At 45.0% G+C, this 53253-nt stretch overlaps 2 protein-coding genes across 3 annotated transcripts; one reads left to right on the forward strand and one right to left on the reverse strand.

Moving 5' to 3' along the window:
- Window positions 1-8545: 8545 nt before the first annotated feature.
- On the reverse strand, window positions 8546-31439 carry CENPN (centromere protein N). Its single transcript, XM_040410044.1, has 11 exons — window positions 31361-31439; window positions 29429-29609; window positions 27607-27652; window positions 25548-25607; window positions 22530-22606; window positions 20149-20319; window positions 19938-20039; window positions 14949-15009; window positions 13091-13203; window positions 9357-9474; window positions 8546-9274 (listed from the first exon to the last, which is right to left on the reverse strand). Exons 2-11 carry the CDS (start codon window positions 29597-29599, stop codon window positions 9162-9164), a joined length of 1032 nt encoding a protein of 343 aa, XP_040265978.1. The 5' UTR covers window positions 29600-29609; window positions 31361-31439; the 3' UTR covers window positions 8546-9161.
- Window positions 31440-31674: 235 nt separating this feature from the next.
- On the forward strand, window positions 31675-43501 carry CMC2 (C-X9-C motif containing 2). Of its 2 annotated transcripts, none has more exons than XM_040410046.1 (4): window positions 31675-31808; window positions 34912-34992; window positions 40844-40915; window positions 43306-43501. In XM_040410046.1, the coding sequence occupies exons 2-4, from the start codon at window positions 34912-34914 to the stop codon at window positions 43387-43389; spliced, it is 237 nt and encodes a 78-aa protein (XP_040265980.1). In that variant the 5' UTR covers window positions 31675-31808; the 3' UTR covers window positions 43390-43501. The 2 variants fall into 2 exon arrangements, with proteins under 2 accessions (XP_040265980.1, XP_040265979.1); XM_040410045.1 differs by having other exon boundaries at window positions 31684-31808; window positions 34868-34992.
- The last annotated feature ends 9752 nt before the right edge of the window (window positions 43502-53253 follow it).

The raw sequence follows: 53253 nt of genomic DNA on the forward strand, positions 1-53253 counted from the left end.
TTGAATGGATGAAGAAAGAAGGCCGATGATCCAGGCTAAATGCCGAAGGGAAAATTGGGGCATGGCCAGAGTCCTGCGTAATTCTTTGCGAATCGCACAAATCTTTGTTGTTGGGAAACTGAGGGTCTCCGCCACTGAATCCACCGAAAACCCGAGGAACTCCATGGTCTGGGCCGGGACCAGAACCGATTTCTCGTGATTGATGAGAAAACCTAGGCGGAACAGTAGAGATATAGTTAAATCCAAATGTTGGAGAAGGGTAGCCGGATCTTGAGCTAACAGGAGGATGTCGTCCAGGTAGGAAATTAACCGGACTCCTCGACTGCGGAGCCATGCCATCGCCGGGCGCATGAGTTTGGTGAAGCACCATGGGGCTGAAGAGAGGCCGAAAGGAAGGCAAGTGAAACGCCAAATCTCTCCTTTCCATCGGAAGCGAAGAAGGTCTCTGGAGGACTCCGCTACAGGGACGGTGAGGTACGCGTCCTTGAGATCGAGTTTCACCATCCAGTCTCCCCGAAGCAGGAGGTCTCTGAGGAGGTGGATGCCCTCCATCTTGAAATAACAGACGAATTCGTTCAGCGGACGGAGATTGATGACGGGTCGCATTTGACCGCCCTTCTCCGGACCAGGAAGATGTTGCTGAGAACGCCAGCTTTCTCAGGAGGAAGCGAACTATACACGAAACACGCGTCGAGGAGCACCTCCGCCCTGGTGTCAGCCCCTTCTAATACTGGTATGTTGCCCCACTATTTTGTGCACCTCTCGGCTGTTAGACCTATTTGTTCTGGGCCTTGGTAGTGTTGCCGTTACTCATAGGGGGCACGCTTGTATTTGTAAACTGTATACTTATTTTATACCGCTCTGATTGATCACCTTTATCAGGATATTGATTCCATCTTGCACTGATCATTAGGGGTATACGCATCATTTTCACTGGAATAGGGCTGATAGCAGGGTGGTGCATGACTGTGTTTAGTCCCTGCTTTTTTTTATTGATATATGTTGTAAATCATGTCCATCTTTTATTGATACATTAATAAAACTTGATTTTCTACTACTCTATAGTGGTGTGTTATGCACTCCTTTTGGTTGTGTTATCTTGAATACTGTGGGAGTGTACCCTTTCACAAGAGACCGCAGGTGATCTAATATCCTATTGTTGTCCGTTTTTGCGGACAAGAAGAGGCATCTTTACAATTGGACTTGCAGAAATAGGCTACTTTCTCACTTGTGTTGTTATTTCCGGTTTTGAGATCCAGCAGAGGATCTCAATACCAGAATTAGGGTCCATTCGCATTTTGCGGACCGCACATCGCTGGCACTTAATAGAAAATGCTTAAACTCGTCCGCAATTGCGGACAAGAATAGGACATGTTCTATTTTTTTTCGGGAACGGAATTGCGGACCCGGAAGTGCGGATCCACAATTCCGGATCCGGGCAGCACATTGTGCGGCCCCATAGAAATGAATGGGTCCGCAATTCCGTTCCGCAAAATGCGGAACAGAATTTCGGACGTGTGAATGGACCCTTAAACGGATTTGTTTTGATTTTGCACATCAGGATGCATCCATTCCATTAGGATGAGGTTGTGTGAAATCAAAACTGGAAAAAAAACAAAAACGGATTCGGTACTAAACTCATTGAAATTCAATGGCTGCCTGCCGGATTTCAATACCGAAAAACAACAACGCAAGTGCTAAAGTCGCCTTAGGCAGTCTGAAGAAGTCTCAGTCTATTGCAGTGGGTCATAGTAGATCAGGGATGTCAAAGTCATGGCCCTCCAGCTGTTGCAAAACTCCCATCATGCCTGGACATCCTCCAGCTATCAGGGCATGCTGGGCGTTGTAGTTTTTCTGGAGGGCGATGAGCTTGACATCCGTGCGCTAGATGATAAATTTGGTGCATGGCTAGAAACGAACTTTACACAACCTACTGGTTGACGTACAGCTTTTAGTTCACTATTCGGCCTCTTCCACAGGAGGGAGTTTTCCGTGTAGCAAACGCATAGCATCTGGACTAAAATCCTGACCCATTGTTTTCAGTGGGTCTAACGTTTCACGCGTCATCTTTGGGTTCAGGAAAAATTGCATGTTATAGATTGTGCCTTTTTCTCCTCCACAGTGTGAACGCTAATGCCGTCACTCTTCCCCATACGGACGCGTTGCTTCTCTGCAGCAGAGCGCGATTACACAGCACGATCTGCTGCCGGCAAACAACAATTTCTGTGTCTGCACAAATGATCTTTTACCCAATAAACGAGCGTTTCACTCATTCATCGGGTATTCGGCGGCACCTTTACACCGCCAGATCATCACCGACTCTGCAAGTGCTATTGAAGTAAATAGAGAGAGCTGAAGATGCCTGCGCTGGCACCTTTACACTGCCAGATAATCGCTAACAAGCATTCCTATGAACGCTCGTTAGCATTTATCTGGAGGATTCTCAGCCCATTTAAAGGTCCTTTAAGACAGGCATGCTCAACCTGCAGCCCTTCAGCTGTTGTAAAACTACAATTCCCACAATGCCCTGCTGTAGGCTGTCCGAGTATGCTGGGAGTTGTAGTTTTGCAACAGCTGGAGGGCCGCAGGTTGAGCATCCCTGCTTTAAGACAAGCAATTTTCTTTCTTCTCATTGGCTGTTCCATAGGAGGCAGCGTTCAGAATGATTCATCTAGCCAATAAAAGAGAAGACGACGCTGTTGCAAATCCAATAACATGGCAGCTGGATGAGTAACCTACCCATGTACTGCCCTGAACACAGAGAATGTGGTGCTGAGTAAACAGCCTGTTTCAGACTTAGGCCTCATGCACACGACCGTTGTATGTTTTGCGGCCTGCAAAGTGCGGATCCGCAAAACACGGATGGCGTCCGTGTGCGTTTTTTTTGCGGACCACGGAACGGCCCATTGAAGTGAATGGGTCAGCATCCGAGCCGCAAAAACTGCGGCTCGGATGCAGACCAAAACAACGGTCATGTGCATGAGGCCTTATGCGAGTGGTGGGGCTTCTTTATTTAAAATGTACTAAAAGTGGTGACTGATGTCTCCAGAACGGGGTCCTGTTAGGGGAATGGAGAGGTGTCCGCTCACACATGGCTCTCTATTCACTTCAATAGGCTGACTCTGCAAGTGCTACCGCAGTAAACGGAGAGAGCTGCACATGCCTGACCACCTCTCCACTTCTGGATGGACGTGTTGGACATTTATGGCATATCCCTGATGGGACAACCCCTTTAATCACGCGCCTTAGGCCTCTTTCACACGAACGTGTGCGCTCCGTGGCCGCATTTGCGGATCCGCAATACACGGGCAACCTTCCTTGTGCATTCCGCATCACAGATGCGAACCCATTCACTTCAATGGGTCCACAAATCCGGAGATGCGGAATGGAAGCACGGAACCCTACAGAGTGCTTCCGTGGGGTTTCGTCCGGTACTTCCGTTCTGCAAAAAGATAGGACATGTTCTATCTTTTTGCGAAACAGCCGGATCGCGGACCCATTAAAGTGAATGGTTCCGCGATCCACTGCTGCTGCCTCACAGTGGGTGTTCATGCATTAGAGTACGGCCATGGGTTGCACACGTTCGTGTGCAAGAGGCCTTAAAGAGATGGTGGTATCTGACCACTCTTCACAGTCAGTAGTTGAGAGACCAAATCTTTGAAGTAACTGCAGCAGTAAATCAGCCATACATGTCCCCTTGTTGTCAGGATTGGTAGGGGTCTCTGCCATCATCAGATCAGTAATGGGTGGTGTATACTAGAAAAATGCCATGTGAGGAGAGACCATCCTCTACAAGAACGTGTCTAAGTGTGAAAAGGATATATTTGCGTTCCCAGGCTTCCTAGATACAGTCATGGCCGTAAATGTTGGCACCCCTGAAATTTTTCTCACAGAAAAGTATTGCAGTAACACATGTTTATTCCCTTTGTGTGTATTGGAACAAAACCCCCAAAAAGGGAGGGGAAAAAAAAAAAAAAAAAAAAAAAAAAAAAAAAAAAAGCAAATTGGACATAATGTCACCAAACTCCAAAAATGGGCTGGACAAAATTATTGGCACCCTTTCAAAATTGTGGATAAATAAGATTGTTTCAAGCATGTGATGGTTGTTTAAACTCACCTGGGGCAAGTAACAGGTGCGGGCAATCTAAAAATTCACACCTGAAAGCAGATAAAAAGAAAAGAAGTTCACTTAGGCTGCGTTCACACGGGCGAGATTTCCGCGCGGGTGCAATGCGGTAGGTGAACGTATTGCACCCGCACTGAATCCCGACCCATTAATTTCAATGGGGCTGTTCAGATGAGCGGTGATTTTCACGCATCACTTGTGCGTTGCGTGAAAATCGCAGCATGCTCTATATTCTGTGTTTTTCACGCAACGCAGGCCCCATAGAAGTGATTGGGGTTGCGTGAAAATCGCAAGCATCCGCAAGCAAGTGCGGATGCGGTGCGATTTTCACGCACGGTTGCTAGGAGACGATCGGGATGGAGACCCGATCATTATTATTTTCCCTTATAACATTCTGAATACAGAGTGCATAGTAAACTAGCGCTGGAGGGGTTAAAATTAATAATAATTTAACTCACCTTAGTCCACTTGATCGCGTAGCCCGGCATCTCCTTCTGTCTCCTTTGCTGAACAGGACCTGTGGTGAGCATTAATTACAGGTAAAGGACCTTTGGTGATGTCACTCCGGTCATCACATGATCTTTTACCATGGTGATGGATCATGTGATGACCAGAGTGACGTCACCAAAGGTCCTTCACCTGTAATTAATGCTCACCACAGGTCCTGTTCAGCAAAGGAGACAGAAGGAGATGCCGGGCTACGCGATCAAGTGGAATAAGGTGAGTTAAATTATTATTATTATTTTTAACCCCTCCAGCGCTAGTTTACTATGCATTCTGTATTCAGAATGCTATTATTTCCCCTTATAACTATGTTATAAGGGGAAATAATACAATCTACAGAACACCGATCCCAAGCCCGAACTTCTGTGAAGAAGTTCGGGTTTAGGTACCAAACATGCGCGATTACAATGTTTTGCACTCGCGCGGAAAAATCGCGGGTGTTCCCGCACCGCACCCGCACATTTTCCCGCAACGCCTGTGTGAACCCAGCCTTAGTCTTTGCATTGTGTGTCTGTGGGCGCCACACTAAGCATGGACAACAGAAAGAGGAGAAGAGAACTGTCTGAGGACTTGAGAACCAAAACTGTGGAAAAATATCACCAATCTCAAGGCTACAGGTCCATCTCCAGAGATCTAGATTTGCCTTTGTCCACAGTGCGCAACATTATCAAGACGTTTGCCACCCATGGCACTGTAGCTAATCTCCCTGGGCGTGGACGGAAGAGAAAAATTGATGAAAGGTGTCAACGCAGGACAGTCCGGATGGTGGATGAGCAGCCCCAAACAAGTTCCAAAGATATTTAAAGCTGTCCTGCAGGCTCAGGGAGCATCAGTGTCCGCACGAACTATCCGTCAACATTTAAATTAAATGAAATGCTATGGTAGGAGACCCAGGAGGACCCCACTGCTGACACAGAGATATAAAAAAGCAAGACTACATTTTGCAAAAATGAACTTGAGTAAGCCAAAATCCTTCTGGGAAAACGTCTTGTGGACAGATGAGACCAAGATAGAGCTTTTTGGTAAAGCACTTCATTCTACTGTTTACCGAAAACAGAATGAGGCCTACAAAGAAAAGAACACAGTACCTACAGTGAAATATGGTGGAGGTTCATTGATGTTTTGGGGTTGTTTTGCTGCCTCTGGCACTGGGTGCCTTCAATGTGTGCAAGGCATCATGAAATCTGAGGATTACCAACGGATTTTGGGTCGCACTGTAGAGCCCAGTGTCAGAAAGCTGGGTTTGCGTCCGAGATCTTGGGTCTTCCATCAGGACAATGACCCCAAATATACGTCAAAAAGCACCCAGAAATGGATGGCAACAAAGCTCTGGAGAGTTCTGAAGTGGCCAGAAATGAGTCCAGATCTAAATCCCACTGAACACCTGTGGAGAGATCTTAAAATTGCTGTTGGGAAAAGGCGCCCTTCCAATAAGAGAGACCTGGAGCAGTTTGCTAAGGAAGAGTGGTCCGAAATTCAAGGGGTGAGAGGTGTCAGAAGTAGTGTTTAGCGAACTTGTGTTTTAAGTTCGGCGTCTAAAGTTCGGGTTATCAAAGAATCGCGTTATGGATTCTGCTACCACGGACCAAGTTATGGTCCGTGGTAGCGGAATCCATAACGCGATTCTTCGATAACCCGAACTTTAGACGCTGAACTTAAAACACAAGTTCGCTCAACACTAGTCAGAAGCTTATTGATGGTTATAGGAAGCGACTGATTTCAGTTTTTTTTTTCCCCAAAGGGTGTGCAACCAAATATTAAGTCCAGCCCATTTTTGGAGTTTGGTGTGACATGGTGTCCAATTTGCTTTTGTTGCAATACACACAAAGGGAATAAACATGTGTATAGCAGAACATGTGTTACTGCAATACTTTTCTGTGAGAAATACTTCATTTTCTAGAAAAATTTAACATTTACGGCCATGACTGTACATACCACTTATTTGCCAACCCCTGAGACTTGATGCGGAGGTCTACAGTTCATAAATAAAATCTTTAATTATAAGATAATACCAAGTTAACAGGTAGAAACACATGAAGATATAGCATGTTGTGGACACAACATATAAAAATGTACACGCACACTCATTCATTTGGTACAATTCAGGGTGTATTGTAAAATAGAGGCTTTAGTGTTATATACAGATAGTATCTCATGGTTACAAGAAGAGCAACACAAAGAAACCCAGCAATACAAAATCGTGACGGTAATATATGTAGACAGTCCACCTGGACGTAGAGGGGGCTCTATGGATGCGCGCACATGTACAGGGACGGCAGATGACGGGCTATCCCAGCACTTGTCCATAGAGCAGACTAGATGGAGAATTGTATATGATGCACTACATCAAGGTTATACCAAGTTACAGAAACCCTTTTATTAACATTATGCGAGACTATGGCCCCCCTCACATGGAGAGGCAGCAGCCGGAGAGCCAAATGTTGGAGACCATTACAGACATAGGATAATTAAAAGGGGTTGGCCACAAACATCTATCACCTAGTCACAGAACAGGTAATAAACGGTTGACTGCTGGGGTCCAATCACTCGATTCCCTTCCCCCCCCATCAATCACAAAAACAGGATCCCCCCAAGAAGCAGTAGTGTGCAGGCATAACCACCACTCCATTCGTGGTCTATGCAACTGCCTCGGCCATCTCTGTCAGTCCCATAGAAGTCAATGGATGTGGTTACGAGTGCACACTACTGCTCCGTTCACACAGGGAACTCGGAGACCTCAGTTCTGGTCACACATTCATCATCTATCCTGCAGAGTAACTTCTTTAAGTATTCACTTACTGTAATGGTCTCCAACCTCGGGCGCTCAGCTGCTGCCGCCACCGGACCACAGAGCTTATTCACCCAGCCTGCAAATCTTTTCATGATCTGCCAGCCACTAGGATGCCTTGCCCCCACCGATCACAAGATCGGCAGTCCCGTGAGAATGGAGATTATTCATTCATTCATGACATCTGAAGCCATGAATGCAATACTCAAACTAGTATGTGCACTAACAAAAAAAAAATAAAAATGAATATGAAATTTTATTAAAAATCTTTAAGCCCTAACAAAGCCTTTAACTAAAACACCCAATTGATGTATGAAATGCAAACTATCCCAGGAGAAATCCCAGTGAGATTGACCAGCATTCACATGGTGACCACCACTGCAATAAAGACGTTACATAAAATATGCAATTCATTATAAATAAAATGTGTAAAATACAACAATCATGTACAAAATCATAGTGTGACTCTGCCGCTGCTTCCGCAGTAACTAGTTAAAGGGTTGCCCTACTATGACCATTAGGTCTCCGGTGGACGCGTCCTATCTCAGGGTATGACACAGTCGCCATTTTTGTTCCCATGAAGGTAGGCAAGCCTGAAAGAAAGCGTCTAGAGAAGCCCAAGGTGACAACAGTGAAGAAGTCCCACTTCATCATCATCTATATGGCTCTGTTCACACTTGCATCAATGGATCGAGATACTCTGACATCAGTGCTGTTTTTTGTCGTAAAAATATCAGAACCCTGATGGACCCCATTAAAGGGCATCTGTCAGCAGCTTTGTACCTATGACACCGGCTGACCTGTTACATGTGCACTTGGCAGCTGAAGGCATCTATGTTGGTCCCGTGTCCATATGTGCCCGCATTGCTGAGAAAGATGATGTTTTAATATATGCAAATGAGCCTCTAGGAGCAACGGGGGCGTTACCATTACACCTAGCGGCTCTGCTCTCTCTGCAACTGCCGCGCCCTCTGCACTGTGATTGACAGGTCCAGGTGTGATGACATTTACACTGCCTGGTCCTGTCAATCCAAGTGCACGGCGAGGCAGTTGCAGAGAGAGCAGAGCCTCTAGGTGTAATGGTAACCCCCCCGTTGCTCCTAGTGGCTCATTTGCATATATGAAAACGTCATCTTTCTCAGTAATGCGGACACATATGAACACGGGACCAACACAGATGCCTTCAGCTGCCAAGCGCACATGAGGCTAGTGTGAACAGAGTGCGTCAATACTACATTAAATGCCTTGCAAAATAAAATCTGTCTACAAAAAGAATCAAAAGGATTTCACAGGAAAAAAATAAATAAAGATGGCGTATGCGCTGCAGGAGAGGCTAAAAAATAGTTTCATTTAATGCCAAATATATACATTAAAATGGCAGTAAACACAAGCGGCAGGAGGTCGCCCTGAAACCGCATTGTTTTTCTATATACATAATTTCCAGTCTATTCGCGGTCACTATGTGCGGCCAGTTCTGGTTATCAGCGGTACTTCATATCTCGCAGGGAGGTTTTCAGCTTGCTAGAAATCCCCCCTGGCGACCCATCCAATTCCTCTCAGTCAAGGAAAGAATCTGGGGCGTGGGGCACGAGGCGGGTCAGAGATCAGGGCAGGACGAGCACAGATGAATCTCTGGTCACAGGCGTTTCAGCGCTAGCGTGTTGTCTGTAAGGTGCTCAGCAGAGTAGAGACGTGGATGGACGTGTACACACTCCGGACGCAGCCGTGGATATGGAGAAGTCATTAACTGACAGGTTGGCTGCTACCTGGTTGCTTCTTCTCCGAGATCTTAAATACATTCCTGCCTCTATGGGGTATACATGACAATAAGCTCGAAATAGGAGCTTCCGCTAGTCCTGTGAACAGAGACGACATAAAAATACATTGTGAATATATATACACACACTCAAAACAGACAATTCATTTTATCCAGGTTACCTGATGGGGCAAGGCTTCGGAGGGATTCCAGAAGATGAGGACTGGTGAACTTGACAAGACAACGGAGGGGTTCGATTTTATTGGCAATACCAGCTTCCCCATTGAATGAGGTCTCCAGCTGTTTAAAAAGAAAAAAGAGAGATTAAGTTTCAGCAAATGGCGCTTGTCATGTAGAGAGAGTTAATACAAGGCGCTTACTAATGTATTGGGATTGTCCATGTTGCTTCCTGGATTCATTCTTCCATCACATTATACACGGCTCGTTTCCATGGTTATGACCACCCTGCAATTCATTAGTAGTGGTCGTTCTTGCACACTACAGGAAAAAGCACCAACCTACGTGTGCTCCCACCATCCTGGCCACCAGATAGACCGGCACTTTTTCCTAAAGTGCCGGCCTCTCTGGTGGCCAGGACAGTGGGAGCACACGTAGGTTGGTGTTTTTTCCTATAGTGTGCAAGAACGACCACTACTAATGGATTGCAGGGTGGTCATAACCATGGAAACGAGCCGTGTATAATGTGATGGAAAAATGAATCCAGCCAGCAAAGGAGGCAACATGGACAATCACAATACATTAGTAAGTGCCTTGTATTATATTTCTCTACATGATAAATGCCATTTGCTGTGAGACAACACCTTTAAGAAAGAGTGATGATTCATTTGGCAACCTTGGGATACTTTCTTTGATAAGAGCGACTAATACTCTCTTCCCCTTTTTGTATGTTTATCCTTTTGTGTCTTGTCTTGTTTCCTATTTTCGTCCTTATAGTATATATTATCATTTTAGAATGTGAGGTTAATCTACCCGGTTTTCGGGACTTATTATGGCTTGCTGTCATTTGTGTGGAGTTGATAGGATTAGCAATATGATGCTGTATTTGTATTGTCATTCCTGCTATTTTATCCATTTAAAATTCCTGATAGTCAATTGTTTACATGAAAAAAATTGTAAAAGTGCACTTTTATTATTGTACCTTTTTCTTCAATAAAAAGACAATTATACAAAAAAAGAAAGAGTGATGATTCAGACCTGTTAGATCTTAGATAAGAGGTCTTGTGGTAAAATTCCGGGTCAGAATTAAAATTTGCCACATGTTGAATACAGTACATTCCGAGCTATAATTCACCAATGAGTTGGTGAATAACAAAACAAAACAAAAAAAAACACACCACAAATGTCACCAAAATACATTTTTTAAAGAAAAGGTTTCTATAATGGCAGAAAATCAGATGTTAAAAGGGGTCGTTCGGGGGAGGGTGCAAATTATTTTTAGTAGACTGCTCAGAATGGAAGGAAAAAAAAAACAAAACACCACAACAACATTTAACCCCTTAAGGACTGGGCTCATTTTCACCTTCAGGACCAGGCCATTTTTTGCAAATCTGACCAGTGTCACTTTAAAATGCTTTTACTTATCCAGACCATTCTGAGATTGTTTTTGTGTCACATATTGTACTTCATGACACTGGTAAAATGGAGTCAAAAAAATTAATTTTTTTTTTTATTTTAAAATACCGAATTTGCCAAAAATTTGGAAATATTTGCAAATTTCCAAGTTTCAATTTCTCTACTTCTAGAATACATATTAAAACCTACAAAAATAGTTATTACTTTACATTCCCCATATGTCTACTTCATGTTTGGATCATTTTGGGAATGACATTTTATTTTTGGGGATGTTACAAGGCTTTGAAGTTTAGAAGTAAATCTTGAAATTTCTCTCCGAAATTTTCAAAAACCAACTTTTTAAGGACCAGTTCAGGTCTGAAGTCACTTTGTGAAGCTTACATAATAGAAACCACCCAAAAATGACCCCATTCTATAAACTACACCCCTCAAGGTATTCAAAACTGATTTTACAAACGTTGTTAACCCTTTAGGTGTTCTACAAGAATTAATGGAAAATAGAGATACAATTTCAAAATTTCACTTTTTTGGCAGATTTTCCATTTTAATAATTTTTTTCTAGTTACAAAGCAAGGGTTAACAGCCAAACCAAACTCAATATTTATGGCCCTGATTCTGTAGTTTACAGAAACACCACAAATGTGGTTGTAAACTGCTGTACGGGCACACGGGAGGGCGCAGAAGGAAAGGAATGCCATACGGTTTTTGGAAGGCAGATTTTGCTGGACTGGTTTTTTGACACCATGTCCCATTTGAAGCCCCCCTGATGCACCCCTAGAGTAGAAACTCCATAAAAGTGGCCCCATTTTAGAAACTACGGGATAGGGTGGAAGTTTTGTTGGTACTAGTTTAGGGTACATATGATTTTTGGTTGCTCTATATTACACTTTTTGTGAGGCCCGGTAACAAGAAATAGCACAGTTTAATCATTTTTTGTTATTTACAACATTCATCTGACAGGTTAGATCATGTGGTATTTTTATAGAGCAGGTTGTCACGGATGCGGCGATACCTAATATGTATACAATTTTTTTTATTTATGTAAGTTTTACACAATATCCATATTCTGAGAGCCATATTTTTTTCAGTTTTTGGGTGATTATCTTAGGTAGGGTCTCATTTTTTGCGAGATGAGATGACGGTTTGATTGGCACTATTTTGGGGTGCATATGACTTTTTGATTGCTTGCTATTACACTTTTTGTGATGTAAGGTGACAAAAAAATGGTTTATTTAGCACAGTTTTTATTTTTTACGGTTTTCATCTGAGGGGGTAGGTCATGTGATATGTTTATAGAGCTGGTCGATACGGACGCGACGATACCCAATATGTCTTTTCCCTATTTTTTTACTTTATTTTTGGAAAAGGACGCTTTTTTTTTTTTTACTTCAAACTTGTAATTTTTTTTGGAAAACTAATTTTATTAACTTTTTTTTTTTTCACTTTCTTTTTTGTCCCACTATGGGACAGGGTCTGAGCCTTGTTTCAATACAGCACAATACATCTGTATTGTGCTGTATTGAACGGTTAGTGTCTTACACTGTAAGACGCTAACAGTTGCCTAGGAGACCCAGCCTGGGGGCTCGGCCTCTTAGGCTTCCGTACATGACAGGCCCCAAACCTTGGAATGGCTTGGGGCTGCCATGGCAACCATCGAGTCCCCGCCACAGCAGCGCAGGGATCCGATGTATGAGGTGAGGGAGCGCAAACCTCCCATATGCCGCGGTCAGCGCTGACCGCGGGATATGAGGGGTTAAATCCACCGGCATCTGCGTTATCGCCGATGCTGGTGGATGCAGCAGGGATCTGGCTGTCAGTAACCGCCAGATCTCTGCTGCTGATCGGGGGACCGCACGCGGAGGGAGGAACGACTGCAGGACGAGAACGCTCGCCCTCTAGCGCTAAGTGCCGGCGATTGAGGACGAGTATTCTCGTCCTGGGTCGTTAAGGGGTTAACTTGCCGTTTTTCCAATCCTTACTGTGTACTCCCTGGTCTCACTTTCTTTATACAAAAAATGGCAGAAGACGACCGCTTGACCAATCACTGGCTGAGGTGGGTCACTGCTGCGGCCAGCGACTGCCTGGGCAGTTATTTCCTGCCATGTAGTGGGTAGCCCAGACCGGCCAGTGGGAACCCAGTAAGCACTGGAACAGCAGTGGTGGGGGAAATCGGTGGGTATTCACTCTTCACCCCCACACTGCTCTGAGCACTTTACTAAGAATTTAGTCCCTCTGGACAAGCCCTTTAACTTTGAGGTGTTGGTTGCGGTCTTCCGGTTTCAACAGAGGCAATTCTACTCCAGACGCCATTGTAAATGCATACCTTATATGATGCATATTCCAGCTTTGGAAGAGGGCCATCTCCAAATGTTTCAAAGGTCACCTGACGTATCCGCTCCTTTTCCTTAATATTTTCATAAGCTACTCTTGAATCCACTGGTAAGAAGAAAAGAAAAGTACATTACGACACACAATACAATCTCCATGACAGAGCTAAACATAAGAGCACAAGGGCTGTACAGACGAAGGTGAAAGGTTTTGAGCACTAATATATATATATTTTTAATGGGAAATTGTGAAAGTCCAGGATTTAGAGTGATTGTCCCTCCTCTAAATACAGCCAGGCGTTTCCCCTCATTGCCCACTGTAGAGGAAATGTAGCATTACACGGTGCCCATTCAAATGAATGAATGACGAAGAGAAGAGGGCCCTAAGCACATTTGACCTAATAGCATATATATTGTCTTGTATAGTGATGGCAATTGAGGACTTGGTTGTAGCTATTGCTCAAACCATATGTCCCTCCATGCATACTGTAGAGTGCTTGCTCTAAGCAGAGATCTAATAGGCCAGTCTGTAAAATAATTAGCAGCAGGGTTACAAAACTCCCCACTGTCTATAGCATCTGTGTGCACTGTGTGCAGAACCTCCAGTGTATTTCTAAGAGATGCAGCTTCATTCTGCTCTATCCTACCTCCTATAAGACTTGTCTCAAGCAGAAGGTAGGGGAAATGGGCTGAAACTGCATCACACAGAATACACAAGCACTCTGCAGTGGGGCCAGAAGTTCCTGATTGTCACTGATCTAGAACTTACTGCCCTTACATAGGAGTCAGAGCAGAGTAAGTGCAATGTGTGACGAGACCCTGCTCCTCTGTCTCTGCAAAGGCAGATGCATCATGGCAAATGCATGCTGCATTAGGGGGAACAATACTGGGGGGGGGGGGGGGTTTGAGAAGACAAAGGTGACAGACAACATATAAATGGCACATTAGCTAAAACAGGTAATAAACAACAGTTTCTACAGTATTATTATAATAGTCTATGCTGCACTATATACACAGGCATTTTGTTTGCTGGAGTGCTTCTTTAACAGTGAACCCTAGAGTCAAGACAAAATAAATTTTTTTTTTTTTTTGAGGGGGGTTAGACCACTTCCTATTGCTTTACAGTCATGGGGGGTTGACCATTGCACCCCTACCAATCCTGACAATGAAGGGGCTGGAGGGCTGACCGCTTTGCATCTACTTAGCTCTGTAGGGAAAACTATAAAAGGGCTGCAGGATCTTGGTCCAAGAATTTGCACCCACACCGATCGCGCCATCACTAGGATATGACGGCACTGGTAAATAATGGGTTACGTTTATAGTATGGGTCGTTACAGATCTTTTTATTTACTTTGATCAATAACATTGTATACTGGAGAAATGTTCCCTTTTGATTTATTTATTTTTTGCTGTAAAACCACTTAGCTGCCACCGTCAACAGTGACCGCAGCATCTGAGAGCTTACCAGCTAATTACTCACACAGTAGTGGCTGAGCAGGTATTGATACAGAGGGAGATAACATGGAGGAACTGGAGGAAGGTCTGTGCGCCTCCTCCTGTCCTCCACATTGCCTGCTCCCCCCCCCCCCTCCCCACAAGCTGCAAGAATAGTATATGCTGCTCTCACTCCAACCTGCTCTAATTCAGGCAAGATCATGACTAGAGCTGCATTCTTGGCTTTAAATCAAGACAAAGATTCTAGCTCTAGCTCAATTGTAGCCAAAGTAAGACCCCCCAGAATCAGCCGCCCACCCCCGACCAGGAGTTCTTCAAAACAGAATTGTCCTTTTCTGCTTGAACGAACCCCATTCCGACATGTGTGTGTATAGAGTTACATATTTGACGAGTTCTTACCTATTGAGGGAGTTTTGTAGCTTTTTTCGGGAATTGATTTTGACTGATACGATTGAAACGGCTGTATGGAAAGAAAAAGAGAAAAAAAAAAATCATGAGGATGATACACTGCACATGCAACACACAGACCTCCTGACCACAATGGTAGAGACAAAGATTTCTAAAACCACTCAAAATTGCAGCAGCACCATGAATGCTCAGTGTATTAGGATTTAAAGGGGTTCTCCGGGCTTAACCTGTTTTTTTGGATTAAAAGCTAACCTGCAGAGGAAAGATTATTGAGCACATACTTACCTTCCACAGCGCAGCCGGTTCCAAGATCCGCCGCCCGGTCACGTGACTGCTCCTGTCGGGCTTTCTTGTCTTCCGGTGAGTCTCAGTCTTCTTCTCTTCCTTTCTTGTGCAGGAGACGGATCGTCATGAATGTCGTCACCGCCTCCTGCAAAAGAAAGCTCCGCCCGTCCGTCTTCACTTACAACGCAAGCGCACTATGCTGAACCATAGTGCGCATGCGTGGGATTGCCGGCCGCTCTCTGCAGAGTACAGGCTTCTATGTGAAGCCTGTACTAACTCCTGCACAGCGCGATGTAAGCGCTGTGCAGGAGTGACAGCATAGCGATCAGTCACAGAGGCTGATCGCTATGCTGTGCATGTCCCTGGGGGCACTTTGGATGGCAAACAGAGGGCACTGGACGTCACCGTTATGGGGGCGCTGTGGACGTCACCGTTATGGGGGCGCTGTGGACGTCACCGTTATGGGGGCGCTGTGGACGTCACCGTTATGGGGGCGCTGTGGACGTCACCGTTATGGGGGCGCTGTGGACGTCACCGTTATGGGGGCGCTGTATAAGTGATAGGGCTCGTGCACAGAACCGTATCCGTTTTGCGGTCTGCAAGTCGCGGATCCACTAAATAAGGTTACTGTCCGTGTGCGATTCACATTTTTTTTTTGCAGTCCCATTGAGTTCTATGGGTTTTAGATCTGCATTATGTGGGCCAGAATAGGACATGTTCTATCTTTCGCAGAACTGACACACGGATGTGGAAAGCACAGGGGCGTCAGCAGTGTGTATTTTACATCCTTATGTCAGTTCCAGTAAAGACAGAACATGTCCGATGGTGTTCAAAATGAGGACCTCAAATCCATGGAACTCAATGGGACTGCAAAAAATGTGGATCGCAAAATGGATACGGTCGTGTGCATAAAGGTTTAGATACACAGCTCAGCAGGCTGTATCACACAGGATAGGATTAGATACACAATTGAGGGCAGAGCCTGTGGACGGTCAGTGATGGGATTAGATACACAGCTCAGCAGGCTGTATCACACAGGATAGGATTAGATACACATGTGAGGGCAGAGCCTGTGGACAGTCAGTGATGGGATTAGATACACAGCTCAGCAGGCTGTATTACACAGGATAGGATTAGATACACATGTGAGGGCAGAGCCTGTGGACGGTCAGTGATGGGATTAGATACACAGCTCAGCAGGCTGTATCACACACGATAGGATTAGATACACATGTGAGGGCAGAGCCTGTGGACGGGCAGTAATGGGATTAGATACACAGCTCAGCAGGCTGTATCACACAGGATAGGATTAGATACACATGTGAGGGCAGAGCCTGTGGACGGGCAGTGATGGGATTAGATACACAGCTCAGCAGGCTGTATCACACAGGATAGGATTAGATACACATGTTAGGTCAGTGATGGGATTTAGACACTGAGTGAGAAGTAGATTCCGGTCTCTGCAGAAAGACACAGGAGTTATAGATGGAGGAGCTGCTGCAGACAGAGCAGAGTGGGGGGCGTGGCCTGTGACTCATCTCTGCAGTGCAGCCAGGATTGTGTGTCAATAAAGTTATGTATTCAACAAAACAAGAAGGGGAGAAAGTAAACAGATCTGCCAGGATAATCTGATGTCTTCAGGGGGGGGAGCTAGGACATGAAAAACAGGTATTGGGGGCATATGTATGCATAGTGAGGGGTGTTGGGAGCACATAAAAATAATTTAGATTTTGGGACTGGACAACCTCTTTAAATCTTGTCGAACAATGCTGACTATGTCCACGTCTATCTGCCTAGAACAGTGGCAGCTACCAGTGTATGAGTGGACATTGATGGGACTGGTGACTTGTAGCCACAGAATGACCCTATGATAACAGTGAACCCAGTAAGACTCAGAACTGCATGTATTGTCATGGGAAAACAAATGGGGTGGGGGGTGGTGGTGGGGGGGGGTGATAAGTCCCCCCACCCACAAAAGTTTCCTTGTGTTAGATAGCCGGGTTTTGCAACTTTTTGAAGAGGACCTTTCACCAGTCCTGACATTACCATTAGGGATGAGTGAACTTGTGTTTTCAGGTTCGGTGTACAAGGTTCTGGTTTTCCGTCCTGTATGTGAATCCGTACCATCAGTACAGGGAGGAGGAGACGGTCGTGTTTCTCAAGGGGCGTCTCCCCCTCCCTGTACCAATGGTATGGATTTACATACAGGGCGGGAAAACAGAACGGGGGGCACAGCGGGGGGAACGGAGCAGCGCATAGAACAATAATAACCTAGATCATATGCCATCAGTATGCCCTACCCTGCCAGGTATTTATATGGTAATGTCAGGACTGGTGAAAGGTCTTCTTTAAATGTCAAAAATGGCATTTGTACGCTGCCCTTGCCAGGATTCAAAAAAAGGGAGCGTGGCGAGAGCAGGGCTATGGACACCAGCCCATTTATCCTTATTTACACCAGAAAGTGAACTGTGGTAGATATCAGTCTGGTGCATGGACCGCCGATGGAGGCATGTCATCTATGATGAGGTCTGCGACTTGTTATAAACTAAACGCCTGCAGGATCTATCAAGTCTATCGGTGGAACACTTGGCGGTCTTCATAAATCAGGGCCAAAAGGCTGCAGGTGACACAATGAAATCAGCAGTTCATGAGCTAACAAGGTGTATGTCTGCGGGAAAACATTATATATATATCTTTTCTCAGAAGTGATTCTAAAGTTTTACAGTAGGTGGGAAAGAAATCCATATACTGGAGTTTACCTTATCAAACAGCTGTTCATGATACAGTGCTACAAGGTCAGGATTTCCTGAGGATCTTTCCCACCTGCTGAAGGCGTTTAGAACCAGGCCTGAAAAGAGGAAAAGCCAAAACGGGTTTCAGAAACACATCTAACGACATAAGGCGTGGCAGATATGCTGCTAATACCTAAGGTTTACTTAAAGAGGACCTTTCATCGGTCCAAACATTGTAAGATAACTATCAGGCTCTGTAGAGCGGCGCCCCGATATCTCACTGCACTTACTATTATCCGGGGCGCCGCTCTACAGAGCCTGATAGTTATCTCACAATGTCTGGACCGATGAAAGGTCCTCTTTAAAGGGGTTGTCTCAGAATCAACACGTATCTGTTTACAAGACGGGTGGTGGGTCCGTTCTCCCACCTCATGTCACGCCCTGCGCAGGGTTGTTTAGCCAGCACACAGGGCCGGCAGGAGGAGATAAACGCTGCCTGGTCATGTCAATAGAGGACGGCAGGGCGTCACACGAGGTGAGAGAACGGAGCCTCTAGGAGCAGGAGCAACGCCCCTCCCCCCTGCTCCTAGAGGCTAATTTGCATATCAAAAGTTAAAATTGTGCAGTAAGGGGCGCATCCATAAGCATGAGAATAGGAGAGTTAGGGTCTGCCGACATTGGCACATCGCTGATGTCGGACAGTTTAATAGGGCTAATTCTGGCGACAAACCCTTTAAGGAGATGATATTAAAAATTTCGGTTTACCAGGTTTAAATAAAGGCACACAAAGCCTAGTTATTGAGAAAGACTGGTTACAGTGAACCATGTCTTTCACAAGGCGTGTTACAGAGACACATGAAGATGTAAAGACTACACAAGTATTGCTAAAGACGTGGATGAACATCAGTCCACGGATAGACAAATCATCCACAAATGGAGAAAACTTGGGACTGCTACTCTTCCTAGGAGTGGGTGTCCTGCTAATACTACTCAAACAGCACAACGAGGGGTCCTGAGGATTGAGAAAGAACTCAAGCGTATCAGCAAAAGTCCTCCAGAAGACTCTACAAACTGTACGAACCTCTGTGTAGGCGTCTACTATTACACAAACACCAAGCAAGAAGGGCGTTCATGGAAGGACACCACGAAGGAACATTGCTGCCTGAAAACGCCTCGCTGTTCTACGATACTACTGGGGAAATGGTCCATGGGCAGATGAGACAAAGGAGGACTTATTAGCACTAATGCAGCAGTGCACGCCAATACCAAAATGTCAAGCAGGGTGGTGGGAGCAGCAGGATTTGGGGCTCCTTTTGGGCTTGAACATCTTGTGATCATCAACTGAAACACATCTGCAGGGAGGAATGGTCCAATACACCTCCTTAATGTTGTGCAGATCTGATTTGCAGCGACAGGAAACATTTCGTGGGTGGGATTGCTGCTAAATGGGAATTTACAAGTTAGTAAATTCACTTACTTTTTTTCTCCCTGCGCTGTAGAGAATAAAAGACATGAATGGTACAGCCATGGGCGCTATTAGCTTAGTCAGATTGTGACTTCGATAGCAATCAGACCACATTTTAGGGCTCATGCACACGACCGTATGCCCTCCGAGAAATACGGTCCGTGAGCTGGCCATATGTCCCGGAGCGGCATACATCGTGCGCACGGGAGCGCACAGCATCCTAGGTTACTAGGATGCTGTGCGCATCGGGCCGTCTGTGGGACTATTGTCCCGCACTCATATGATATTATGAGTGCGGGACAATAGCCTCGCGGGCAGCCGGATGCGCACCATGCTCCCGGACCGTATGTATCGGAGGGCATATGGTCGTGTGAATGAGCCCTTATTAGTAGTCAATGCACTAATCCAAGTCATGCCAAAGGGTTCACTTACTTTTTCTAGCGATTGTACAGAAACAGACAGATCCGTTTTAGAGCTACTACATTCGGCAGGACTCACCTGACTAAATCTCTTGAATACTATGTCCTGAAGGGATTTCAAGCAGCGGCTTTTCAGTTCCATCTCCTGGATCTGCCTGTATCCTGTAGCCAATAAAAGGCCCTGGATGAACAAAGAATAGCGCTGTTTACAGCAAGGGGCAGAATAAAGACAATGTGAACGTGGTCTTACACTGGGAGACTATTCTTCATGGGCGCATCCAAGCAGTTACCTGAGAAAGCACCGGCCACTGGGATTTTGCGCAGCCTGTGATAAAAGCGTATGGAGCCTGGGTCTGGTACACCACGAAGGTTGGCCTGTACTGATTAGGCTTCATGCAATCCCTCCCCCAAGCAATTCGGATCCACAAGGAGCCTTCAAACTCTCTGAAGTGTATGGTTACCTGGAAGCAAGGAGAGGAGGGAAATAATGATTGAGTTCCTGAATGGGAAATTACAGAGAAACTTGTCACAAGTCTGGTATCCATGGGCATGATTTTGTGCCATAGGTCATCCAATAACATGGACAATTAAAGGGACTGTCTTATATAGACATTTAGGGGGGCATTGATCACGCCAAAGGTGGTTTAAAGGTGACGCAAGTCTTAGAGCATGGCTTACGTGCGGCAAAACTTGCACATTTTTCCCCACTCACGCCGCAAGTGGCGAGAAAAGGAGGTCGTGGTATGGGCGGGCTCACCACTGTCATTCTCCACATCATTTTTCTGGCATGGAAAATGGCTCAAATTGATGCCACCAAGAGGGCTGGCATAGAGTTAAAGGGGTGGTCTCACTTCAGCAAATAGCATTTATTATGTAGAAGAAGATAATACAAAGCACTTACTAATGTATTGGGATTGTCCATATTGCCTCCTTTGCTGGCTGGATTCATTTTTCCATTGCATTATACACTACTCGTTTCCATGGTTCGACCACCCTGCAATCCATCGGTGGTGGTCGTGCTTGTATATTACAGAAAAAGCGCCGACCTCTCTGGTGCCCAGGACTGTGGGAGGCCAGTGTATTTTCCTATAATGTGCAAGCACGACCACCAATGATGGATTGCAGGGTGGTCATAACCATGGAAGCGGTGTATAATGCAATGGAAAAATGAATCTAGCCAGCAAAGAAAGTAATATAGACAATCACAATACATTAGTAAGTGCCCTGTATGAACTTTCTCTACATAATAAATGTTATTTGATGAAGTGAGACAACCCCTTTAAGTCTGTCGCACTGCCTTCCGGACAAAGTGGTGCAGGGGGGCTTGAGACCAGTGTGAGAAAACGCCAGTCTTAATAAATGTCCCCCTCAGTGCATATCCACAGGATATGCCATAAATGTCCGTTAGGAGCAAGTCCTAGATCGCTGAGACACGGACCTGTCTTGTGTCACAGGGTACAGAGAGTTGGCTGCGCATGCGCGGCTTTCCTCATTCACTTCTATAGGACTTCCGAAAATAGCCCGGGACATTTACTCCGCCATTTCTAGAGGTCCTTATAAATGTAAATGGAGAGAGCCGCCATGAATTCACCACCAAGTCTCCATCCCCAGCAGCACGAGACAGGTTTCCGTTCTTGAGATAAGGGCAGGTCCCAGAGGTGCGGAGATGCCGTAAATGTCCAGATGAGACACCCCAATAACGGGCTTGTCTCCTATGCATGTACCTGTCGTCCTTGGCTATTTCCAATGACCATCTAAGGCTGGTTTCACACGGGCGTTGCGGGAAAAGGTGCGGGTGCGTTGCGGGAACATGCACGATTTTTCGCGTTTGGGATCTGGGTTGTGTAGATTGTATTATTTTCCCTTATAACCATGTTATAAGGGAAAATAATACATTCTTAATACAGAAAGCATAGTACAATAGCGCTGGAGGGGTTAAAAAAAAATAAAAAAATAATTTAACTCACCTTAATCCACTTGCTCGCGCAGCCCGGCTTCTCTTCTGTCTTCTTCTTTGCTGTGTACAGGAAAAGGACCTGTGGTGACGTCACTCCGGTCATCACATGATCTTTTACCATGGTGATGGATCATGTGATGGACCATGTGATGACCGGAGTGACGTCACCACAGGTCCTTTTCCTGTGCACAGCAAAGAAGAAGACAGAAGAGAAGCTGGGCTGTGCGAGCAAGTGGATTAAGGGGAGTTAAATTATTATTATTATTTTTTTAACCCCTCCAGCGCTATTTTACTTTGCATTCTGTATTCCGAAGGCTATTATTTTCCCTTATAACCATGTTATAAGGGAAAATAATAATGATCGGGTCCCCATCCCGATTGTCACCTAGCAACCGTGCGTGAAAATCGCACCGCATCCGCACTTGCTTGCGATTTTCATGCAACCCCATTCATTTCTATGGGGCCTGCATTACGTGAAAAACGCACAAAGAGGAGCATGCTGCGATTTTCACGCAACGCACAAGTGATGCGCGAAAAATCACTGCTCATGTGCACAGCCCCATAGAAATGAATGGGTCCGGATTCAGTGCGGGTGCAATGCGTTCACCTCACGCATTGCACCCGCGCGGAAATCTCGCCAGTGTGAAAGGGGCCTAACAAGGACAGTTCTCTGGGGACAATTGACTGACGATTGTTTTACACAGAGACTCTTACATTTTTAAGAACTGAATGGATGCCCTTTTTGAATTGCACTCTGAATTTCGAGACATCGTCAAGACTTTTGTCTGAATCTGTGAAGAAAAGAGAAATAGTAAGAGCGCAAGAGTGAACAGTTTTAAGGTGACGCTGCTGGGTCCGTCCGGTCACCCTCTTATTCACTGTAGTGTTTTCCAGCTAATGGCCTTTCACCACAGGTTCTGGTTCGCCTTAGGCCTCTCTGACACGAACCATACGGATTGTGTCCGGATCTGTTCAGGAAAAAAACTGATGGTTTTGCACGCAAGTTCAGTCCGTTTTGTCTGCAATTGCGTTCAGTTTTTCATGCACGTGAAAAAATAAATTAAAAAAACACTTAAAAAATAGCAATCCACATCTCCCAGCAAACATCAGTGAAAACTGCATTACATCCGGATGCCTTCAGTTTTTCACGCAAGCCCTGTTCACTTCTATGGAGCTAGGAATCTGAAAGACGCGCAATATAGAACACGCTGCGATTTTTCCTGAATGCAGAAATGATGCGTTAAAAAAAAAAAAAAAAAGTGCAGACCCATTAAAATGAATGGGTCAGGGTTCAGTCCGGATGCTATGTGTTTGCTTCACGCATCGCACCCGGACGGAAAATTCGCTCATGTAAAAAGGGCCTTCGGGTATGACCACATGGTGTGGTAGTGAGCTGTTTCCGGCGGCGGTCAAGTACCACGCTACCGATTAGGCCGCAGCTGCCTCTTATTTAACTAATGAAGACCCCACTGTATAGGAAGTCTGCATTGTTAATGGCCGCACAGTATTGAAGGTGCTGCCCGGCCATTAACAATCAGATTCCACCTTTCATTTTTCAGAAATCCTTTGGAAAATGAAAGATGGGATTCGATTGTTTGCTATCGGCAACTAAGCCAGTTTTGAGAAAACTCCCCCCCGTGTGTTTCAATGAATGACGTGTCTGGTCCTATGCCCCATGTTCCATGGATGGGACCGTCTGGCGGACAGGAGGAAAGTTTTACCGAACAAGGAGTATTGAAAATACCACAGAAAGGGTGTATTAGTGATGGTTTGATCCTGATAATTGGCCCGTGTAAGCGTGTGGCGGTCACCCAAACAGCAAAGGCCTTCATGTGGCACCAAAAATCCTCATTTGCTGGCAGCACATGGATCTGTGTAAACAGGGATGTGCTGCAGAAAACACAAACCCTATGGCCTCTTTCACACGGGCGTCTCGTGTGAAGGACGGATAGGATGCGGGTGCGTCGCGGCTAAATGCGCGATTTTTCAGCGCGAGTGCAAAGCGTTTTAATGCGTTTTGCACGCGCGTGAGAAAAATCGGCATGTTTGGTACCCAGACCCGAACCCGGGTTAGGTGTTGTGTAAATAATAGCATTCTTAATACAGAATGCTAAGTAAATTAGGGATAGAGGGGTAAAAAAAAAAAAAATAAAAAAAAAAATAAACTCACCTCATCCACTTATTCGCGCAGCCCGGCTTGTCTTCTTTCTTCTTCTTTGAGGACCTGGGCGAAAAGGACCTTTGGTGACGTCACTGCGCTCATCACATGGTCTGTCACATGGTCCAGCACATGGAAAGAGGCCATAGGGTCCCCATCCCGATCATCACCTAGCAACCATGCGTCAAAATCGCACCGCATCCGCACTTGCTTGCGATTTTCACGCAGCCCCATTCACTTCTATGGGGCCTGGGTTGCGTGAAAAACACACAATATAGAGATTGCTGCGATTTTCACGCAACGCACGAGTGATGCGAGAAAATCACTGCTCATGTGCACAGCCCCATAGAAATGAATGGGTCCGGAATCAGTGCGGGTGCAATGCGTTTACCTCACACATTGCACCCGCGCGAAAAACTCGCCCGTGTGAAAGAGACCTATGGGGATCAAGGATCGTAGTAAGGATTGTTCATTCCCATACAGAGGCAATGATTGCTGTTGATTCTCAATCATTACCTGCTCTATCGGCCTGTACAAAAGGGCCCTACATTTCTTAACATTAGCCACAGAGCGACCAGCTCCTTTAAAACCTACATTATCCCAAAAATGGAAGTCACCACATAGCACATGAAGGATTAAAGAAAAATGTAGAAGGCACAAATAAACACCTGCACATACAGTATATTTATTCAGAACAAACAAGCCACCAAAAGCACTGGGAACTGAGTTACCCCTTCAAAAAGCTGATGGGGTCCGAGCCTCTGCACTGGGCTGGTACCGCTTGCTTTGATCTTACCTTAGGGTCTTGCAATATATTATTTTTCATGTCTTTCTTTTTAATTCTTTATCATTTCATCTCTACGGCACGGACAGCCTTTAATATAAATGCCTATTCTTGTCCGCAAAGCGCGGACAAGAATAGGACATGTTATATTTTTTTTAGCGGGGCCACGGAACGGAGCAACGGATGCAGACAGCACACGGAGTGCTGTCCGCATCTTTTGCGGCCCCATTGAAGTGAATGGGTCGGCATCCGAACGGTGGCTCGGATGTGGATCAAAACAATGGTCGTGTGCATGAGGCCTTACTTGTACTAATGATTTGCGCAAATCTTGTTAAAAATTGCAGTACTTAAAGGGGTTCTGTAGTTTGTTTAAACGGATGATCTATCCTCAGATCATCAGCATCTGATCGGCGGGGGTCCGACACCTGGGACCCCCGCCGATCAGCTGTTTAAGAAGGCAGCGGTGCTCCAGGGGCGCCGTGGCCTTCTCACCGTTTCCCACAGGCCCAGTAATGTCACGACTAGTATCAGTGACCTGGGCGGGGCTAAGCTCTATTCAAGTGAACAGAGCTTAGCCCCGCCCATGCTAGTTGATACTAGTCGTGACGTCACTGGGCCGGCGGTAAACAGTGAGAAGGCTGCGGCGCTCCTGGAGAGCCGCTGCCTTCTCAAACAGCTGATCGGCGGGGGTCCCAGGTGTCGGACCCTCGCCGATCATCAGTTTAAACAAACTGCAGAACCCCTTTAATGCACAACGTATATTTGTAGCTGAAAACAAATGGAGCGTTACCTGATGGCTTAGACATCTGATACACCTCCCAAGATTTCTTTTTTGAGTTAGAATGGTAATCTGTTCAAGAAGGAACAAAGAATGGAAACAGTCAACATATGAGCTATAGAGTACGAGGTTAAATGTATACTACGCCATGGACTGAAGAATGAACAGCAACACAGGAGTGCCACACCAAATTCTTTTAGTCAAGAGGTTGTCAAGGATTTAACTAATTATGGCTAATTTTTCCAAAAACTGGACCTCACCCAACTCTTGGTTGCATGGGGTACTGAAGCTTAGACCTATTCACTACTATGGAGTGAAGCTGTAACACCAGAGACAGCCCAAGGACACTCCGCTGTTTTTTGGAAGCATCCATGTTTTTCTAATCTTGGACAATCTTACAATCAATTTTCCAATCTTAGATCTATGCAATAACACTGACAAGTCAACAGCTTGTTCTGCTGTAGAGGCTATAGCACATAGTCTCCTGTATTTGACTAAAGGGTTTTAGAAGATAAAGGCTATGTACACCTTTAGGGGGCAATTTTTTATATGATTGTATTGTACTCATTAGGAGGTAAAAATTATTTTATCAATTGGTCTTTATTAAAAATATGGAGTCCTTTTCTCTGTACAGAGCTGAGATGCTCTAGTAACAGGATCTTACAGGAAGGGAGCTGACAGGCCCCTTAGCTCTGCTCTGTGACGTTATAAACACACATTAAAAAGGTTGTCTCATCATGGACAATGGGGGCATATCGCTAGCGGTGGGACCCGCACCTATATCGAGAATGGAGTCCCGCAAGTTAAGGAGTTTAAAGAGACAGGGGGCACACCAAATACTAAAAGGAGTGCAAAGGGTGGAAAAGCTACATATGACAAGTCATCTGACCCAAAGAGAGAGTCAAAAAGGGCCACCCCATGAATGCACATCCAACCATGAAGGATATAGAAATATATATAAAGTTTATTGGACACAACAACACACACGCATTAAAAAATTGTATACAACATAGAACAAAGTGCGGTATGCAATAGAATATATGAAACCGACACACACAGGTCCACTGAGCTATCGCATATGAATGTATGCGTTATCAACCAGCATATAAAACAATACAATAAGACACATATAGCAAATGTAAGGTAAGGTAAGACCACTAAAATTGAAGATACAGATAGACCAACATAAGGTCAAATATCAAGAGCCAAAACCTACATATCCAGCTGGTGCAGTGGACCTGGAAACATGAAAAGCGCCCAACGCGTGTCGCCGGAGCAATCCGGCTTCCTCAGGGGCTGCGCATGTGCAGCCACCCTCCATTCATTTTCTATGGGGCCGGCAAAAATAGCCGAGCGCTGGCTCAGCTATTTCCGTCGGCCCCATAGAAATGAATGGGAGCGGGGGCCGCGCACGTGCGCTACGCTCCCATTCACTTCTATGGGGAGCCAGCGTAGTGGTGGCCGGAGTCCTCTAGCCACCACCTTTCGGGGCTCTGTTCTCGATATAGGTGCAGGCCCCAGAGGTGGGACCCACACCTATAAGACAGTGGGGGCATATCCTAGCGATATGTCCCCATTGTCCATGATTAGACAACCCCTTTGAAGCTCAATCCTTATCTTACTGATAAGAGTGTCCGCCAAAGGTGTACATAGCCGTTAAGGTCACCAGTATCTGATCAGTGGGGTCCGACGCCCAGACTTCCTGCTGATCAGCTGTCTGAGATGGCACCAGCGCTTGCAGTAGCACTACAGCCTTGGCTTAGCTCACCAAGCCCAGCGCCGTACATTGTATAGCAGCTTTGATTGGTATTGCAGCTCAGCCCCATTCACTTCCATGGGGCTCAGCTGCAACTAGGCCATGTGACCGATGAACGCCAGACTACTGATAGTGGCGCTGCCTTCTAAGACAGCTGATCGGCAGGGGTCCTGGGTGTCGGATCCTCACCAATCAGATACGCATGACCTATCCTGAAGAAAGGCTTTCAATATAAAAGTCTCGATAACTGTATAGAGGGAACTGCTACTGGTGCAACTAAATGCTACTGACAAAAAATGGGAGCATTTGACTTACAGATAATATCCAGATCTGCGGCATGATCCATTGTGGCCTTTTTACTCTGTGAAATAAAAAAAAAAAGGACATTACAAAACACTGCAATAATTAAGTGTAAGATAAAGGTCACCTCAAAAACAGGGCTGTCTGTGACATGCAAGAATGAAGTGTGGCTCACAGTCCTCAATTGGATCAGTTCTCATATTCTGACCTGTGCTAGAAAAATGAAGGTGAAGGCCCAATCCACTAATGAAGAGCATACAGTGACCTGGATCTGAATACTTTTGTAATTGCATGTAATAAAAAATTTAGCATAGCCACTGAGTTATTCAATAAAATCTATCTGTAGAGCGCCACCTGCTGTTTGTTTTTTTCTACTTTCTTTGTCCTGCTCACTGAGAAGGCCGCACATGCTCAGTTTCATCCTTCAACTGCCTCCTGAGCTGTGATAGGATGAGCTGAGACACACCCACAGAGCTGTGATAGGCAGAGCTGAGACACGCCTCCTGAGCTGTGATAGGCAGAGCTGAGACACGCCCACAGAGCTGTGATAGGCAGAGCTGAGACACAATGGGCTGCAGCAGAAGAGACACTCCCCCTGAGCTGTCAGCTTGATATAAATCTAGCAGAGCAGTGAATGGGGAGATCTCTGGATCCATGTGAGGTACAGGCTGGTTCTAGCTTAGTTAGAAAGAGGTTGTCATGTGCTGTACGATGTCCGATTTTCTTTTTTTATATTAGGGATAACCCCTTTAACTGCCATTAAACGGGTTTTCCGAGACTTTAAGGCCTCATTCACACACACATGTGGATTTTCACGGACCACGGTCCGTGAAAACCCGGCCTGCCGAGTGCAGGGCGTCATTGGTTGCTTTGATGCCATGGGCTTCGTGCCGCCGCCGCTGTGCAGCAATACACTCGTATAGATGGTACAAGTGTATTACTGTACAGCGGTGGCGGCACGATGCGCACGGTATCATAGCAACCAATGAAGCCCTGCACCCAGCAGGACGAGTTTTCACAGACCGTGGTCCGTGAAAATCCACATATGTATGAATGAGGCCTAATAATGATGGCCTATCTTCAGGATAGGTCATCAGTATCTGATCGGTGGGGTTCCGACACACTGGACCCATGTCGATCAGCTGTTTGAGAAGGCATTGTAGCTTGCAGTAGCGTTGATGCCTTCTCTCAGCTTTTCCAACGCCTGTGACATCACGTTTAATGGTCACATGACCTAAGTGCAGCTCAGCTCCATTGAGGTGAATGGGGCCGAGTACAGCCGCTATACAATGTACGGCGCTGTGCTTCGTGAGCTACAAGGCAGCTGCAGCTCTCACGGGAGCGCCAATGCCTTCTCAAACAGCTGATCAGCGGGGGTCCAGGGTGTCGGACCCCCACAGATCAGATACTGATGACTTCCAGAGTTTCGGAAAACTCTTTTAACTTAAAGGAGAATTCCAGCTTTTTATTTTTCTGATTTCCACCCTAGCCTGCGAGATCTGTGCGACAACTTCATACTCGCCTGCTCCCCGCCTCTTTTCACTTGTCTCCCGAATGGAGAGGGTCACCTGCCGCAGCCTATGACTGGAGTCAGTGGGGACGTTTCTCAAGAGACACACGACCCAGCAGTGATGTGCTGCTATGGGACACGTCACCCGCAGAGGCCAGTCATTGGCTGCAGCAGCGTACTGGATTTCAACATGCCCAATCCTTTTGTTCCCATGGCTTTCTCCCCCTCTCAGAGTTGGCTGTACATGTGTATATAGGGATCGGGACAGGCAGCTGAAGACTCCCGACTAATGCATGCAGACGAGCACGCGACCTCATTGCGGGTTACCTCACAGAGACGGACAACTTCCATCGCTAGAATGTCCTTCGACCTCAGCAGAATCAGCGGCTGGAGATCCTTCTCTGCTAAAACCCCCCATGTCTTCAGCACAGGCATGACTTCAGCAAAACGCATTCGAGAAACTATCCGTTTTATAAACTCGGCAATCCATTCGTCCATAGTAGAAATGCTGGAGAAAAGGCAAAGGGAAAAGGATGAAGACAGCGCAGAGACGACCGAGGGCGACACAAACCTCACGAATTACTCCGCCTCAGATAGGACATTGTTGGGGGACATAAAGATCGGGCATGTTGGATTCAACCACCCGATCGGTTTGTTAGCCGTCTGACAGAAGCTTTCTCCCCACTACATATCCACGCACGGCTGAAATCGCATATGTACGGGAGGAACGGGGGAGATAACCGACAGTCTTATGCAGGGATGGCCAACCTGCGGCTCTCCAGCTGTTATAAAACTACAACTCCCACCATGCCCTGCTGTAGGCTGAACGCTGGTCCCTGGTCTAATGAGTCCACTCAATGAAATCCATGAGCTCCTGCTCTCCCTGCCTCCCTTTAAAGGGCATCTGTCAGCAGTTTTGTACCTAGGACACCGGCTGACCTGTTACTTGTGCGCTTGGCAGCTGAAGGCATCTGTGTTGGTCCCATGTTCATATGTGTCCGCATTGCTGAGAAAAATTAGCGAAATATGCAAATGAGCTTCTAGGAGCAACGGGGGCGTTGCCATTACTCCTAGAGGCTCTGCTCTCTCTGCAACTGCTGCGCCCTCTGCACTTTAATTGACAGGGCCAAGCGTTATGCCATGTACACCGCCTGGCTCTGCCAATCAAAGTGCAGAGGACGCGGCAGTGGCAGCGAGAGCAGAACCTCTAGGTGTAATGGTAACGCCCCCGTTGCTCCTAGAGGCTCATTTCCATATATTAAAACACAATTTTTCTCAGCAATGCGGCACATATGACCATGGGACCAACACAGATGTCTTCAGCTGCCAAGTGCACATGTAACAGGTCAGCCGGTGTCATAGGGACAAATCTGCGGACAGATGCCCTTTGAGATGACTTGGGCTAGAAAACTGGCTTCTTAAGGAGGCTGTCCATATTCAGGAGCCTTTTTGGCCTCCCTCCCTAATTTCGCTGGACCTGCAGAGGGAAGAAGAGTGCTCCCCACGACTGCTCCCCCGCTGCCATTGAGACGATCACTTGTGCCACTGCAGTGGTAACGTATCCCCCACGCGCCATGTCCATGTGTCACGTGACGCACGAGGGACACAGCACTGACTGACCCCCGTCAAAGTATATGAGGATAGGTGGGACCTCAGCGGGTCAGTGACAGCAGGGGACTAAAGGAGCCAAAACCCAGTGGCGGGGAGCAGGTAAGCATGCCTCCCTCCGCAGGTCCGGCGATTGACAGGGTCACCACCGAATGTGGACAACCCCTTTAATAAATGTGGCACATCTCACGTTAGTGAAGACTAGACGCAGCGTAGCATCAGAAATGTCGGTCTTGGTACAGTCCCCCTGACAGATTCTATTGCAAACCCCTTTGACACGGCTTAGAGATTTCTGAAACGCAGTAAAAATTTAAGCCTCCACAGATCGCTGGTTGGGACGTCAGAAAGCTCTGTGCTGTGCCAAAGGGGTTAAACCTACACACAGACCCCTCTGATCGGACGTCGTCCTTTTGACAGGATTGCCCCACTAATGGCACTCATGCCCTTGGACCCGCCGCCAGGCACCGCGCCACTCACTGCAGACACACAACAGGCTGACTAAAGCACGGTATTACCCGCAGATGTCCTTGTACGCTTTTTTGTTTAATAAAGTTTACACTACAAAAAAAAAAAAAGTAAACATTCCATTCACCCCTCACCACAGCGGTGACCATACAACACACACGACTGCCGCTCCCTTTATAGTATCACCTTTGCCGCTTCGGTTTCTTGCCGCTCCCGGCCGGCCCGTCGGAGCTATGGCGCTAACAACCCGTGTCTTCAAACGGACCAATCATACTCCGGCTCTGCGTCGCTTCCTGTTGACGTCATCCCTGAGCGACCCCCCACCCCATCACAACGCCACAGCGTCTGGTTTCTAGGACCAAGCGTCACCCCGCCCCTCACACTATACATATTCCATTCATTGGCTATCGGCGTCGCTCCGCCCCTTATCGTCTAGATTTCCGTCATTGGTCGCTTAAGTTGCCCCGCCTCTTAAGCATTACTCTTAGTTTCATTGGCTGCTTGTGTGATAACGGGCAGGGGTTCCAGCCAATCAGAATATAGATTTTAAGGTGTTATGTAAAAAAAAAAAAAGAGTGGGTAAAGTGGGTAGAAGGGTGTATGTCTACTCTACTGTACTGCGGCCATTGTAAAGGTAGGTTATGGCGCTTGTGGCTTCTTGCGTGCTTGCCTGTAGGTTTCTAGCTGGTGTGGAACTACAAGTGCCAGCATGCCTCAGTGCCCACAGGCAGGTATTGTGATACTTGTTGTTCTACAGCCGCTGCTGGTGCCCTGTTTCTGCGCAGTGAGGTCATGCCCTGCACTCTTCTGCAAGGTCATGCCTGCTGTAGTACCACAGCCTGATGACGTCACTGTACCCAGGGCTGCTCCTCTGTAGGATTTGGGGGTAGGTCTGATCTTACACCCATGGGTAATAAAGCTGTGCCCGGGTGTCTTTCTTCATAGGAGTTTCTGTGGCGTGTCAGCAGAAGCCACCCCGTCCTTGGCCCCAAATGCATGTACGCCAGGGGTCAGCAGCCTCTGCCAATCCAACTTTTGGGAAACTACAATCCCCAGCATGCTCCATTCACTGCTGGGAGAGCAAGTATGCATGCTGGGAGTTGTAGTTTCACATCCGTTGGAGTGTAGTTACACAATGCTGACAACAGCTGATCGTCAGGGGTGCTGGGTGTCGGACCCCCACGACCTGATATATGATAAATATCTAGAGTTCACTTTAGGCCTCATGCACACAGCCGCTGCCCCACCGTTCCGTGCATTGGGGGCTGAAATTTGTGGTCCCCAGTGTACGGGCACCATCCATGCGGCTGCCGCACCGCAAAAAAAGTAGAGCACGGAGTGCTTCCGTTCCGCACCGCACCTTCTGGATTGCGGATCCGTTCAAGTGAATGGGTCCACATCCGTGATGCGGTGAGCACACGGTCGGTGCCCGAATATTGCGGACACGCTGTTTGCGGGCTGCAATACGGGCCGCGTGCATGAGGCCTTAAAGAGTCACAAAGATTTCAGAAAAATTTGGAAATGTCATAGACTTAGCTAAAGTTTTGATTAGGAGGGTGGGGGGCTGAGTGTTGAGACCCCCACTGATCACTCTGAGTGCTGAGACTTCTCTCCTCACTGCAGGAAGCTAGACAGGTACATAGACTTTCTATTGAGCCCTGCAGCGAGGAGAGAGTGCTTTATGGGGGCGTTTCTCTCTTGTTCTAGCGATCGGTGGGGGTCTCAGCACTCAAACCCCCACCGATCAAAAGTTTTGATCTGTTTCTATGACATATCAAAAGTTTTCTGAAACTTTCAAAGAGGACCTGCCTGCAGGACCAACCCCATTAAACCACTGAACAAAAGCTTTGCTTTGTCTCTGACCCTTTAAAGAGGACATGTCAGCAGGATTAACTCCATTAAACCAGTCAAGTGTCTGGTAGGGTCGATCCTGCTGAGTAAGAGCATACATTTCCATTGTAAATCAGTTGTGCCGTTCATGTGCAATGAAAGTTTTTATTATTATGCAGATTAGGTCTTTGGCGCACTCAGCTCTGATGTTGTGGCTCAGTTGCCCCACCCTTTGGCTACATGCACACGACCGTATGTGTTTTGCGGTCCGCAATTTTTTTTTGCGGGGCTACGGAACGGACATACTGATGCGGACAGGACACGGTGTGCTGTCCGCATTTTTTGCGGACTCATTAAAATGAATGGATCCACATCCTATCCGCAAAAAAACAAAAACGGAACTGACACGGAAACAAACAGCGTTCGTGTGCATGGCAAGGGATCTTGCCTGGCACTGTAATCCTGCACCTTCTCTGTAGTTTACAGTATCAGCGCACGCACAGTAGTACTGATCAGAAGCCAACAGTGTAAGCCACAGTGCAGGATTGCAGGGCTTCCGCACAAAAGACTGCGCATAATCGGCAACGTGTGCAGGCAGCCTCAAACTTATCTCACGGGCGAGTTCTGACAGTGAAAAACGGAAGATTTGCCTTCAGTTATGCTTAAAGGGGTATTCCCATCTCAGACATTGGTGCCATGTCGCTAGGATATGCCCTCAATGTCTGATAGGTGTAGGTGCCACCTCTGGGACCCGCACCTATCTCTAGAACGGAGCCCATAAAGAGAAGGAGAGCGGACCGCCCTCCATTCACTTCTAAGGGGCTGACGGAAATGCTAGTGCTCGGCTATTTTCTGCGCTCCCATAGAAATGAATTGAGGGCGGCCGCGCATGCTCTGCCCTCCTTCTAGAGATAGGTGCGGGTCCAAAAGGTGGCACCTACATCTATCAGACTTTGAGGGCATATCCTAGCGACACGGCACCAATGTCTGAGATGGGAATATCCCTTTAAGAGTTTTCTGCAAATTTGTTCAGTTCTTGTGGTTATTTTGGCGCAATCTGTTTTCATGTGCCTGAAAAAAAAAAAAAGAATAACATACAGCATCTCCAACGCTTTACTTTGCTGGTACTGTATTGCGCTGCGGTATTTCCACACAAAAATCCGCAATCCGTAATCCGCACAGTGTGCACGTAGCCTTCTGTCCGGGTTCTCCTCACATGTCCTCCTCCATACGGGCTGAGATCACAGCACGCTCTGTTCCCGTCTGCAGAAAATACAGCCCGCACGCACGCTCCGTCTATAGTACATGTAAAAACTTGTCCGTGTTCACCGCCCAGAACACGTTTATGATTGTCTGTCTGAACAGAGGCCGTATTAGACTGTTAGGCCTCATGCACACGGCCATTGCCCGGCCGTGGCCGTATTGCAGCCCGCAAACAGTGGGTCCGCAATATGTGGGCATCGGCCGCGTGCTCCCCGAATCACGGATACGGACCCATTCACTTGAATCCGGAGCTGTGGTGCGGAACGGAGGCACGGAAGCCCTACGGAGAAGTGCTTCCCTGGTGTTTCTGTCCGTGCCTCCGCACTGCAAAAAAATAGAACATGTTTTAATTTTTTATGGTGCGGACAGATCACGGACCCATTCAAGTCGAATCGGTCTCGATCCGTCTCGGCCGCCGCATGGATGTTGCCCGTGCATTGGGGACCGCAAATTGCGGTCCCCAATGCACGGAACGGCCTCCCAACGGCCATGTGCATGAGGCCTTAGACTGTGAATATATCGGAGAGGGTTAGTAAATCCGCACTAGTGATCGATGACTCTGCATCGTTAATAATCGTCTTTATGTTTCATTGCATTTCATTTTTTTCCTGCGCCTTAACCACACTGTCACCGCTTCTTGTAAGATGCATCCAGACCTGTCTCCGCACCTGCACACCGACGAATGCAACGTGCTCATTAATCTGCTGAAGAAATGTCACCTAGACGTAAGTGCGCCATACAGAGAACAGTGAGTAAAAGGACATCGTAATCTATCTGTCTATCTATCTATTATCTATCTATCTATCCATTATCTATCTATCTATCTATCTATCTATCTATCTATTATCTATCTATCTATCTCTCAATCTATCTATCTCTCATATCTATCTATCTATCTATCTATCTATCTATCTATTATCTATCTATCTATCTATCTATCTATCTATCTATCTATCTGTGTTTTGTAGATCCGCAATTTTTATGGTTACAAAATTTTTATGGTTACAAAACACACAAGGGTCGTGTGCATGTAGCCATACACTACACACACATACCACCCAACTTTTAAAAAGCCTAAGGAGCTAAACTATGGAATGGAAGCGCTCATCTCCAGCTGCCGCTGCCAGAGCACTGGATCGGGATTCAGCCGGTCACACGGTTCTTCGATCCGGCCGGCTGTAATTTTAACAACCGGATCTGCAGAACTGGAGGGATCTATCTATCTATCCTAACTTAAAGGCTAGGTACACTTTTGGGGGCAATTTTTTTCGAGTGCATTTTACTCATGTTGGGTCTTTATTAAAAATATTGAGCAGTTTTATCACAGAGGGGTAACGTCTGCCCAGCTGTGAGAATCATACTTTCACTTTCTGCCAGTCATCTAATAACGCTTACCTCTAAATTACTAATAGCTCAAAAACACATATTTAAGCCACATTGTCATCAGTAAGATAAGAATCGAGCTATAATGAGTGTTTAGGAGGTCAGAGAGCGGAGATAAGGAGCCATCAGCTGAGCTGCCTGACAGAACACAGTAAACACAGATCCTCCTACTAGAGAATCTCAAGGCTGTACAAAGAAAGGGGCTCAACATTTTTAATAAAGACCAATAGAAAAAATTATTTTAGTTTAAAATGAGTACTATGCTATAATAAAAAATAATGCCTCCACTGTATCTACTTCAATGGACCGGTCACTCTTTGAGAGTACACCCCTTTTGGTTGACACTCCTGACACCCAATGATCGGATACCTGAACAACTCTCTATATTTTTAGCCGATCATGAATCTTTTGAGAACCCATTAATATGGGAAACTTTTGAAAGCATATCTCAGAGCCTCTGAGATATGCTTTCAAAAGTTTCCCATATTAATGGGTTCTCAAAAGAACCCATTAAACGGGCTTCAGCCGGTCCGGAGAATGAGCTGGCAGGGGAATGCACTGGACTCGAAGCAGCTTACGTTGCCAATCCCACAGAATCTAGTAGACAGGAATGGCTCTCTAAGGGCCGCCAATACCTTAATCTCTTAAAGCAAAAAGCACAACGTAAACTCTTCTTTACTAGTCAGACTTACTTTGAATTGGGTAACCAATCCAGTAAGCTGTTGGCACATCTGGTGCATCAGAACCAGAGGTCTCCAGCAGTTTTGCGTACTCAATCTTCAGATGGTACCGCATTGCTGGAGGCGGCAGCGATAGCCCACTGCTTTCAGGAGTTTTACCATGACCTCTACCGATCTCAAATACGTACTACTAATGAGGAAGTAGATCATCTCTACCTCTCGGATCTAACGATTCCTCAGCTGTCCCCTGCTGATTCGGCTCTGCTGGATTGTCCCGTTTCTAGAGAGGAGATTGCTCTTGCGGTGTCCTCTTTGGCTAATGGGAAGGCACTAGGCCCAGATTACCTTCCATTAGAAGTGTACACTAAATACTCAGACCTGCTTCTGGAACCCCTGGGGAAAATGTATACAGCGGCCTTCTCCACTGGCGCATCACCACCATCCTTGTATGAGGCCACAATTGTGGTCATCCTTAAACCTGACAAGAACCCATTGGATTGTGGCTCATATCGGCCGATCTCGCTGCTTAATCTTGATTACCAAATATTAGCTAAGATATTGGTCTACTTTCACACTGGCGTTTTGGTTTCCGTTTGTGAGATCCGTTCAGGGCTCTCACAAGCGGTCCAAAACGGATCAGTTTTGCCCTAATGCATTCTGAATGGAAAAGGATCCGCTCAGAATCCATCAGTTTGCCTCCGTTCCGTCTCCATTCCGCTTTGGAGGCGGACACCAAAATACTGCTTGCAGCGTTTTGGTGTCCATCTGATGAAACGGATCCGTCCTGGCACACAATGTAAGTCAATGGGGACGGATCCGTTTTCACTGACACAATATGGTGTTCAAGACGGATCCGTTTTGGCTATGTTAAAGATAATACAAACGGATCCGTTCTGAACTGATGCATGCGGTTGTACAGTATTATCTGAACGGATGCGTTTGTGCACATCCATGACGGATCCGCACCAAACGCGAGTGTGAAAGTAGCCTTAGCCGTGAGGTTAAATAAATGCATCCTCAGTATTATACATGCGGATCAATCTGGATTCATGCCGGGTAAATCCACATCTGAGTACATTAGGCGGATGCAGATAGGTACTAGACAACAACAGCGGTGGGCTATGGCGTCCTTGGATGCAGCTAAGGCGTTCGACTCGAGTTGAATGGCCTTACCTGTTGGGTACTATTAAGCGATTTGGTTTTGGGCCAGTTTTTATCAAATGGGTGTCCATTCTTTATGGGAGCCCTAGATCCAATGTATCAGTTAATGGTTTCTCCTCTCTCTTTTTCACTCTGGGAAGGGGAACTTGACAGGGATGCCCACTATCCCCCTTATTGTTCGCCCTGGCTATCGAACCTCTTGCAATTAGCCTAAGACAAGATGGTATATACCAGGGCATAGCCGTGGGAGATGGGGAAGACCGGGTCGGACTCTACGCTGACGATCTGGTATTGTTTATGTCAAATATAGAGGATACATTACCCCGAGCCATGACGCTCATTAATGATTTTGGTCGATACTCAGGTCTGTGCATAAATTGGTCGAAATCCTCCTTTTTCCCCACTATATGGTACAGATTGGCAGCCAACTATTCAGGAGCTGCCCATAGTTCATTATTTTAAATACCTAGGTATTGTCATATCCAAGGACTCTGACACTTTCCATTCTATGAATGTACAACCCCTTCTAAATTATTGCAAAGATAAGTTCCGAATTTGGAGATCACTCCCCCTATCAGTAGCAGGTCGCATAAACCTGATTGAAACTGACCCATGCCCTTCATTCTCTGGGTCAGTACGATTACAACGATACCCCATATGTATAGGTTTTTCATGTGTAAATAGTGTAAAAATAAATTCAAACTGATTAAAAAAAAATCCTTTTTTTAACATCACCATATTCTGACCCCAATAACTTTTTTATACTTATGTCTACTGAGCTGTTAAGGGGCTCATTTTTTGCGGAACAATCTGTACTTTTTATTGATACCATTTTGGAGTGTGCGTGACTTTTTGATCACATTTTATAAAAAAAAATTGGGTAAGAGTAGCAATGAAAAAATGGCAAATCGGCCATTTTGACCCTTTTTTCCATTATGCCATTCGCCATATTGGAATTTTTTTTTTCTATTTTAATAATATGGGTGTTTTCTGTCGCGGTGATACCCATGAGGTTTATACTTCTTGTTGTTTAGGTATTTATTTTTGAATTATACGGAAAGGGGGGTGATTTAAACTTATATATAAATATTTTTTTTTTATATATATTTTTAACATTTTTATTTATTTTTTGATCATTTTGTGGCTCATATATGAGCTTAATAATTATGTTTTTTTTATTTTTCATTTTGTTCTTTCAGGGATTTAATATTTGCCATTGAAAGTCAATTTTGCTCATTTCTTATCCTGGCCTGCCATCTGGTGGCCAAAATAAGAATTGCAGCCTAAACACTTTCAGCCTCTCATCAGCGAGGCTGAAGGTGTTCAGCGCAAGTATCGATGCCCCATTTGGCCACACGGCATCTAAAGCATTAAATTACTGAAATCGGCATTATGGCCGGTCACGGTACTTAGCCGCAGGTCTCTGCTGTATGAAACAGCAGAGATCTGCCGGCCATGATGCCCGCTGCACGTGCGAGCGGGCGCCATGTTTGCACATCGCTCCAGTGTCGTACATCGAAAGGGTTAAGGATGTATATCAGAATAATGTAGTTTATCCATTTAGTCACTTTCAGTCGCAATGTCAACTGACCCGCACTGCATTGTACCGTCATCTGCAAGCCGGACATGCACTCAATGCCCAATTCCCTGGCTCCATCTAACTATCCCCTTATTGGAGTTCTGAGGTCTCAGGGTCCCGGGGGGCTCATCTCTACTATATACACCCACCTGATCAACACTCGAATCCAATTAACACAACTGCCTGTGTTGGCTAGGTGGAAAACAGTGGTTCCTGATCTGTCAGAAGAGGACATCTCTGAAATACTGTGTAATTATGTAATATACATCAGAGCTACCTCTCGCCAGTTAGACTACACAAAATGGGTAGATTGTCCCATACCAGGTGTCACCGCTGTGCCAGAGATGGTGCGGATTTTTGGCACTTGTCCCCATATTAGAACATTCTGGATGGAGGTCTCCCAATTTCTGGCTGAGCTGACTAATCTACCAATTATTGCTCGCCCCAAGATATGCTTATTTGGTATCTTAGATGACGCCGTTTACTCCCATTGTATCAGAATATTCTTGTGAGAATCACTATTTCTGGCAAGAAAAGCCATCGCCTTACGATGGGTGAGAGAGAGAAGTCCATCAATCACTCAACGGAAGACATTAATAAATGTCATAATTACATATGACTATATTGTCTACAAACATAGGAAGTGTGAGCCTCAATTTGACAAAGTGTGGGGGTTATGGTGTGCGTCTCCGCTTACGCAATATCCAGTACATTATCTTCTGAATACAATCACTCCTGATGGCCTCATGCACACGGCCGTATTTTGTTTCCTTGTCCGTTCCGTTTTTTTTTGCTGATTGCTCATTCATTTCAATGGGTCTGCAAAAAGTGTGCTGTCCGCATCAGTATGTCCGTTCCGTTCCGTACCCCTGCAAAAAAAAATAGTGCATGTCCTATTTTTTTCTAGTTTGCTGACAAGGATAGGCATTATTACAATGCATCGGCAAAAATAACGGATCCGCAAAAAAAGCGGATGACGTCACCCGTTTTTCTTTTTGCGGACCGCAAAACACATACGGTCGTGTGCATGGGGCCGATGTCTCATTCTCATTTTTCTTTTTTTTCTCCCCTTCTACTTATATTCTTTGTGACTATAAGGGTCCAGTCACACATCCGTGTGTGTTTTGCGGATCCACAAAACACAGACACCGGCAATGTGCGTTCCGCATTTTGCGGGCCGCACATCGCCGGCACTTAATAGAAAATGCCTATTCTTGTCCACAATTGCGGTCAAGAATAGGACATGTTTGATTTTTTTTTTTGGGATTGGAATTGCGGACCCAGAAGTGCGGGTCCGCATTTCCGGATCCGGGTCGCCGTGTCAATGGAGCCTTAAGCATGTGACCATGATCAGACACTGCCACGCTAAGCAATGTACCTTTTATACTTTGTATGTACTATGCAATGTCACTATGTGCACCAATTTTGTATTGTCTCTTTTTACTTTATTTTATTCAATTGTTCAATAAAACGAGTTAAAAAAAAATAAAAAAATGCCCCCAAAATTTGATAGTCTGATTGGTTGCTATAAAACATTAGTACGAGACACTTATTTACATAAAGGACAACTCAACTTCTACAAAGTAGGACGTTAGTCCGTTAGTCTTTCTTGCATTACTTTTAATATTTTGAGTCTGTTTGACATGGCAGATGTAGCAGAGTTGTACTCGTTATTAAGATGCAGTAGGTATACCTGCAATTCTGTGGAAATTCTCAGATCTCTGTATTACCATGAATGTCTCAGGGATTAAAGGGTTTCCTTTATACTTTCAGAACAAATTTATGAAATATTTTGGACAGTGCAATGATTTTGACCGAGAGATGAGAAAGTGCCTAAGGAAAGAGGTGAGAGCCGTGTGCGAAGAAAAATGTCCTTCCCCAGGACACCTTTGTTCTTTTTAAACCATAATGGAACCGTTTTTTTTTTTTTTTTTCATTTTTCACATACAGTTCCTTCCAAGAGCCGTGAATTTATTTTTCCGTCTCTGGAGCTGTGTGGGGGTTGCTTTTTAGCTGGATGAGTAGATGCTTTCATTGGTACCATATTGGGTACATGCAATTTTTTTGATCACTTTTGATTCTTTTTAAGACTCAGAAAGAGCACAAAAAAATAAAACATTCAAATCAACTTTTTATTTTTTTTCTTTAGCATTTTTAAATATCTTAGTTCACTTTTTTTTTCCAGTTCCACCAGGGACTTGACCATGTTTGAGCCCGGTCATAAAGCACTGCAGTAGTTGTGTACTGGTCCCCAGCAGCCACACAACCCATTGGCACCTCCTAATCACTTTGAGGGGCGATGTGCTAGCAGAGGTAGGCCCCTCCCTTTGTCTAACCACTAAGATGCCGCAGTTGCTATTGATCAAAACAATTGTCACAAATTAGTGAACCCGTATTTATAATTTACTTTGGTGTCAATTTGTAACTTTATAAAGGTTTTCTGGGTTCTAGATATTTATGAACTTTTTAAAGGCTATGTTATCAATATCAGATGTGTGGGGGTTCCCTTTTAAAGGGCATCTGTCAGCAGATTTGTACCCAGGACACCGGCTGACCTGTTACATGTGCAGTTGGCAGCTGAAGGCACTTGTGTTGGTCCCATGTTCATATGTGACCGCATTGCTGTGAAAATTGATGTTTTATTATATGGAAATGAGCCTCTAAGAGCAACGGGGCGTTGCCATTACACCTACAGGCTCTGCTCTCTCTGCAACTGCCGCGTCCTCTCCACTTTGATTGACAGGGCCAGTTGTAAACGCACTTACACTGTCTGGTCCGCTAAATCAAAGTGCAGGGGGCGCAGCAGTTGCAGAGAGAGCAGAGCCTGTAGGTGTAACGGCAACGCCCCCGTTGATCCTAGAAGCTCATTTGCATATACGAAAACATTCTTTTTCTCAGCAATGAGGGCACATAGGAACATGGGACCAACACAGATGCCTTCAGCTGCCAAGTGCACATGTAACAGGTCAGCCAGTGTCATAGGGACAAAGCTGCTGACAGATGCCCTTTAACTAACATTTTTAAATGTTTCTACTGTTTAACCAAGATCAAACTTAAGAAAGTATTTCTCTAAAACAAACTATTAAAAAGAATGTAACATCACTCTCACAGTGCAGAAATAAGATGATGATAGTCCAGCTTCTAAAAAGTTGTGCTTTATTTCATACGGTATAAAAGTTCCATACACAAGACAGGCAAGCGGTCTTGTGTATGGAACTTTTTTACCGTATGAAATAAAGCACAACTTTTTAGAAGCTGGACTATCATCATCTTATTTCTGCAGTTCGAACAGCCGAGTCCAGGCTGTGTCCGTGCCTCCCAAGTTGTTGCATGCAGGTGAGCGCTGCTTTGCTGTTTTTATATAATCACTCTCATAGTACACAATACAAATTTATAGATAAACTAAAGCTCCATTTTAATGTGATAAAATCTGAGATTCTTAGCAAATATATTTTGATCACAACACATCTGTGCCCACCTACCTCGGCAAGGTGACCTCCATCCAGGCAGGAACCTACTCCATTTAATACCTGTCTGTATGCCAGGGGGAATCTACATTTAGGAGAGCAGACCTTGCACATATGCTGTATTTCTAGTTGTTACTCTTTAAGCATCCAATAAGAGGAAGAGAAAACTCAGCTTTATGTGTCACCTAATTAAAAGCAGCAGACAGGTATTAAATAGAGTAGGTTTCTGACTGGATTGAGGTCACCTAGTCGTGGTAGGTGGACCGAGATGTGTTTTCAAACTGTATTTGCTATGAACATCAAAGTTATTTATCATAATAAATTGGGGCATTTGTTTATATTGTATGCCTGTTTCAGGTGTAGAAAAAGGTCTAAATGTAAGTTCGGAAGCTGTCTAACATTTAGATGCGGCTTTGGATCCGCCCAAGTTATTTAAAGGACAGCACCTCTTCATGACTCTGGCGGATCCACCGCCAGCTTTAGGGGATATTAAGACTGGCGTCTAAAACGCTGGTCTAAATAAATGAACACTTATCTTGTTCCCTCTAGTGGTGGCCATGTACAGTATGTCCGCCTACTTATTTATCATATTGTGCAAGATGCTTTTATTATTTTTTTTATTGTGTATTTTAAAGCATTAAAAAACCCTATAGTATGTATCCAAAAAAACAACGCTGCAAAAATTTATTTTGGTAGCCAACCAGTGTGAAAGTAGCCTATCATTAGTTTAGTACCAACTATGATTTTCGTTTTTCTTTTATCTTTCAGTATGAGGACAACAGATCGGAAAGCCGTGCAAGATCAGAAAGGGTTAAAGAGAAGCTGTTAGATGCCACTAAGGTGGAACTGTGACAGACGCCCCTCACTTGCCAAACAATCAGTGAACTGCTATACTGAAACCGCACCAAGAACGCTTTGTATTTATTGAACGGCCAAAATAAAACTGCTTTCTTGGTTTTTTTTAGAGAGAGTTTTTACATATTTCTATCATTCTATTCAGAGAAAATACGCTGAGAAATGAAAGGAGTCAAAACTTTACAGATAAAACGATAAATCCCCAGATTTATCACAGGGGCTCAGGCTGGAGGATAAATGTGGTGCAGGGAGAGACACTTTTCTCTGACTCTCCACCAACTATTGGTTGGCTTAATTTCAGAGAAATTTTTACACCAGAATTGTGGCGCAATATGGTGTATATTAGGCCACGCGACCCTGGTGACCGTGTTGCCAATTGATTCCACTTTTTAAGACAGATTTTTGGTGCAGACAGATTCCCAGCGCTGAAGACATCAGTCAAAGGAGATGGGGTGGGGTGGGGTTAGCTTGACTTCAAGGCAGTAAGTACCAGCCTCCGTGACTTGAAATGGTTCATTAGCATATGGTGGGGGCAGGGAATAAAGATCATTCCTAGTGTATTCAGAATTCAGAAAAAGAAGATAAGAACACCATCAGGAACCACATGATGATACCTGTATTATCATGAAATCTGAGGTTCAGGAAAAAATAGGCTTAAATGGGTTGTCTCACTGCAGCAAGTGGCATTTATCATGTAGAGAAAGTTAATACCAGGCACTTACTAATGTATTGTTATTGACCATATTGCTTACTTTGCTGGCTGGACTCATTTTTCCATCATATTATATACTTCTCATTTCCATGGTTATGACCACCCTGCAATCCGGCATCTGTGACCGTGCTTGCACACTATAGAAAAAACGCTCTGGTGGCCGGGACCATAGGAGCACACATAGGCTGGCATGTTTTCCTATAGTGTGCAAGCATGGCACCGATGCTGGATTGAAAGGTGGTCGTAACCCCTGGAAACAAGCAGTGTATAATGCTATGGAAAAATGAGCCTATCCAGCAAAGGAAGCAATATGGACAATCACAGTACATTAGTTTGTTTACATGATGAATGCCATTTGCTGAGACGAGACGACCCCTTATAAAGGCTATGTACACCTTCAGAGGCGTTCTGTCTCAAAGAGATAAGTTTTTCTAGCTGTGTGACTGATACTTTCACTTTGTGCCCGTCTTCTTATAACCCTTATCTCTAAGCTACTAAGAGGTCATAAACACTTATTTAAGCCACATTCTTATCAGTAAGATGAAAACTGAGCTATAATGAGTGTTTATAATGTCAGAGAGCGGAGATAAGGAGTCAGTCAGCTCCTGGTCTGATGGAAAAGAGAGAAAATTCAAAGGCTGCCACTAGAGCATCTCAGCTCTGTACAGAAAAAAGGGCTCCATAATTTTTATAAAGACTAATTGAAAAAAATGATTTTCAGCTAAAAAAAAAATTGCCCCCAATTGTGAACATAGCCTTTAACACAACTTAGGTGCATAAAGAGTTTACTAAACTATGATAAAAGGAATTAAAGGGGAAGAAACTATTAAAACCTTGATATACAATACCATAAAGGTATTCCGCTTGGTTTGAAGGGCAAAAATAGGCTGACATGTTTCCTTTAAAGTTGGCAGCCCTTTTTCTCTATGGTCGGCGTCTGCAGCAACTCATCCCTATTCACTTCAGTGAAGCTAAAATACCAGAAACTGACATGAGTGGTACAATTTCTGGGGGGAAACAAATCCGTTTTTCTAACCTCTGTAATGACTCTGATTTGACATCTACCTTTTCCTCTTAAATAGTCTTATTTCTAATTACACCTCTTTGTTTTCAGGCCCAATTTCCAATTTTGCAGCAGTCAGAGATGGGAGTCTCAGACGTTATGTCTAGTGCTTGAAGTAAAACAAAAGAAAAGCCTAAATAACGATAAATGGCGAATAGTAAAAAGAGAGGGCTCTGCGTCATTGTAGAACATAGCTCTGTCACACTTCAGTCCTCTGTTCCTACAGCAACCTCACCCACTCATAACGCACAGACAGATTTCATTTCATTGGTGACCTAAAAGGAGCTATTTCCTAAATTTGGAATTCTGTATTAACAGATGGGGGTCTTATCCAGACCCCTTATGTCTTAAAGTGAACCTCCGGTTCAAAGTAAATATAACACTATACATACAGTTAAAGGGGTTGTGCAGAATCCTAAAAAAAATTCATTTCATTGTGTAAACCTTGTCTAGTCTCCTACAGAGCATATTAGCGTACCCGTCAACTTCAATCTTCACTTCAACCTCCATGCTCCCGCTGCCTTTATTGTTTACAACCAAAACTTGCAGGTTATGGGCGTAGATGACCTGCAGCCACAACACTTCCCATAGATCTGTGTGCTGCAAGATCAGCCAGAAATGTAAATGCCTACTGTAACCTTCCTTGGGCTGAAAACTGCACACTACACCCTTCATCTTCCCTTTGCAGTTTCCTCCCAGTGCAAACAGCAAAAGAAAAATATGGCGCTCATAGGGCGAGTATGTAGGGTTTGTAGGAGTCCTACAGATACAGAACTACTCAGCTATTGGGGTTGGGCAAAAAGGCACAACTCTAGTAAATGCAAAATGTCTGATATGGTGGGTCAGTGCTGCCAGTGCCTTAAAGGGAACCAGTCATCAACTTTATGCTGCCCATACATATGGTAGCATAAAGTAGAGACAGGTGAGCTGATTTCAGCGGTAGGTCATTTAAAAGTAAGTGGTTGCTGAGAACCAACATCACAATCATTGCAGACTGGGCCTGGAAAAGAGTCCAATCTACCTGAGAAGAGTCCTGGTTATACATAATCTCCTGCTCTCTCACCCATCTACTAATGATTGGCAGTTCTCTCCTAGAGAGAAAGGGAGAAAACTAGGTAGAAGACTGTCAGTCATCAGCAGGAAGTCATGAATAACCAGGACTCTTCTCAGGTAGATTGGACTCTTTTCAAGGCCTGGGCTGTAATGATTATGATGCTGGTTCTCGGCAACCACTTACTTTTAGCTCATGAGTGACACACCGCTGAGATCAGCATTTCTGTCACTATTTTATGTGGCCCTCAGTGAGGTCAGCATAAAGTTGAGGACAGGTTCCCTTTAAAACTTCCTCTCATGCAAATGCCAGCAGGTGCGAGGAACAGAAGTGTTTAAGATAAGTGCTGGACGATTAGACTATAAAGGCCTGATCCCGGATAGGCATCTAACGGCGCAATGACACACACGACCATTGGGTAGATGAAGGAATAGGAGTGGACAACGCGTTTTAGACCTCTAGGGCTCCTTTTTCAAGACTAAACAAGGGAATTGAAAATAGAACATGTGCCATAATGGCTGTGTAAAATCACTGCAGATATGATCATGATAAAAAATATATATATATATGGGGGGGGGCGTGGCTTGCCGCGGACAGGAAGAGACGTGTGGTGAGGGAGCTCTGTCCACTTGACCCTGCATCCACCACCATCCTGTCAGGAAACTGCCCTATACTGCCACAAATCCCTCATTTTGGAAGGCTTTAACCTGCCAGCTGCGATTTGACCCTACCTGGAGCTCTCTAGGTGCTGGTGAACCGGAGATGTGATCGGGGCCTAGTTAACAGGCGGCACCCGGATCTAACACACAGGCCGGGACATAGATTTTACATACCTCCCAGCGAATAACTACAGGGAGAGGTAAAGACCGGAGCTTCCCTGGATGGGATCCCGCTGCAAATAAGAAGCCTGCGCAGTGTGGAGTGAGAGTCCCGTTGTGCCGAACGTTAGCAGCGCGTGGCAGAGCCGCCTGAAGTACGGCGCCATCTTAACAGGGAGCATCTCCGGTGGAGGATTAGAGACCTACTCTGCATTGATCGGAGCTGAGGCCCTCTGAGGTGAAAGGAGGCCTGCTGTTCATTGCCCCTCAGGCTTTGCATATTGAAGGTACTGTGTCTTTTCAATTCATACTAGAGGACCCAGCGCCATTAAAGGTGAAGTGCCACTAGCACATAAAGCATCTGGTCTCCCCAGTTATCTCTGGATCGATTTACTGTGAGGACTGAGTCCTAATGTTTTCAAACGTCCCTCCTTTTACCTGTTGAGAGGGGGTCTATCTATCCTACGTATTAGAGCCATAGGCTCAATGTTTTCAGATCATTAATTATGATCTATCCTGTCTGGACACCTTTATAGCTTATGTGAGGAAATGCTGCACGCAAAGGCATAGCATCTTTAAGTGATTTCTCCAGCTTCTAAAGGACTTAAACCACCTATCTTGCAATGGTTAAATACGGCCAACCTGTTTCTAGGGATGCTAACATGCCTCAGAAAACTCCGCATGGCAAAGGCAATATAGAGAAATTTATTACAAAAGCGTCTGCAAATGCTGAAACATCTGCTCATGTGAATCAACCTTTATCCTTAAGTGACACACTGCAGGATGAACCACAAGCTGCAGCACAGACGGATCTCCCTTTATCAAGGGACTTTTTTCAGCAAACCCTTACCAATGCTCTGTCGCCTCTAGCACAGAATTTACAAGAAATTAAACAAGACCTACGCCATATTGGTCACCGTGTGGATAGTTTAGAGGACACCACAGCAGAACTCTGCAATCATTCCAGAGAAGTTGCCACTCATTTTCAAACATGTCAAGATCATCTGAACCAGATATACATCCAAATGGAGGACCAAGATAATCGTAATAGGCGCAATAATTTAAGAATCCGTGGCCTTCCTGAAACGTATACTGCAGAATCTCTACTTTCAACGGTGAAACAGATTGCCATATCTTTATTAGGAGACCACTACCCCCTCTCCATTGAAATTGAGAGAGCACACAGAGCACTAAGACCAAGACCTAACCCTAATGATCCCCCCAGGGACATTATTTGTAGATTTCTGGACTTCAGAGTCAAGGAAGATATGCTGGGGAAGGCTAGGGTATCCCCCTCTTGGTCTTTTGAAGATCACCAACTTGTGCCATTCCAAGACCTTGCCCCTATAACTCTGCACAAAAGGAAACAACTGAAACCTCTCACAGATTTGCTGCGAAATAGGAAAATATTATACCGCTGGATGTTCCCGTTTGGACTCTCTACCACGGTGGCGGGGAAAAGATTCTCTATCCGTCGATATGAGGACCTTACGGAACTTTTATCAGCACTGGGAGACCCCATGATCTCCATTGAAGATTGGTGCAGTGTCCAAAATCTACAGGCTTTTCCAGTAATACCAGCCCCGATCCCGTGGTCCACTGCACAAGCTGGCAGGCATGGGAAAAGTAATAAAAGAAAGAATGATCGGTTGTCCCCTAAACAACCCGATGAGGAGATAACATGAATATTTTCTAATATAAAAATTTTCTTATGATGTGGGAACTCTCATGTATCCTAAACTGGGACATCTACGTCCTTCTATTCTATATTCGATCTTTCATTAACCCTTACATAAACTGCCTAATATTCCTTCTTTTCTGTCTATAAAGTGAGCTGGAATGGGTAACACTTCTACTGTTGTAGTTGCTATGCCAAATCTATTATCTTTTCTGAATACTCTAACCTCAAAATCACTCATGGTTCTTATAAACTAAGGTGATCCTGTCAGGATCTTTCTGTTTAATTTGAAAACCTTTGCGCTCCTGAAAACTCATGGGCGCTTTCCTTTGGTTTTTGTACCAATATAGGCATGTTTGCCTAGTTTCACTTTGTGATCTCGTTAACTTCTGTTGTTTCTTCCAGAATCAATGTGATCCCGAATCTGCTGTGTCCGTCTCACCGTCTGAAATCCGCCGTTCTCTCCAGTTTAACGCTAAGTACTCACTTGTCCCCACAAACCCACAATGGTACTACACCTAATGTCTATAAATGTAAAGGGGCTAAATTCCCCTACAAGCGCTCTGCACTGTGGAATGATGCGAATAAGACTAAGTGTGATATAGTGCTAGCTCAAGAAACTCATTTGCTGACCAAAGATGTTGGTAAGTGTTCAAATAGGCACTACCCGCATCTTTATTTTGCATCAGCAGAAGCTAAAAAAGCTGGGGTTCTTATAGGAGTTAGGCGTTCGGTCCAATTTAAAGCACATCAAACTATTATTGATCAGGCGGGACGATATATTATTCTCCTTTGCTCTATCAATCATGCTGAATACACCATAGCTAATGTCTATGTACCTAATTCTCACCAAATTTCTTTCCTTACGAGGTTCTTTAAGAAGTTGCTGAATTTTGCCAGGGGTTCCATCATTCTAGGAGGGGATTTTAACCTGCCCATTGATCCTTTGATGGATTGTTCCAAGAAAACGGGGGGTCATCGGCCTGCGTTGGGTAAGCTTCTCAAAACTACTCCCCTACATGATATATGGAGGTACCAACATGCGACAGAAAGGGATTATACCTTTATGTCCCAGGTTCATATCTCCCAATCTAGAATCGACTATTTCCTTATTTCCAAAGACCTTCATAAAACCTCTCACACAGCAATAGGTAATATCACATGGTCCGATCACGCTCCAATCCACCTACACATCTCAGATAATTATCCTAATCCTAACCCACCGCTTTGGCGCCTTAACTCATTTTTGCTGAGGGATGAGAATCGGCACCAAATATTCTCTAAAGCTTTGGACGAATATTTTGTTCTTAATGACACGCCAGATATTAGTGTCTCCACATTATGGTGCGCCCATAAAAGTTTCATGAGAGGCCTTTTCATTCAGACTGCGTCCAAACTTAAAAAGCAAAGAGATAAACGGATGCAAGATATTTTAGCTCAAATAGTGGAGGCAGAAATGCGATTTAAGGAGACACCTACAGATACACTATCAGCCCAAATCACAGACTTGCGCTTTCAATTACGCTCTCTCTTGCTTTGCAAATTTGAAAAGGCCCTAACCAGGTCAAAGGCAAAATGGTATCACTTAGGAGATAGAGCCGGAGCTATGCTAGCCCGCAGGCTGAAAAAAAGGGAAGTAGCCTCCCGTATAGACTCAATGAAGCAAAATAATGGAAAGATGACTACACACCCGATTGATATTGCGGATGCGTTTGCGGATTACTATAGTTCCCTTTATAATTTGAAAAATGACGATGGCACCCCACAACCTACCTCACATACCATACAGAATTTCTTAAAATCAGTATCTCTCCCAAGTATTGCCTCCCAAGATTTGGAATTACTCAATGCCCCCTTTTCAGAACGAGAAGTAGATATAGCTATTAAATCATTAAAACTGCACAAAGCTCCAGGCCCAGATGGCTTTTCGGGGGACTATTATAAATCCTTTAAAGTAAACTTGTTACCATACATTACGCGGCTTTTTAATACATTTCTGCTTCCGGGTGCTATACCCAAAGAGATGTTATGTGCTATTATCACAACAATCCCTAAACCAGGGAAACCTCATGATACTCCAGCAAATTTCCGACCCATATCTTTATTAAATAATGACTTAAAATTATTCTCTAAACTACTGGCCCTAAGGTTACAGCCCCTTCTTCCTAAATTAGTGTCCACTGACCAAGTTGGTTTCATCCCTGGCCGCCAATGTAGGGATGGAACTCGTAGAGTAATTGATCTGCTCCAAATAGCGGATTCCTCCAGTGCACCCACAATATTTATATCGCTTGACGCTGAAAAAGCTTTCGATAGGGTGCACTGGGGGTTTCTGACGGAGGTGTTAAATCATTTTGGGTTCCGGGGACCTATTCTATCGGCTATCTTAAATCTATATTCTCTGCCATCAGCTCGAGTTTTAGCATCTGGCTTTTATTCCAAAAGCTTTGATATAACGAACGGTACCAGACAAGGCTGCCCGTTGTCACCGTTGGTTTTTGCGCTAGTGATGGAGCCCCTGGCAGAAAGAATCCGCTTGGACCCAGGTATTTTAGGTATACATGTGGGTAATACATCACACAAAATAGGATTATACGCAGATGATGTCCTGTTATCACTTATGAACCCAGAGATATCTCTCCCAAACGTTATGGAAGTCTTAAATGAATATGCTCAAGCCTCCTTCTATAAACTTAATGTTACAAAATCGCATATTCTCCCATTTGCGATCCAAGAACCTCTCAAAAGGGAAATTCTGGCGAGGGCTCCATTTCAGTGGGCAGAGGATGGCATAGTTTACCTGGGCATACTATTAACACCTCGTATACAAAATTTGGTGAGAAGCAATCTCGACTCCCTGAGAAAAGAATTACTAACAGACTATGCCGAGTATTCTAAACTGTTTATGTCATGGCTGGCCAGAATTAATGCGGTCAAAATGATGATTCTTCCTAAGATCCTCTATAAACTTAGATGTATTCCTCTTATCATTCCACAAAAAATATTAAAAATATTGCAGTCGGACCTTATAAAATTTATATGGGGTAACAAAGCACCTAGGGTGGACCGTCGAGCCCTATACCCAAAACTGAGAGAAGGGGGCCTTGGAGTCCCAGACCTCATTCGTTATTATAAGGCGAACCTCATTGAGCAGACTAAAGAGTGGTGGGCGCCTTCCTCGCTACAGAGATGGCATGAATTAGAATCCACCTACACAAAACTGGGTTCTCTCCCAGGCTTTCTTGCCGCCCTTTCCCTTGAAGCGCCTAAATCTACACCCCCTCTCTTGACTATGCAAGCGGCAGTTTGGACCTGGTCCAATTATATAGAGAAAGGGTTGCTTTTCACACCTAAGAGATCTGAGATCCCACTGGTTGCGCTTACATATGGGGTCCCTGATCTCTCCTTAGATAAATGGGAGAAGGCAGGTATCACACGTCTGGATCAGTTGTATGAAGGTGATACTATGAAAACATTTGAGACCTTACATCAGAATTATGGTATACCTAACACTTGTTTTTATCAGTACCTACAAGTTAGGCATATGCTGCACAGAACGAGACTTCCCACTATTTCAATGAATGAAACGACCCCTTTTGGTAAATACTTTACTGGTACGACAGGTCAGGGGAAAGGCCTTGCTACTGCATATCATGCACTTGACCCTACTTTAGAAACAAAGCTTAACTTTATGGTGAAATGGGAAGAAGAATTTGAAAGCTCTTGGTCGGTCGGGGAGTGGAGGGATGCTTTCCACTGGACGATAGCTACTGCCAAATGTATTAATCACATTGAACAAAATAGGAAAATACAACTTAGATGGTACTTGACGCCGGCCCGCATAGCACACATGGATCCTGAATATAGTTCAAACTGCTGGAGGAATTGTGGGGAAAAGGGAAGCTTATCACATATGTGGTGGTCATGCCCTATTATTCTCCCTTTTTGGAGGAAGATTTTTGACCTTATCTCGACAGTGGCGGGCTTCCAGATCCCCCTCGACCCTCCATTAGCTGTGTTATCCATCGGAATAGGAGATTTACCTCACTCCCATAGACCGGTTATGATGGGCATTCTCTCAGCTGCAAGGAAGCTTATTGCAACCTCATGGAAGCTGCCCATTACTCCTCAGGTGCCTGATGTGATCTCACTAGTTAACCAGTATATGCAACATGAATATATATATGCAGATTCTTACTCTGAACGCTTAAGGGCTCACAAAAGATGGGAATTGTGGAGCTCATGCCCGTTTGCAGTTAAGATTCACTCTGTAGCTCTGTAGGGACTGATACTGTGGTATACATACATAGCGGGAGAGAGCGGTGGATGGAGGACGGTGGATGGATTACGGTATAGGGTAAGCATATATAGCGGTACACTAAAGTATAGAATAAAATATATCTTAGAAATGGATCACAAGTTCTGGATTCAATCTATTAGTCTTGTTCTTGAATTGACTATGTTACAATTTGTTGTATATGTCATCAATATGCTTAACATATATTAAGTGATAGTTGCTGGATTATACAAGTGACATTT

This window comes from Bufo bufo, chromosome 10, assembly GCF_905171765.1.
Source record: "Bufo bufo chromosome 10, aBufBuf1.1, whole genome shotgun sequence".
In the NCBI taxonomy this organism is placed as follows: domain Eukaryota; kingdom Metazoa; phylum Chordata; class Amphibia; order Anura; family Bufonidae; genus Bufo; species Bufo bufo.

Excerpts from the sequence above, each read along its gene's own strand:
- CENPN (XM_040410044.1), bottom strand. The coding sequence starts at position 29,599 with ATGGACGAATGGATTGCCGAGTTTATAAAACGGATAGTTTCTCGAATG. Across the intron at positions 27,653-29,428 it reads AAGTTGTCCGTCTCTGTGAG|AGTAAAAAGGCCACAATGGA; the intron begins GTAACCCGCAAT and ends TTTATTTCACAG. Across the intron at positions 25,608-27,606 it reads CGCAGATCTGGATATTATCT|ATTACCATTCTAACTCAAAA; the intron begins GTAAGTCAAATG and ends CTTCTTGAACAG.
- CMC2 (XM_040410045.1), top strand. The coding sequence starts at position 31,775 with ATGTCTACTCTACTGTACTGCGGCCATTGTAAAG. Across the intron at positions 31,809-34,867 it reads GTACTGCGGCCATTGTAAAG|TTTTTTTCCTGCGCCTTAAC; the intron begins GTAGGTTATGGC and ends CATTGCATTTCA. Across the intron at positions 34,993-40,843 it reads TGAAGAAATGTCACCTAGAC|AACAAATTTATGAAATATTT; the intron begins GTAAGTGCGCCA and ends TTATACTTTCAG.